Below are 72,089 nucleotides of genomic sequence, written 5' to 3'. Positions count from 1 at the left end.
AACTGATAGAAGGTAAACCAATAAAACATCAGATCAATGTTTTCTATTTTACAATGTAATCCAGTGACAGTGAAGGCTCCACAGTGAAGCAGAGAAGGAGATGTGAAGGAGTCAGCATCAAACACAGTTCAGTAGCCAGACCTCTGAAGCAGCATCAGACAAACACGAAATGGAATATATATATATATATCTAACAGTGATAACCAATAAATACATTGGCCTCCTGGTTAAATTGAACCATGTTATTAGGAAGCGAGGATATTGTGCTGGTCCCTTTCAACACTAATACTATGAGATGTCTCATTATCAATCACCGAGAAAACATCCATAACAAAATATTCCAGGACAGGTTAGTTGCACATCATGAAACTTTTAAAAGCTCCTGATGGTCTGATTATTGATCCTAACTGAGACATCACATTTAAATAAATTCAATACAGAGAATAATCCAGTAACAATGCCAGTGTTATTTAAAAAAAAAAACATTCAAGACATAATGCAGTTCCTACAAGACTGAAAGACTAGACAATGAAGAAATTCCATTTGTAAATTGCTGGAAAAGAAAATCCAGCTATGTAAAACACACAGTGAGAAGTAATACTGAGTGCAGCAGCACAGCTAACATCGATTTACACCATTAACAGCTGAGACACAGGCTTACCAGCTACTCCAATTGCTGCAAGTACAGGATAATAAATGTGTAGTAGCTGATACATTAATGGATATCCCATTTCTGCGAGAAACAGAGTTCTGTTGTCCGAGAACCCACAGCTCCAGCAGGCATTCTGAGCTGATCCATTCCAATGCGTCCTGATTTATACAGGGGTTAAGTTTCCCCTAACACAATTATACCCTAATCATTGCTATTATATACACTCATTTAAACAAACACATTACATTAGCAGCTTTTACTTTGATGTAAATAATATGACAGATGAAACACAATCAATGTCTCTGACATTTTCTCAGAAAGACCTCTCTAGGGAATAATCCTGAAATCTCTACTCATACTGGACGGATGCTACAAGTATAATTGGCATCATTTACATTTCCCATGTAATTGTATAGATCTTGTTCACTCCTGGCGCTTATATTGTAAATGTAACTGATCTGTCTGCAGTTTACATTGAATCCAGGGACAAAAGCAATGCCGGTTCACTCTGTTCCTGCCTTTTCCAAGTTAAAATGTCAACTTTGAGTCTCTGATTCGGGACCACATCCAGGGTTACAGCCTGGAATTAGTGTTGGTGGCATTAGGGTACAGAGACGGTACAGGTCATTGATGAGTCAGTAGAGTAATATCACTGGGCTAAGAATCCAGACACCCAACCCAATGGCCTTGTAACGGGAGTTCAAATCCATCTATGGCAACTGCTAGAATTTAAATACAATCAATTTACAAAAGTCTGCAATTGAAAGCTAGTCTCTGCAATGGTTCCATGAAACTACTATTAATTGCTGTATGCATCCATTTGGTTCGCTAATTCATTTTCAGGGAAGGAAATATGCCGTTCTTTCCTGATCTGGCCTGCATGTAGCAACAGATCCAGAGCAATGTGGCTGACTCTTACCTGCCCTCTGAAACGGCCCAGAAAGCTGTCAGGGGCAACAAGTATTGCCCCTGCCAGCGGAGCTCAGATCATATGAAAGTGTAAAAGAAAATCTTCTCTCTGCGGTTTCACTGTAGTTATTTACCTGTTTATTCGACAGTGGTTTATGGCTACCATAAAGTTAGAACTGTGTCTTTTCCTGACTCCTTTCCTCCTGTTCACTGCTGACCAGTCACCCAAATTCCACCTTCACTCACTATTAACTGCTTCAAATCCTTGCTTCTATGCCCAACCCTCACCAAACCACGGCACAGTGGCGCAGTGGTTAGCACCGCAGCCTCACAGCTCCAGGGACCCGGGTTCGATTCTGGGTACTGCCTGTGCGGAGTTTGCAAGTTCTCCCTGTGTCTGCGTGGGTTTCCTCCGGGTGCTCCGGTTTCCTCCCACATGCCAAAGACTTGCAGGTTGATAGGTTAATTGGCCATTATAAATTGCCCCTAGTATAGGTAGGTGGTAGGGAAATATATAGGGACAGGTGGGGATGTGGTAGGAATATGGGCTTAGTGTAGGATTAGTATAAATGGGTGGTTGATGGTCGGCACAGACTCGGTGGGCTGAAGGGCCTGTTTCAGTGCTGTATCTCTAAAAAAAAAAAAAAAAAGTCCACCTCGTCCAACCCATTTAGCCTAACTGACCTGCTTTGACTCCCAGTCCGCTAAGTAATTACATTTATAATTCTTATCGTTGAGTTAAAATTCTTCCATGTCCTCACCGCTACACATCCCCAGCCACTCCTCCAAACCTGCTGCAAACTCAGCTGTGATCTCCCCAGATCTCTGACATTGGTATCATTGAGCGGGGCTGCCCACGCCTGGTTCCAATATTACTGATCTGGTTGTAACCAGAGCATTGCCAGCAAAGGCCTCTGTTCCCAAACCAACAATATTACCTCTGGAGTCCCAGAATTTTCCATTGTTCTTTCCTCCTCTTCGTCATCTATATACTGCCAGCTGGCGACACCATATACTATATGGGGTTCGCTGCCACATGTGTGCTGACAATACCCAGCTCCAGATCTCCATCATCTCTCTCGATCCTCCACTTCCTCTGTGCTATTGGACTCGAACCGTCTGTTTACCAACACCTGCGATTTCTTCCAAATAAACAGGGGCAGAGAGAAGCCTCCACCTTTGGTTCCACCACAAACTCCACACTCCTGTCATTGATTCCATCACCATTCCTAGTTGTTCTATCAGGCTGATGTTGTGTGAAATGCGATCCCTCTCATCTCTGACCTGAGCTTCTGACCTGATGTTGCCTCCATCAGAAATGACGCCTCCTTCCACCTCCATAATAACTCCTGCCTCTGTCTCTATCTCAGCCCATCAGAGACTGAAAACGCTCATTCACTCATCAGTGTAAGATTATTAGCTTAATAAAAGCTACAAACCCGGGTACTGATTGTTAAAATCTCGTTATTATGAACTAACATTTGATTTATTATTATTATAAACTAACATTTTGTTTCATTAGAAATCTACGTTGCAGTGTGGTAAAGTGAGAAAATGTAGGAAATATGGCACAGTATCGACAAATGTCGAGGTAGAGGGATTCTGGGACATTATGTCAAGTTTTGTAATGTTTACTTGCAGCAAAAGGGTGAGGCCTTGCGAGCAGACAGTGAAAACAGCTTCTGTGTACATTTGTCTGGTACTGAGATAAGGGACCACGAAATGTAAACGCATTGAGATAAAGTGGTCGGCACAAAGGGATACAACTCTTGCAAGTTCTAACGGTTAGCGACCATCCTAAAATTATCCTTGGTTGGTTAAGAAAGGCATTCTTTAATACAAAACGAACCACTGATTGGGAGAGAGGAGGATTAACAGGAATGCTGCCAGGATAAAAGAAGTCCTGACTTTGATACTATATGGCAGAGAATATTCGAAAAACAACCAGAGAGAGAGAGATCGACCAAAAGCTAGACGACCAAAAGCTGCAAGAGAAAGAGTTGAGCACTTTGCCATCCAGTCTCTAATATGGATGATATCTGCTTTAGGCTGTTGATTACTGCCATGGGTTTTGCCTGTAGTTTATCTGAAAAAAAATGACAAACTTGCCTTTCCGCGAAGGCCTGCAAATCTTTTCCTTTCAGGTTCTTATCCAATTTCCTCTTGAAAGCCATGATTGAATCTACTTCCACCACTCTCTCTGGCAGTGCATTCCAGATCCGAACCACTCCATGTAAAAACAAACTTTACCTCACATTGCCTTTTGTTCATTCACCAATCACCTGAAATCGGTGCCCTGTGGTTCTCGACCCCTCTGCCAATGGCTGCAGTTTCTCTACTGATTTACTATGTCTGGACCCTAATGATTTTGAACTCCTCTATTAAACCTTCTCTCAAGTTTCTCTTATCGATGGTAAACAGCCCCAGTTTCTCCAATCTATCCACGTAATGGAAGTCCCTCATCCCTGGAATATTTCTCGTGAATCTTTTCTGCACCCTCTCTAATGCCTCTACATCCTTTCTAAAGTGTGATGTCCAGAATTGGGAACAATGCTCCAAGTTGAGGTGAAACCAAAGTTCTACAAATGTGCGTCATGTTTTCCTTGCTTTTGTACTCGATGTCTCTTTTTATAAACACCCGGAACCCTTATATCTTTTAACCGCTATCTCAACCTGCCCAGCCACCTTCAGTGATTGGTCCACATATGCACCCCCAGATCTTTCTGTTTCTGCACCCCCTGTTACAAATGTATCCTTTAGTTTAGGTTGCCTCTCCTCCTTCTTGTTGCCTGTGGAGGTGGAAGATATGGGCGTGGTTCATAATGAATACATTGTATCCGTCTTCACAAAAGAGGGGACGACACAGACATTGCAGTCAAGGAGGAGGAATTTGAATGCTGGATGCGATAAATATATTGAGAGGCAATATTAAGGGGTTTAGCATCTTTTAAAGCTCAGATTGCACAGAGGAGCAAGGGAAGAAATAGCAGAGGCTCTGACCATCATTTTCCAATCCTCTCTGGTTACAGGATTGGTGCCAAAGGACTGGAGGACTGCTAAAGTTTTACCATTGATTGAAAAGGGAGAAAGTGATACACTGAGTAATTACAGAACAGTCAGCCTAACCTTAGTTGAAGGCAAATTATTGGGGAACATACTGATAAACAGCAGAATGCGCCACTTAGAAAGGTGCAGATTAATCAATCACAGTCAGCATGGATCTGTTAAGTGAAGATCGTGTCAGACTAGCTTGACTGATTTTTTGTGGGAGTAACTAACGGGGTCCATGAGGGGAGCAGCTCATCACCACCTTCTAAGGAAAATCAGGCAACACATTCTGGACTTGTCAACGCTGCCCATATCCCGGGAATGAACTTAATACAGTGTCAGCTCCTGTACATATAGAGTACACAGCGGGGACAAGGGAATGATTCACTCCTGTCTGGTATTGTGTGTCTCAGTGTCTTCATGCCTATGTCTCTGTCACGTTTAAAGCAAAAACAGTACACTAGTCAGTCTCTGGAATACATGTCCCAGTGCTGTTGTAACATAAAATAGCCACCGAGAACAAATCTAAAAGTGGCTGACTGATGTTCATGGATATCCAGAGATGTTCTGAGAGAAGAAGGAGAGAGACAGACAGTCAGAAAGAGATACAAAAAGGAGACACGGACCGAAAAGGTGACCCAGACACAGAGAGTGATAGCAGGATATTTGTTGTCGGACAGAGAAAGAGGAGGCTATTTTGACCCTCAATCCTGTTCCATCATTCAGTGAAATCATGGCTGATCTGTGATCTAAATCCATATACCCGTCTTTGCCCCATACCACTTAATAACTTTTGATATCAAAATCTATCAAACGCAGATTTAAACATTAACAAGTGGCACAGCATCAATTGCTGTTTGTGGAAGTGAGTACCAAACTGACACCACACCTGGTGTATCGAGCTGCTTCATCGTTTCACTCCTGAATGGTTTTAGACTACATTTAGATTTTTAGACTCTGCCCACAATGTCTAGAATCGGCAGCCAAGTGGGAATAGTATCTCTCTTTCTACCCTATCAGTTTCCCTTAAAATTCTGAAAACTTTGATCAAATCTCCGCTTAATCTTCTAAATTCCAGGGGTACAGAGTGAAGCTCCATCTGCACACTGTCTCCTTAAACACTCCCAAGCAAAGCACAGTGTTGGGTTAGACACAGAGTAAATTTCCCTTTGCACTGTCCCATAAAACATTTGCAGGACAGGGGCAGCATGGGGTTAGATACAGAATAAAGACAGGGCCTATTGTATTATAAACAGCGAAATGGTCGTGTGCAGGACAAACAGCGAAATGGTCGTGTGCAGGACAAACTGAGGCCGGGTGAAAAGCAGCAGAAGCAGAGTGAATCTCGCACTGCTCTGTTCGAAATCAATCACAGATTTAATAATTAGCAATTAAGCCATCATAACTTTCCGTTTTAAGAAGAGAGTTCCAAAATTGCAAAGAGATCCAAATGAATGATTGGACAGGCTGCTATTGTTTTCTCTGGAACAAAGAATCCTGAGGGGAGATTGAGTTGAGGTGTGTAACATTATGAGCGGCCCAGATAGAATGGTTGGGAGGAACCGGTTTCCCTTAGCACAGAGGTCCAAAAGCGGGAACATAGATTTCAAAATGTCCAAAACCAATATCATGAGGGTGTAATGGCTGTCACAGTGGAATAGCTTGCTGGATGTTTAAATTGGAGGATATTCCTTCTGGATCATAAAAAGTGGCCGCTTGAGCCTTAACTTCATCTACATATCTCCCTCTCTCCTGATGTTTCTCTTTCCATACCTATCTCTTATATGTTTGTGCACACAGCAGTGAAGGATTACATCGAAATAATATATCTTGCATTATCATTTTCAATCCACCCCAACAATCACTCTCTCTCCAACCTTGTCCCTCTCTACAGCCCCCTTTACACCTGCATATATAACCCTCTCTCCATCTGCCTCTCTCTCTCCTCGTGTCAGAGATAGCAGGAGGGAGAAACAGAGAGAGGAGGACAGAGAGAGAATGTTGAAGGAACTGTACTCTGATCTTAAGCTGTGCTGAACCTGCTGTCGGAGTGTTTGATGGGCTACATTAATCGGCTGTGTACAGTTCTGTATCAGGCTGTGCAGAAGCAGAGCATGTTCAGAACACAACGAGTCAAAGGGAACGAGTCACTTGTATCTGCTACTGGGAAGCTATACTGACCTTTACATCAAGGTAGCGTTTGACTGAGTGCAGCATCGAGGAGCCCAGGTAAAATTGAAGTCTGAGGGAATCAGGGGGCACCTCTCCGCTGGTTGGCGTCCTACCCAGCACAAAGGAAGACGTTTATGATTGCTGGAGTTCAGTCATCTCAGCAGCAGGACATCACTGGAGGATTTCCCCTGGGTAGAGTCCTCGGCCCAACCATCTTCAGCTGCTTCCTCAATGGCCTGCCCTACATCGTAATTTCAGAAGTGGGAATGTTTACTGTTGATTACACAGTGTTCAGGGCCATTCGCACCTCCTCAGATAATGAAATCCCAGCAGAACCTGGTGAAAATTCTGAGCAGGTCAGGCTGCATTTATGGAGACAGAATTTTGGAAACAAATTATTGGGAAAATGCTGATAAACAGTCGTAATTGTCATTTATAATGGTGCAGATTAATCAAGAACAGTCAGTATGGATTTGTTAAGTGAAGATCATATCAGACTAGCTTGATTAATGTTTTGTGGGGGTAACTAGGTGGGTCGATGAGATAACGATTCATCACCACCTTCTCAAGGGAAATCAGTGATGGACAATAAATGCTGGTCTTGTCAACAATGTCCAGTTCCTGTGAATGAATTTAATAGTGTCAACTCCAGTGCATGTACAGTACACAATGGTAACAAGGGAATTATTCACTCCTGTCTAGTACTCGGTATCTCAGTGCCTTCCGGTCGGTGTCTCTGTCACTTTTAAAGCACTAAACATAAATTAGTGAGGAGTCGTCAGTCTCTGAAATAAATGTCACCCCCCCCCCCCCCCGCCCCCCCCCAGTGCTGTGGTAACATAAAATGACCACCGTGAACAAACCTAAAATGGGTGACTGTTGTTTGTAAACTCATGTAACGTGACTGACTGGCTAATGTTATGCCTGTGTTTTGTTACTGAGGTTCACAGCGAGGATTGAGACAGAAGTTCAGAGAGAGAGAAATGGACGGAGAGAGTGACAAATAGTGGCAGACGGACCAAGCGAAGCAGTGACAGTTAGTGATGATTCAGAACAAATATGTTCAGAATAAAACAGCTGAAGCCCCAGCACTCATCCTTGTGGCACTCCATTAGTCGCAGTCTGCCAAATTGAAAATGCCCTGTTTATCCATACATTTTGCTTCATGTCCATTACCCAATCCTCAACTCTATGACTCCTATTCTTTCATTTTAATCTTATGTGTGGCAGCTTTTCGAAATCCAAGTGTAAATTATCTACTGGTTCATCTTTAGCTACCCGAATAGTTGCATCCTCAAGAAACATTTGTCTTTCGTGAAATCGTGCTGGCTTTGTTTGATTTACAATGGCACATTTGTCATGAGTGTGCAGGTACAGAGGAAACTGAAGGTTCAAGAGCAGTGATCTTTGAAGTCGGCAGGACAGATTGAGAGAATGATTATCAAAACATCTGGGATTTTGGGCTACAGCAGAGAGAGAGGGAGATAGAGGGATGGAGAAACGAGCAAGCAGAGGGAGAAGGAGACGGGAGCAGGAGGGAGGGAGAGACGAACAGAAAGAGGGAGGGATCGGCGGACAGAACGAGGGAGGGAGAGACAGTGAGAAAAAAGGAGGGAGAGAAGGGGAGAAAGAGGGAGGGAGAGACGGGGGGAAAGAGGGAGAGAGAGACGGGGAGAGACAGGAAGATTTTCGGAGAAATTTTGCATCGGAACACTTGAAAAGATCAGAATTGAAATTGTAACCGGACTGTGCATAGAAAAATCTGGCCGTGCGTCACAGCTCAAATCACACTCCATCCTGACTTGGAACTATATCGCCGTTCCTTCATTATCACTGGGTCAAGGTCCTGGAACTCGCTTTAGAGCAGCACTGTGGGCGTATCTACACCACATGGATTGCAGTGGTCCAAGAAATTCTCGTCTTGTCAATGACACACAGGTCCATAAATGAATAAAAAGCAATAACAATTTGGCACCGAGTTACATAAGGAGATATTAAGACGATACGACCAAAAACTTGGTCAAAGAGTTTGGATTTAGGGACTGTCTTCAAAGAGGAAGGAGTGTGATTGAGAAGGAGAGGTTTAGGAAAGTAATTTGAGAGTTAGCGCCATTCAGCTTGATGGCACGGCAACCAATGATGGAATGATTCAAATTGAGGATACCCAAGAGGCCAGAATTAGAGAATTACAGATATTGTATGAATCTGGGGCTGCAGGAGATTGCAGAGATAGGGAGGGGTCATTTGTGGAAGACAATTGCAGAATTCAACCACTCTTTGTGTGCAGAAGTGTGAATACATTTCAACCTTGAAAGGGTTTTTGACCAAAATTCGATTTTTAGACTGCACCCCTCTTTCGAGATTCCCCCAACCAGCGAGAAGTGTTTTTCTCTACCTACCCCATCAGTTTCCAGGATTATTTTATAATCTTTGATCAAATCACCCATTTCCCTTCGAAATTCCAGGAAACAGCATAAAGCTCCGGCTAAACTTTCCCATAAAATGCCTACAAGCCAAGTTAGCGACAGAGCAGGTCGATCAAAGACTCCCAGGGCAGGTATAGTTTGGGGTTGGATACAGAGTATAACTACCTCTATATATGCCTCTATTTCTCCTTCTTTGAATTTTGGAACATCATGCACAGAGAAGCTAATGCAATGTTTAGGATTAAAAATAATTTCCCATAAGAAAATAATAATGCTGCTGTTGTAAAATATATTTCATGTTGCATTATATTCCACGTGCCTGAAATGAAACAATGAGAAAAACAACCAATGCTGTAACTCAGATTTATATGTCCTTAATACAAGAACAATGCATTGTGCTTATCGCTAAGCAACGCACTTTAGAAGGGCTACCAAAGCCTTCGAGAGGGTGCAAAGGCGATTTACTGGAATGGACTTGGAATGACGGAACGCAGTTGTGTGTAGAAAGCAGAATATTTGGGCTTGCTTTTCCTAAAGCTGGGAAGGTTTAGAAGAGAGTTGATCGAAGTATCTAAAGTCATGAATTGTATTGGCAAGCTGGATTTTGTGGTCAGCGGCAAGGTGGTGGTGGTGGCTGCTAAAAAAGTGTAGTGCCATACCTGAAACGAGATATCTAACTTCTTCCTGCAGCATGGCCTCCTGATAGGAGGAGCAGTGAGGCACTTCTTTGAAGAGAAACATTCTGTGTCTGCCATGCCCCCTGGAAACCTCCTGAGTTGAAAGCACACCCATTCAGATTAGTATTCAGCTCAGAGGCAGGTAGGTGTTTTATAATAATTTATAAACCTTTTAAATACGCTTCAACTATTGTGAAAAGGTTTACAATTGTTTTCTGATCTTGGCATTTTTTAATGTACTGAAAAGAAATTTAACACTTCTAGAAAACTTACAATAAATGATAAAGTGCACTGGACAGTATATATACAAGTTGAACTGAGTAACATGAACTATTATTTGAAAAGGCAGATAGAAAATAAAGGTGCCATAAGTTTAGTGATGAAGATTATGCGCAGACTCATCAATGAGGTTTATTGGCATCAGTAAGTGTATGGCACCCAACAATGTTCACAGAGCTTGTAGCTGCATTCAGAACAATTCCACAGACCACAGATTTTTGGGGGTGCGGGGAGGGGGTGGGGAAATGACTGATTTAATGCAATCTGCAAAGGCTTGTGGTGGTCTTGCATTTTTTTGATTTCAATTGAGATTTAAAATATAAAATGTTATGTAATGAAGGTCTTGTTTGTGGGTAATGTTACGACCGAGGCAGGAGTAGTGCACTGCTCTAGTCCCCCTTCTTCACAGGTCAGAACATATTATTTTAAATTTTTCCTCATCATACAGCGGACTTCACAGAGTCTTTTTTGGAATTGCTGGAAAGCGAGCTGGGTTGTGTCTTTAGTCCTTACTTGACACCTCAGCAGCTGACATGACTATCCCATTCCACCACACTGACACACAGCCAGAAAGTTAGTGGGTTTTGTGCCCATTGCAGCTGCTGGAATTGTCCAATCACTCCGCCCCTGTACCCAGGGTTCCATTTCTGTCTTCAACTTGAGTCATGTGACAACCAGTAACATTATTGCCAATCCGGTTCCCTCAATGCCTCAATGTCAATGTCCCTGATGACTCACTTTAAAAAAAAAAATCTGGCCTAATATTAATTCAGTTTAACTTTAAATTCGCTTAAAATATTTTGACAAAAAAAGAGTCACTTTCATAAAAACAGGTTGATGTGAAGTCAAACGGTCGGAGCAGAAAGGGCTGTTTTATGTGGTTGTAATGATCTCTTACCTGCACGCCATAGAGTGGAGGTGTGAAATTGTTTTCAGTGAATGGAAACTGTCTCCAAATGTATCATGCAGGCTAATAAGGAATGACAAACTAATATTTATTTGACACGTATTTTTATAGTAATTTGGCTCATAATGCCTTGGAACATTTATTGACCAGCGGTGTTGCAGCCTTTCTGAAGGATATTAACGAGTATGAAGAGAGGGCAATGCAGCGGGTGGGAATCAGCAATATTGTCATTGGGTTGTCACCTGGTGGAGAGAGCGATGTTTTCCGAGTGAATAAATTGCATCAACACTGGAGCGAAATAATTCTACAGGGCTATGAGATTAGAGCAGGACGATGTTACCGACTAGATTGTTCAATAGAGAGCCAGCATGGATTCGATGAGTTGAATGCTTTCCTTTTGTGCTCTGATGACACAAAAGGAACAGCTGCATTGCAGGGTTCCCCGTTAATTCCAATGGATGTGAAGGACTGATACCCGTAGAGAGAGTAAAATTGATATTCTCTGGGTAGCAGTAGGTAGCGGGAGAAGGCGCTGGTACCTGGCTGGAAGAGGGGCCAATTCTAGCGGGTAGGGATTGGTGACTTCCTGTGCAGGAAGATGTTGATCCATGCAGATTAATGGATCAATTTCTAAGAGGGTGAAGTGCTGATAGCTTCCAGGCAAAGAGAGACTTCCTGGGGAGAGAACGGTGAATTTCCCCGAGGCGCTGGAGGGGTGGAACTAATACGTAAATGGGTTGCAGCTCATATCCACGGTGAGTAAAGGACACGTTTTGGGTGCGACCAATACCCCACGGAGAAGCGCAGTGGCCAATTTCCATCTGGAAAGGGGCGAATTTATGCAGAGGGGAAAAATTTATTGTGGCAGGGACCGTGGATTATTCCGTATGGGGAGGGGTGGTGGGCGTGCTCGTGGAAGCAGAAAGTCTGCTGTGAACCCAGGTTGGACGGTGTTGTCGGAGCTTGAAGGGTTCAAGGAATGATACCTTAGCGAGGGGGGACAGCCATTCGCTACCCACGGGGCTGGGAGCTGTCAGCTACATAGAAATGCTGCTAACCAAATAAGGATATGCTAACACCAGCAGGGTGGAGGTAAGATTCTGAGTCCCGAGGTTGGGACTGGAGTTAACATGTACTTTGTAGGAAGAGTTGCTACGCTAATGAGGGCCTGATACCAGCGGGATGATAGGAGCTAATTCCCACAAGGGCCACAGGCTAATTGGCGTGGAGGAGGAGCTAATACATACGGGGAGAAGGGCTCACAAACGCAGTGATAAAGATGAGCAGATGCCCGTGGTTAATACAGACTAAATACACGTGCTATCGGCGTTGATACACGGGAGGGGTGGGGACGTGTTCAGGTCGGGGGAGGAACTGATAGGCAAGTGGTGCTGGGGGAGTGCTGTGCTGGGGTGATAAGTGATGATACCTCTGGATTGGGAGAGGAGTTGAAACAAGCGTGTGGAGCGTTGCAGATAGACAAGTCGATCTGATATCCTCGTTTGGTGTGTGCAACTCGAGGGTGTGGAGATTAGCTGGTTGGGACCTGCAGATCTAAACATGTAGCCACAATCCACGCATGGGGAGAGGCACTGATACACGCGGTGCTGGGGGGAGAAAAATAAATCTGTGGGTTATGGAAGAGGATTTGATGCCCACGAGTGGGGAGAGGATTTTATGCCCATGGAGGGAAGAAGAAGTGATGCCGTTGGGTGGGGCAAGTGCTGATACATGAGAGGGGCTGATGCCAACGTGGAATGAAACGTGATGATACCGAGGTTTTGTTTCATTATCGGCGGGACAAGAGGTTATTTGGTGAAAACCTGGTGGACATTACTAACACAAGGATATATTGGCTTTGGAAGAACAGCGACATCTTTCTATAGATCGATTCCTCAGATAAAAATGTTTTTTGTTATATAAAATTAAGTAGTATGGGCCTGTACTCTCTGGAGCAGGGTTGTCGAACATTTTTTGTATAGGAAGCCACCTTACAATTTATGTCTTACATAGTGGGCAATAATACAATTTCGGAAAGGTAAAAGCATAAAAATGCACCTGACTGTTAATCAAAACAAAGGCAAATGTGCTTTTTTGCGAAGAAGATTTAAATCATAGATTAACTTATTCACTTACTTTTCCTTCACGCTGTTGGCCACTGATTTAGTGCGATACCTGTTTTTTTTCCTTTTCCTTGCACAACTAGCCAATGTCTGTATGCACATTTGTTGTAGCAATTTGGACTATTCTGGAGAGATGCCCATCTGTTACGAGTGGTCTTGATCACTCTCTCTCCATCTCTTTCTCTTTCTCTCTCCGTGTCCCTGTGTCTCCCCTTCCAGTGTCCCTCCTCTCCGTGCCCCCCCCTCTGTGTTCACCCCTCTCCGTGTTGTTGCCTGTCGTGTAGTCCTTGCTCTCTGTGACCCTCCTCTCTCTCTCTCATTCTCTTTCTCTGCATCCCTTCTCTGTCTCTGTCTGTCGCCTCTCCATCCTTCTATGTCCGCCTTTCACTCCCTCTCTCTTACCCCACTCTCTCTCTGTCCTTCCTTCTGTCCCTCTTTCCCTCTCTCTGCCCCCGTTCTCTCTCTCTACCCTCTCTCTGCCCCTGTCTCCTTGCCTCCCTCTCTCCCATCCCCGTTCCCATCCCCTCTCTCTACCCCCTCTCTCTTTCTCTCTCTCTCGCATTCCCCTCTCTCTCTGCCCCCTCTATCTGTGTCCTCCCCTATTCTCCTTCCCTCTCTCTCTGTCCCGCTGGTTCTCGCTCTGACAGATAGAGAGAGCAAGAACGCTCAGCAGATGGTTGGTCAGTTTTTAAATTAACTCGCACTGCCAGTTTTCACGGCTGCCAGGTTTGAGAGCGGGAAAAGCCGTTTCTGAAGTTTGGACAATTTCGCGTATTCTCGCGGGCTTTTAAAAAATACCAACCCCGCTGGAATACCCCGAATCTGAAAAATGTTAGGGAAGTGTTGTTCCTGATCGAAACATCTGTCATCTATGAAAATGACTTGCAACCTTTTTATTAAAGCCAGTTTTCAAGAAGAAGCCATTGGGAATTGTTTTTATCCCTGAACTTACCAGTCACGGCGCCCTGGCGAGGATGAGGATTGGCCTTGTGCATTCTACATCTGCGGGCTTCATTCTGGATCACAGGCCTGCGCTAGAGTTTGGAAGAATGAGGGGTGATCACATTGAAAGGTGCAATATTGTTCAATGGCTTGACTCTTTAGATGCTGTAAGTGTGCTTCCACTGGCGAGAGATTCTAAGGCTCGGTGTCATTGTCTCACAATAAAGGATTTAAGCCAAAGGTGAGCAGAACGCTTTTCAGTCAGAGAATTGTGCATCTTTCGAATTTTCTGCCCCAGAAGTTTATGCATGTTCAATTGCTGTGTAAATTTAATACTGAGATTTTCATTATGAAGACTATCAAGAGACATGGCGGTGAAGCGGGAAAGTGGTTTTGATGTTGAAGCTCAGCCATGATCTTATTAAATGGTGGAGAAAGTTGGAGGGTCTGTATGCCCTACTGTTATTTCTTGCTGTTTTATAAGAAGAGACAGCAAAAACTCAACAATATGAATGGTGTGCCTGAACAGTGAGACGTGGCATACCAGGACAAGTAGAGGACGCTGTTAAAGCACATAGGCTATTGTTCTTTGTGCTTTTTGTTTAAGAGAGGCATGGAACACAAAAGTAAGGACATTATGAAAGCCTTTAGAATGCATTGCATAGGTCTCAGCTGGAGTACTGGGACCAATATTGGACAGAATAATTTACACACAGTGAAGGGAATACACATCGTCCAAACAATCAACAGAGCCGAGATCAATTTCCTTCTGGAATGACTGTCAGTGCTGTTAGGGAGGGTTTAATCCAACTTGGAACGTGGTGGGCCAATTGAATGCAATAGAAAGAAGAAACAAAAGCAAAGTTCACCAAAGGATTAAGAGAGACAGGTACCTTTGGAATAAGAAATAGTAATGTATCAGATTGGTTCAGAATAAGGTCTGAAATCAATTTACTGTGCATGCATGTTAACACACAGAAGGTGCTGAATAATGCTGGTGAACCTCAGGCGCAGGTAACGAAATAGAAGTGTGATGTCATGAAAATGGAAACCTAACTCGCAAATGGACAGGACTGGTTAGTAAATATTCTTGGACACAAGGTGTTCGTGAAAGATGGGAATGAAAGAGATGAGGAGTGGTGGCAATATAGATTAAGGAGAATACTACAGAGCTGGAGAGAAAGGATGTTTCGGAGGGGTCAAGAACAAAATCCATTGGGTTAGAGGAAATAATAGAGGTACAGTATGGCTAGTATTCCACAGGCCATCAAGTTATGGGAAAAATATCGGGCTCCAAATTGTCAAGGCAGTTACAGAGAGGTGTAAAACAATGTGGTAGTGAAGTTTGATCATTTTAATATGAACGTGGAAATAAATACAGTAAATATGGACAGAGAGGGGAATAGTTTTTGATGTGTGTTCAGCAACATTTTATTGATCAGCACATTCCTGGTCCAACAGGAAGGAGGCATTGCTGTCATTGCAATCTTTATTAACCTTACTCCCAACACTCCATATATGAGATATCCAGAGACAAGATTTGTGTGGACACCTTATCCAGTCTCCCTCTCTCCTTATATATCAAGCATTTGGAGCCCAGAGCTGTGCACACACTCATCGGGCCTGAATCCCTCCATCCCTCCCTCTACATATCTAGTCGATGGAGACCCCGTGATCTGTGCATGCCTTATCTAGCCTTCAACCCTCTACATGTCTATTATATTCAGCTTAGCGTTTGCACACTATACATCCAGCCTCCTTGCTTCTCTATGGCCTGTACCTGAAGCTCAGAGCTGTACACGTTCCTTATTTACCCTCCCTCCATCTCTATGTTTATCTAGCATCCTGAGCCAGGAGCTTTCCCACTCCATTTCCAGCCTCCCTCCTCTATTTATCTGGTATCTGGAACATGGAGCTGTGCGGACCCCTTACCCATTCTCCATTCCTCTCTCCAGCGAGATATCTATTATTTGTTGTCCTGAGCTTTGCTGACTCCTTATCTAGCTTTCTTCCACCTGCATGACTAGCATCTGGAGGCCAGTGCTCTGCACATTCCTCTTCCAGCCACCCTCACACTCTCTATATAACTGGTATATATGCAGACTCCTTATCCATCTTTTCCCCATCATCGAAATATCTCGCATCTGGAGAATAGATTATTGCACGCTGCAAATCCAGCCTAGCACACTCACCTATGTATATAGTATCTGGAGACCAGAGCTGTGCACGTTCCTTATCCTGTCGCCCGCATTCTCTCCCTCAATATATCGTGTATCTGGAGCCCACAGCTGCGGACACACATGTCAAGCCTCCCCTCTCACTCAGTCTATATAACTGGTCCCTGGAGCCGACAGCTGAGCACATTCCTAATCCAGACTCACTCTCTACCCTATGTATCTTGGAACTCAGCCCAGAGCTATACACACTTCTTATCCAGACTCTCTCACCCGCTCCATCCCTCAACCGCTTTATATATTTCGAATCTGGAGCCCAGAGCTGTGCACATTCTAATCAAGCCTCCAACCTTCCAGAACTGTACAATCTCCTTATCATGCCCCCCGCTCTCCCTCTATGCATATAGTATAGGGAGCATGGAGCGGAGCACACACCTTGTGCCGTTTCCCTCCACACATCCCTTTATCTATTGCCTAGAGTCCAGGGCTCTGTACGTTCGTTCCCAACCTGCCTCAATGCCTCACTCTATATATCGAGTAAGTGGAGTCCAAATCCCGTCCCGCTCGCTGCAAGCCTACCTCACGCTTTATATTTAGTCTTGCCAACCCAAAGCTTTGCATACTGATTATTCAGTATTCCTCCCTCTCCATATAATTCACATCTGTAACGCAGAAATGTGCAGAGTCCATATCTAGCATCCCTCCCGTCTGTACTGTGTATATCTAGTATTTGGATACCAGTGCTATGCGCATTCCTTGTTAAGCTTCACTCCCTCTGTCACTTTCGGTAGTTAGTGTCTGGATCCAAGAACTGTGCACAGTCCTCAGCCTGCCTCCCTCCCCTAATTTCTCTGTATAGCTAGTACCTGGAATCCAGGGCTGTGCACACTTTTTACCAGCCTCCCTACTTGTGTTCTTCTCTCTATCTAGTATCTGTAGCCCAAAACTGTACACACACATCCAGTTCCCTCTTTCCCTCTATAGTTCTAGCATCTGTAGATCAGAACTGTGCAAGGACCTTATACAGACTCCTTATGTCCATATATATAACTAATATCTGTGGACATCACTTCTCCAGCCTCCATTCCCTCCCTCCTTTTCATTAACTGGTATATGCTCACTCGTTATTCAGCCTACCTTTCTACCTCTCTCTATGTGTTCTAGTATCTGCAGCCCAGACCTGTGTACACGCCTTAACCAGCTTCCATCCCTTCCTCTATATATCTAGTATCTGGAGCCCAAAGCTGTGCACACTCCTTATTCAGCCACCCTCCCCGAGTCCATCCATGTATCTAGTACTTGCAATCCAGGGTTCTGCATTAAGCTGCCAGCCTGCTGACGTGTCATCCCATCTATATCTAGTGTCTGGAAGCCACAACAGTGCACACTCATTAAAATAAAAGCAAAATATCGCAGATGCTGAAAATCTGAAATAAAAACAGTAAGTGGATGGTCACAGACCTGAAACTTTAACTCTGCTTCTCTCTCCACAGATGCTGCCTGACCTGCTGAGTATTCCAAGTACTTTCTGTTTTTATGTGCACACTCATTATCCAGTCCGTTCCATTCTCTGGCCATCTAGTATTTGTGTCTCAGAGCTGTGTCCGGACCTTATGCAGCCTCCATCCCTACCTTTATACTTCTAATATCTGGCTTTTAGAGCTGTGGACATTACTTACCCAGACTCCATTCCTTCTATCCTTTTATTTTACTGATACATGCGGCCCAGAGCTATGCACACTCCTTATTCAGTCTACCTCCCTCTATGTATCTGTCGACCCACTTGTGAACCTTAACCATCCTCCCTCACCTCATCTATATATATTGTACCTGGAGCCGAGAGCTGTGCACGCATATTATGCAGACTTCCTCCATTCCTCGCGATCTAGTGCTCGGAGCCCAGAGCTGTACATACTACTGATTCAACCTCCCTCCCTCCTTCCCTCTATCTGCATATCTAATCAAAACATTTACAGCACAGAAGGAGGGCAATCAGCCCATTATATTCATGCCACCAGACATGGAGCCATCCGGCCTTATCTCACTTTCCACCTTTTGGTCCATAGCGTTGTAGGTTACTGCACCTCAAGTGCAAATCCGAGTAACTTTTAAATATTGTGAAAGTTGCTGCCTCTGTATGCCAGATCCCCACCACTATCCGTGTGAGAAAACTTCTCCTGCAATCCCCTCTCAACCTCATACCACTTACCCTTCATCTAAGCCCCTCGTTATGGACCCCTCAGCAACGGGGAAGAAAGCCTTCCTATCCACTCTATCTGGACCCTTTATGATTTTATACCCTTCAATTTGGTCTCCTCTGTTCCGAGGAAAAGAACTCTATCTAGCCTCATCACAATAATTCTGCAGTCCAGGGAACATTCTCGGGAACCTCCTCTGTACCCTCTCTAGTGAAATCACATCTTTTCGATAATGTAGTGAGCAGACCTGCATGGAAAATCCTAGCTATGGCCCAAGTAGTGCTTTGAACTACCCCCTTTTAAATCACTTTATATTTCAGCGTTCCTTGCCCAGTACGGGGTATATTTCTCTCTATGGATGAAATCAAATATAAATATTTTACTCAACAGGAAAAGTTCGTAATGACAATTTAGTAAAGAATATCTCTTTGACTTTAGACACACACCGACAGTGAAGCTCATTGATACACAGGTCTGCGTTTGGAATCTATTCAGCCAAGGTCATATGTGTATTTCCAATCAAAAATATTAATCTCAAGACATGTTTCTTTCTATTGACATCAGTGGATAAACTATATTTTATAGAGATGTGAACCACGTGCTTTATAGATAACTGATCATCAGTTTGTTGCTTTCAGTGATAAATAACTTTTGTCGCTGTAAAATCTTTTTTTGTCTTTTGTAAAATGTTGTATAATCCAGTGATATATTCAAAAAGCGCTGCCAAGCAAGAAAAATAAAGAAGACATACTGAGATAGCGAGAGCCTTGGTACTCAATCTATTATAAAGCGGTTGAGTGTCATTTCCTTGCCTTTTTATTTTAAGTTGGCTGAAGCACAGTTACAAATGTTACATTTCGTTTTCGTGCCACTGCTCCTAGAAGGCAAAGTACCTCAGATTTAATTTTTGCTCTGCTTGATTATACATTCACAAGCTGTTTAATCTCTTTAAGAAAAATATTGAGATGTAGAATTGGCTAGAAAAACGGGAGGTAATTTCAAAGCAGTAAAATCTTTTCAGAAAGTTTTGTTTTCTGAAGATCCGCTAAAGTGTTTGTCTGAAATTTGATCAGGGATATCTTCATTTTCTTGCCTTGAAGTCGGTTGCCACACGACCCAGATGTGGCTAGTGTCCTTTTGTGGCCTGTGAAAATTCATGGTAGATGTAGTACCAGTGGTTGCCTATTTTTAGTTTCATTTCAGTGTGAAGACAGATTTTCATTTTATTTTCCTGTTCTACTTGCCAAAAGCATTTAAACTCCAGGCAACATGTTTTCACTATCCTCAAAATGGCTGGAGTGAGGAACATAGAAACATAGGAGCAGGACGAGTAGGAGGAGCAGGAGGGAAGCAGAATATCAGGAGTGAAGCGTTGTGTGCGATCCTTATCCAGCCTTTGTCCCTCCCACCCTCTGCATATCTGGAGCCCTGACCAGTGCAATGCCTTGATTCAACCTCCCTACCTTCCTCTCTCAAAATATCTCGTATACCTGTTCTTTCAACTCTCCCTCCTTCCCACTACATATCTAGTACCTGGAGTCCAGAGATGTGCTTATTCCATACACAGCCTCCCTATCTACCTCCCTCAAAATATCTAGCATCGGGAGCTCAGAACTGTACACTTTCCGTACAGGAACGTAGGAACAAAGGAGCAGGAGGAGGCAATTCAGCCCATCGAGCCAGCTCCTCCATTCAATACGATCATGTATGATCATCCACTACAATGCTTTTTCCCCAGAATATCCTCAAATCCCCTAATGTCACCTGGATTTAGAAATCTGCCGATGTCTGCTTTTAACATATTCAATGACTGAGCTTCCACAGCCCTCTTGGGTAGAGACTTCCAAAAGTTCACAGCCCTCTGAGTGACGAACGTTCACCTCAACTCTCTCCTAAGTTGTTGCTTCCTTATTTTGAAATTGTGCCTCCTGGTTCTCGACTTCCCAAGCAGGAGAAGCATCTTACCTGTATCTACCCTGTCTACCTGTTTCTGTATTTTGTAGGTATCTATGAGATCTTCGAAACTCCAGAGAATATGGACCCATTTCCCCGTCCCCCTTCATAGGATAGTCCCGCCATCCCCGGAAGAAGTCTGGTGAACATTCGTTGCACTCCCTCTATGGCAATAACATCCTTGCTAAGGTAAGAGGAACAAAACTATACACAGTATTCCAGGTGCGGTGTAACCAATGTTCTGCACAATTGAAGCAAGTCTTCACGACTCCTGCACTCAGTTCCTCTTGCAATAAAGGCTAACATACCATAGCCTTCTTAATTGCTTGCTGCACCTGCATGTTAGCTTTCGGTGACTTGTTGACAAGGACACCCAGATCCCTTTGTACATCTACACTTTCTAATCTCTTATCATTTAAGGAATACTCTGCACATTTGATCCCCCTACCAAAGTGGGTAACCTCACATCTTTCCACATTATCTTCCATCGGCCATCTTCTTGCCCCCTCAATAAGTCTTTCCACATCACCTTGAAAGTCCTTTGCATCTTCCTCACAACACATATTCCCACCGAGTTTTCTGTCATCCGCGAACTTGGAAATAATACATTTGGCCCCCACATCCAAATCATTGATACATATTGTGAACAACTGGGACCCACGCACTGATCCCTAGTCACAGCCTGACAATGCAAGAATGACCCGTTTGTTCCTTCTATCCGTTTTCTGCCTGTTACCCAATCCTTAATCCATACCAGTATATTTCCTCCTATCCTATATGCTTTAATTGTGGTAACCAACCTCCGATGGGCGACTTCACCAAAGGCCTTCTGAAAATCTAAGTATACTACTTCCACCAACTCCCTTTTTTCAATTCTATAGTGACAACCTCAGAAAACTCCAACAGGCTCGTCCAACATGATTTACTGTTCATAAATCCATATTGACTATGCCTAATCAGATGGTTATTATCCAGGTGTCCATTTATAACATCCTTTAGAATAGATTCTAGCATTTTCCCAACGACTGATGTAAGGCTAACAGGTCCGTAATTCCCTGTATTCCCTCTCCCTTCCTTCGTAAACAGTGGGGTGACATTTGCGACCGTTAACTCTGCAGGAACCGCTCCAGAACGTATAGAATTTTAGAAGTTGATCAGCAATGCATCCACTATCTCCATAGCTACCTCTTACATCGCTGTAGTATGTAGACGATCAGGTCCTGGGGACTTATTAACCTTCAGCCCTATTAATTTCTCCAATACAACCTTCATACCAATAGTAATTTCCTTCAATTTCTAATTCTGGGAGATTTCTTGTATCTTCCTCAGTGAAGACAAAGACAAACTAAGCATTTAGCTCTCTGCCATTTCTCTATTCCAAATTATAAATTCTCTCGACTCTGCCTGTAATGGACCCACATTTCTCTTAGCCAAACGTTTCCTTTTCCATACCTGAGGACACTTTTAACGCCCGTTTTTATGTTTTTATATTTGTTCGCTCACATACATATTCTATTCTCCTGTCTTTATCAGTTTCTTAGTCCTCCTTTTCTGTATTCTAAAATCCTCCCAATCCTCAGGTTTGTTGCTGTTTCTGGCAATTTTAAAGGCAGTTTTAAAAATCCTATACAATTCTTAACCTCCTTTGCTATCCACGGTTCACTGCCTTTATTTTTGGGGTTCTTGTGCTTTGAAGGAATGCATAGTTGCTGTAAACTATGTAACATTGATTTAAAGACTGCATATGTACTGCCATACCTTTTAATACATTTTCCCAATCCAGTTCAGCCAATTCGCCCCTCATACCTTTATAATTTACTTTGTTTAAACTGAACACCTTGGCTTCAGATTGAACTATCCCACTTTGAAACATAATGTGAAATTCTATTGTATTATGGTCACTCATCCCTAAAACTTATTTTACAACATGATTATTAATTAGCCCATTCTCATTGCATAATATTAGATCTAAAATAGCATGTTCTCTCGTCAGCACCTCAACATAATGCTCTAGAAATCCATCCTGAACACACGCCAGAAACGCGTCCTCCAGCCTCTCTCCCTTCCTCTTTCTATATAGTTTAGATTGAGGCTGAAGCTTCTCACCATTTTCTTTCCTTCTATTATCTGCTGTTCTTGTTGTTTTCTTTTGTTTATCCTTGTTGTTGATGGGGCTGCCTGTGTTACTTTTCCCTCCTGCACTCTCTCAGCTCTCCGTGAGTTGAGAGTGGTGAGGAGCTTGCTGCCGATATGCCCCGCCTCCTGTCTATTGTGTCATCACCATGGCGTCCATGCTGTGCCCTCATCAAATCATGGTGTCGTTAATGAGAGTAGGCCCCATCCAATTAATCTCTTCCTGCCATCACCATGGAGATCTGTGAGCGGCTCCAAAAATGTATCAAAATTGTGTGAAGCCCTGTTCCCTCAGCTCGCCCACAAACGTGCGTTGTTAGCTACTTGGCCGGGCTTGCATTCCACTTTGTCAACTACAAGACAGGCCCCAATATCACTGTGTTGCCATAGTGGCAGACCCTACTGCTCTGCATGGCAGAGATCTAGATTACAGAAGCAAAATACTGGGATGCTGCAAATCTGAAATTACATCAGTAAATACTGGTTATATTACACAGGGACAGTTATTATGAAGTTTGACTCGACACCAGGAAGTATCTATATGATTGACACCTTCGGGGAGAGTTGGTTGAAATGAGGCTGGTTTCAGTTCTGATGCAGGTTAGTCTACAATTTTTCTGATCATTTAATTAATTTAACAATTCGAGTAAAGGGATATTTCACAACATTCTTGAACTGCTTTCGGAACTTCGCCTGTGTCACGGCATAAATACAAGTGTTTGTGCAACAACTCAGAAGCTGCAGCATGAAACCCATTTCTTCCACAAAATCAGGTAACCATACCGACTGATACCCCAAACCCCACATTCTGGCCCATATATAATAGAGCATTAACATTGCCCATAATAGTATGAAATTCCCCGAGATAACTACGAGTAGAATAATGGATTTCCTTCGGCTCTGCATCTCTGGGTCTCTGGGACTCTCCTCTCTGCTGTGACCTCGGAGTCTCCTGCGTACTTTGTTGCTCACTAAAATGTGGCTAACGGTGAATGCGTTGAACAGCAGAATCAGAAAAAATGGGACACAAGGGTTTAGAATGTGATGAAGGAACTCAATCGATGTCCAGGCTGGAGAGAACCAAACATCAACTGTTACAAAACAAAACCAGGGCGTGTTCGCTAACCGATAGTGATCTGTTAACATGAAATACCAGAAAATGTTCTTTAAACAACTCAGCACAGTCACTATTCCCAGGACCACAATCGCCGTTTTCTCGGTGCAATATTCACTTCTCAGCTTCTGGCGACAAATGGCCACAAATCGATCAAAGGTGAAAGTGACGGTGAACCAGACAGAACAATCTGTGGTTGCAAAGAGCAGGACAGCGTGGATATTACACCCACGGATGGACTCCAAGAAAATAAATTGTTCGTTATAGACAATTGGAATGTGCCTCAATATCAGGTCGAATATAATGACCAGTAGATCTGCCGCTGCCATGGCCATCAGGTAGTGAGTGACACATTTGGAGAGACCACACTTTCCCCGAGACAGGATCACAATCGTTACTAAGTTAACTGTAAGGAAGGGTAATACACAAGGAAAATATATATCAACCTGGGAAGACAGTTATCAGTTTCACTTTTTACGTATTGAAATTTCCAAACGTGCTACAGTCTCCAGTAATGTATTGAAATGATTGTACCTGAAAGAAGAAACGGAAGTTCTCTGATATGGTAGAAGGCAGAAGAGACAAATTGATGAAAGAATGAAAGAGAAATTATTGAACTCAATTTTGATCATATTCCCATCCTCCCTTCTTTCCCTGACTGGCTTATAAAACTGTTATCTATTTAAATACTCCCAAATCTCATAAATATTACCATCTTGAAACATTAATTCTGTTTTTTCATCCACAGATGCTGCCAGAATCACAGAGTTTTTGCAGAGCTGAAGGAGGCCATTTGCCCCATCGTTTCTGCACTGGTTCTCTGAAAGAGAAATTCCCTCAGTCCCATTCCCCTGCCTTCTCCCCATAACCATGCACATTCTTATTTTTTTTAATTAACTGTCTTATTCCCTTTTGAATGCTTCAAGTGAACCTGCCTTCACCACGTTCTCAGACAGCACATTCCAGACCTTAACCACTCACTGCATGAAAAAGATTTTCCTCATGTCACTTTTGCTTCTCTTTCCAAATAATTTAAATCTGTGCCCTCGTTCTAGATCCTTTCATGAGTGGGAACAGTATCTCTCTATATACCTTGTCCAGAACCATCATGATTTTGAATACCTCCATCAAATCACCTCTCAGACTTCTCTTCTCCAAGGAGCATAGTACTAACTTCTCCAATCTATTTTCAGAACTGAAATTCCTCATTCCTGAAACCATTCTCGTGAATCTTTCCAACGTCCTCACGCCTTTCCTCAAGTGTGCCGACCAATGTTTGACACAATACTCCAGCTGAGGCTGAACTAGTGCCTTATACAAGTTTCATATACTGTATGCTTTATTAGCTGCTTTCTCAACCACTTCTGGCACCTTCAATGAATTATGGACATATACACCAAGGTCCTTCTGCTCCTGCACCCTCTCTAGAATTGTGCCCTTTATTGTATATTGTCTCTCCATGTTCTTCATGACCAAACAAATCACCTCAGATTTCTCTGCATTCAAGTCCATATGCCACCTAAGTGCCCATTCCACCAATTTGTCTATGTCCTATTGAAGCTCTACAATATACTCCTCACAGTTCACAATGCTTCCATGTTTCGTATCATCAGCAAAATTTGAAATTGTGCCCTGTTCACCAAGATCTACGTCATTAATAGATATCAAGAAAATCAAGCGTCCCAACACTGATCCCTGGGGTACTGGACTACAAACCTTCCTCCAGCCTGTAAAATATCCATTAACCACTATTCTTTGTTTCCTGTTACGAAGCCAATTTCGTATCCAGGTTGATACCGTCCCTTTTATTCGACGAGCTACAACTTTGCTCACAAGTTTGTTGTGTGGCACTGTATCAAACGCCTTTTGAAATTCCATGTACACCACCTCAACAGCATTGCCCTCAACAACCCTCTCTGCTACCCCCTCAAAAACTCCAGCAAGTTAGCTAAGCCTGATTTTCCCTTAGGAAATCCATGCAGGCTTCCTTAACTAAGTCGCATTTGTCCACGTGAGTATTGATTTTGTCCCGAATTATTTTTTCTATAGGTTTTCCCACCACCCAAGTTAAACTGTCTGACCTGTAATTGACATGCTTATCTTTACATCCTTCTTTGTACAAGGGTGCAACTTTTTCAATTTTTCAGTCCTTTGGCACAACCCCTGAGTCTAAGGAAGACTGAAACATTATGGCCTGTGCCTCTGCGATTTCTACTCTCACTTCCCTCAGTATCCTTGGATGCATCTCATCCGGCCCTGATTCTTTATCCACAATTAGTTCATGCAGCCTAACTAATAAATCCTCTAATCAAATTTAAATCCCTCTAGTGTCTGACTTACCTCCTCTTTCAACATTGCTGCATTTTCTTCCTTGGTAAAGACAGGTGCAAAGTATTAATTTAATATCTCAGCCCTCTTCATCCATGTGTAAATCCCCTCTCTGGTCTGCAATCGGCCCAGTCCTCTTTTTAGCACCCCTTTACTATTTGTATTCTGTAAAAAGGTATAGAATTTCTCTTTATGCTAGCTGCCAGTCTCTTTTCATGCTCTCTCTTTGCTTATTTTATTTGCTTTTTGACTTCCCCTCTGGAACTTTTATATTCAGCCTAGTTTTCAATATTATTTTCTCCATGGCATCTGTCATAAGCACACTTTTTCTTCTTTATCTTAATCTCTACCTCTTTGGTCTTCCAGGGAGCTCTGGATTTGTTTGCTATACTTTTTCCCATTCAAGGGAATATACTTTGACCGTGCCCGAACTAAGTCTTCTTTGAAGGTAGCCCATTATACATCTACCAATTTTCCTGCCAGCTTTCGACTCCAATTTTTTCGCCCAGCTACATTCGTACCCCATTAAAGTTGGCCTTCACCCAGTTAATTATTCCTACCCTGGATCGTTCTTTCTCCATTTCCATAGTTACCCGAAAGCTTCTGATGCAATGATCACTATCCCCTACATGCTCCCCTACTGATCATTGATGCACTTGGCCCACCTCATTCCCAAGAACCAGAACTAGCAGTCCCTCCTTTCTTGTTGGACTAGCAACACACTGGTGCAGAAAACTTTCCCAAACACACTCTAGGAATTCTTGACCTTGACTTCCATTTACAGTACTATTATCCCAGTCTATGTTTGGATATTTAAATACCCCCATTAAAGCTACACTATAATTCATGCCGTCTCTGTAATTTCCTTGAACATGTCTTCCTCCAAGTCCTTTCCACTAGCTGGTGGCCTAAAGACAACACCGAGAAATATAACCGCACCTTTTTTGTTCCTTAGCTCCAGCCAAATGGATTCTGTCCTCGGCCCCTCTGGGACGTCCTTTTTCTCCAGCTCCATAATGCTTCCCTTAATCAATACTGCCACCCTATCCCCTTTTTCCTTTTCTATCTTTACTGAACATCTTGTACCCAGGAATATTTAAACATAAGGAAGAATTCCAAGGGTGGGACCCACCATCCGTCACTAACTTAAACAGTTAATGGTGGTATTAACCTTAAAGAAAACGCCTACAATTGCATAAAGAAGGAGGTTGGTCAGAAGATTGGACGGAATATAAAAAAAGCAAAGAATGACTTGAAAGATTGATAAGGAAGGTAAAATTAGAGTACGAGGGAAAGCTAGCTAGAAATACAAAGACGGAGAGTAAGAGTTTCTATAAATACTTAAAAAAAGAAGAGTGAATAAAGTTGGTTCTATAGAAAGTGAGTCTGAGGAATTAATAATGGATAATAAGGAGATGGCAAATGAATTGAACAGATATTTTACAACAGCCTGCACTATTGAGGATACAAGTAACATCACAAGTAACTGTCAGTCAGGAAATGGAAGGGAGGGAGGAACTCAAGAAAATTATAATCACCAAGGAAGTGGAACTGAACAAATTGTTGGAGCTGCGGGCTGACAAGAACCGGGTCCTGATGGATTTCATCCTAGGATGTTAAAAGAAGTGGCTACTAAGATAGTTGATGCGTTAGTTTCAATTTTCCAACATGCCCTAGATTCGGGAAGGCACCATTAGATTGGAAAATAGCGAATGCAACTCTTTTATTCAAAAAGGGAGAGAAACAGAAAGGAGGAAATTGCAGGCCAGTTAGCTTGACATCTGTCTTAGCACAAATGTTGGAAGTTATTATTAAAGACGTAATAGCAGGGAATTTAGAAACAATCAAAGTAATAAGGCAGTGTCAACATGGTTTTATGAAAGTAAATCACGTTTAACCAATTTATTGGTGTTCTTTGAGGGAGGCATTGGTGATACCACATCTTTAGTACACTTCTGGTTTTCTTATTTAAGGAAGGATGTAAATGCGTTGGAGGCAGTATGGAAAAGGTTCACTAGACTAATACCTGGAATGAATTGGCTGCCTCAGAAGGAAAGATTGGACAGGCGAGGCATGTATCATTTTGCAATTTAGAATAGTAAAAGGCAACTTGATTAACACATATAGGATCCTGAGGGGTCTTGACAGTGTGGATGTGTAAAGGATGTTTCCCCTTGTGGGAGAATCTCGAACTAGGGGTCACTGTCGCAAATACAAGACAGAGTTTAGTTTTAGTTTAGAGATACAGCACTGAAACAGGCCCTTTGGCCCACCGAGTCTGTGCTGACCATCAACCACCTATTTATACTAATCCTACACTAATCCCATATTCCTACCACATCCCCACCTGTCCCTATATATTTCCCTACCACCTACCTATAACTAGGGGCAATTTGCAATGGCCAATTAACCTATCAACCTGCAAGTCTTTGGCGTGTGTGAGGAAAGTGGAGCACCCGGAGGAAATTCACGCAGACACAGGGAGAACTTGCAAACTCCGCACAGGCAGTACCCAGAATCGAACCCGGGTCCCTGGAGCTGTGACGCTGCGGTGCTAACCACTGCGCCACTGTGCCGCCCCACAGTGATGAGGAGAATCTTTTTCTCTGAGAGAGTCGTGAGTCTTTGGAATTATTTTCCTCAAAAGGCGGTGGAAGCAGAGTCTTTAAATATTTTAAGGCAGAGGTAGTTGGATTCTTGATAAATAAGGGGGTGGGGGGTTATTGGGGGTAGTTGGGAATGTGGAGTAATCAGTTTAGCCATGAACTTATTGAATGTCGGAGCAGACTCGAGGGGTCGATTCGCCTATCCCTGCTCCTAAATCGAATGTTCGTCTGAGTTACCTGTGTGGTTGGTGAAGGGGAACTGGTGGATGTATTGTACTTTGTTTTCCAGATGTCATTTGATAAGGTGCCGCAACAGAGGTTATTGCAGAAAGTAAAACTCATGGAGTAGGGAATAACGTTTTGGTATGGAGAGAAGATTGGCTAGCTAACAAGAAACAGAGATTAGGCACAAATGGGAATTTTTTGGGTTGGCAAAGGATAACGAGTGGTGTGCCACAGGGATCTATGCTGGGGTCTCAACTTTTACAATGTATATAAATGATGTAGATGAAGGGACAAAAGGTATGGTTGCTAAATTTGCTGATGACACAAATATAGGTTAGAAAGTAACTTGTGAGCGGATAAAAGGGAGTTACACAGAGATATAGATAGGGTACGTGAGTGGGCAAAGACATGGAAAATGGAGCATAATGTGGGAATGTGGGAAATAACCCACTTTGGCAGGAAGAATATAAAAAGCATATTATCTAAATGGTGAGAGATTGCAGAGCTCTGAGCTGCAAAGGGATCTGTGCTCCTGGTGGATGAATCACAAAAAAGTTAGTGTGTAGGTATAGCAGTAATTAGGAAAGCTGTCCTTTACAAAGTAATTCCTGACAACGCAGCGGCTCGCTGACGTCATAAGAGCGCGCCAAGTTTCGCACATGCGCATAGCATCTTGGCAGGACTAAGTGGGCGTGGAAGACTTAACCGCGCAGCGCAAATGTCATCGCTAATCCGCACCTGGCCCATCTTCCTACCTGCACGATGCGGCATCATCGGGCATCCAGCCCCCGACTGGGCTGGAACGAGCGGCACAATGGGAGACTTTGAGGCTGGACCTTTTCCCCCGAGCTCCACGCCTCGATGCTTCGTCACCTCAGCTGCTCGCTCCATACTTCGCTGCTCCCCTGCCCGATTGTTCTCTCCTCAGCACCCGGTCTCCAGCCACTCGCACCCAGCTGCCCCCCAAGCCCCCCGTCCAGGCCTCACCGCTTCCCTCTTCTGAGCCACTCGCTGCTACGTGCCACGTCACCTCTCGTTTCTTCGAGCGGCACGCGGAGACAATCAAACGTGGGAACGACTGGCCAACAGGAGGGAACCGGTGGGGCCTGGAGTGAGCGGCTGAGGGGGGAAGCGGCTGTGGGGGCAGAAAGCGATTTGCCGAGTGGTAAGAGCGGCCAGTGGGGCGGGAGCTAGTAGCTGCGTTCGGGTGAAGTCAGTCATTCACACGCATATAATCGAATCATTATAACGAATTGGCAGCACATTTCATACTCTGCCCGATTTCCTTTTCCAACTATTGAGGTGCCAATTCATTGTCTTCCAAGAGAAATGCAGTCATAAAATTACTTTTGTATTTCATAGAATTGCTGGAATATTAAATGGATCTGAAGATTACCGTTTGTATCATATAAATACGTAGTAACATGTTACTGGGCGTCCATGCAACTTAATGTAAGGTTAGTTTGCTGGAACGATCTCGCAATAAGAATTTCCTGTGACAAATTGAACAGCGCCATCTTCAATAAAAACAAGATACTGCAGATGCTGGAAACCTAAAATAAAAACAAAAAATGTTGGAAATCCTCCGTAGCTCTGGCAGCATCTGTGGAGAGAGAAGGAGGGGGAGCGTTTCAGGTCAGTGACCCGTCATCAGAACTGACAAATATTAGAAATGTAAAAGATTTTAGGCAAGTAAAGCGGGGAGAGGGGCAAGAGATAAAAAAATAAAAGGTGTTGATAGGACAAGGTCACAGAATAACTGACCAGAAGCTCATGGGGCAAAGGCAAACAATATGTCAATGGTGGGCTGAAAGGCAAAGAATTAGTACACATAGTTTGAGAATAGACTATAAAGCACAAAGCACCCCAAGCACAATCATTAACAGAAAACATAAACGGTGGGTAGGCACAATAGAAACAAACTAAACACCCTAAAAAAATCTGAAATAAAATCACTAAATAAAAAAAGAAAAAAGGAAAAAAAATAACTCAACTGTAAAAGGCTCATGCTCTGAAATTATTGAACTCAATGTTCAGTCCGGCAGACTGTGGCAGGCCTAATTGGTAAATGAGAAGCTGTTCCCCGAGCTGGCATTGATGTTCGCTGGAACACTGCAGCAATCCCAGGACAGAGATGTGAGCATGAGAGTGGGGGGTGGGTAGTGGGGGTGGGGGGGGGGGGGGGGTGGGTGGGGCATCGGAGATTGTGTTGAAATGGCCAGCAACTGGAAGCTTGGGGTCGTGCTTACGGACTGAGCAGAAGTGTTCTGCAAAGCGGTCACCCAATCACCGTTTGGTCTCCTCAATCTACTGGAGACCACATTGTGAGCAGCGAATACAGTATACTAAATTTAAAGAAGTACCTGTAATTTGCTGCTTCACCTGAAAGGAGCGCCATCTTTAACCCTGGCAGCTGCCTGAACGTCGCAGACACTGATGTTGCAGTTGAGGAGCCTGCATTTGCGCAAGTGCAAGTATTGTGCCACCTGGTGACTGCGTTGTCAGCAAACACAGCCTACCGTTTATTCCGAGGTGAATTGAATACACAAGTCGGGTGTTTTTTCTTCAGCTACAAAGGGCATTGGTGAGACCACATCTGGAGTACTGTGTACAGTGCTGGTCTCCTTATTTAAGGAAGGATGTAAATGCGTTCGAGGCAGTACAGATAAGATTTACGAGACTAATTCCTGGAATCGGTGGGCTGTCATGCGAGGAAGGACTTGCCAGGCCAGGTTTGTATCTCTTGGAATTTAGAAGAGTAAGACGCGACTTGATTGAAACACATAAGAATCTGAGGGGTCTTAACAGGGTGGATGTGGAAAGGATGATTTCCACGCGGAGAATCTAGAACTAGGGTTCACTCTTTATAAATAAGTTGTTGTCCATTTCAGACAGAGATGAGGACAAATTGTTTCTCTCAGAGGGTCGTGGGTCTTTGGACTTCTCTTCCTCAAAAGGTGGTGGAAGAAGAGTCATTGAATATTTTTAAGTGAGAGGTAGATAGATTCTTGATAAGCAAAGGGGTGGAAGGTTATCAGTGGGAGGTGGACATGTGGAGTAATCAGTTCAGCCATGAACTTATTGAATGGAGGAGTAGGCACAATGGGCCGAATGGCCTACACCGACTCCTCATTTGTATGCTCGTATATTTAACACTCAGTCATGCACTTCTTTGAGCCAGGTCTCGGTTTTAGCCACACCATCATATTTGCACAAGGATATCTGCACCGATACCTCACCAGTCTTATTAACCACACTCCATGCATTCACAAAAATGCACATTAGCCTGATTCAGACTTTATTACATTTACCCCTTACTCTGACCGCACTTACTAACGTACTATTCCTATCTGTCTCCCCAAGTATGCTGTTCCCCTTTTGTATTCCTCTCTAGCACTTGTTCCTTTTTCCCATACCCCTGGCAAGTTATCAGCTTTGCTGCCTTCCAATCTGAGTTCCCTCTCATGATCCTATCACCTAGCAATTAAGTTTTAACCCTACCCAACAGCACTCGCAAAGCTCCCTGTCAGGATATTTGTCCCAGTCTTGCTAAGATGCAACCCGCCCATCTTGTACAAGTCCCACCTGCCCCAGAACTGGTCACAATGTCTTACAAATCTGATGCCCTCTCTCCTACACCATTGCTCCAGCCGCGTGTTCAATCACTCAATTCTTTTATTCCTATGCTCACTCACACGTGGAACTGGGAGTAATCCTCAGATTACTGATTTTGAAGATCTGCTTTCTACTCTCCTTCCTCACTCCCTAAAAGCTGCGTTCAGGACCTCATCCCCATTCTTACCTATGTCATTGGTACCAATGTAGACCACGACCTCTGACTGTTACCCTCCCCCAGAAGAATGTCCTGCAGCCTCTCAGTGACATCCTTGACCCTGGCACCAGGGAGGCAACACACCCTCCGAGAGTCACGTTTAATGTCGCAGAAACGCCTGTCTATTCCTCTAACTAATGCATCCCCTATCATTACGGCTCTTCATCTACTTTTCCTCCCCTGCTATGCAGCTGAGGCACCTGTAGCGCCACAAACCTAGCTTTGACTGCACTTCTCCGAGGAACCTTCACCCTCACCAGTATCCAAAATGGAAAACAGATTAGCGAGTGAGATCTTATCAGGGGGCTCCTGCACTACCTACCTGGTTCTCTTAGACTGTCTGGTGGTAATCGATTCCCAATCTGCCTGCATTCTCCTAATCTGTGGTATGCCCATCTCCCTAAACGTGCAATCCACCTAATCCTCCACCATGCAGATGCACAGCAGTGACTCCAGTCACTGCTCGAGTTCCAAAACCCAGAGCTCAATCTTCTGCAGCTGGTGACCGCTTCCTGCATATGAGTTTGTCTGGGACACGTGGTGCGTCCATGATTTCCCACATGCCACAGGCTGTACATTCCACTCGGCAGAGCAGATCTGCCATACCTTAACTTTATTATAAGTAGAATAGCTTGCCGGGTACTCACAAAACAGCTCCATCCACTGCACTGAAGTAAGAAACAAATACTGAAGGGTTAAAAGTAGAAACAAAGTAAAATGGAGCACCTGCGCCCACTTCACGGAATGCACCACTCACCAAACTCGCATCTTAACACTCAGTTTGCAATCTGCACACTGTGAGTCTAATAAACCTAAAATGATAATAAAGCTTTGCTAATATTAACAAACCTTACTATCAGTAAACCTTATAAATTCTGATAAACCCTAATCATGCTAAATGCAGCTTATGCATTAAGTTGTCCTAATTTGAACTAATGCACTCTCTCACTGCGTATTGTAAATGATAAAATTCGCTTTAGTTTTTAGTTTATATCCTAATATATCGATCAGGTCTTACAATATATTTGATCTTAATTATATTAAAATTAAAAGCTTACCTGTGCACTCAACATGTGACTATTCAATACTCTGTGTCCCTGCTCGCTCTGTTGATTGTGACCTCAGTCTGATGTCACTTTTCAATTTTACCCCGACTCTTGTTTTAGTCTCTCTGTCTCCGGCCTCGGATTCTTTCCATTTTGGTGTGCTTTTTTAAGCTCCGCTCCTGCCGTGCTCACTCTCTTTCTCTCTCTCTCGGTCTGTCTCCAGCTTCCGACTCTATCCCTTTAGCTGCCCTTTTTAAATCTCCGCTCCTATTGTGCTCTCTCTCTCGGTCTGTCTCCAGCCTCCGACTCTGTCCCTTTTGGAGTACGTTTTAATCCTCCGCTCCCGCCGTGCTTTTTTCTCTCTCTTGGCCTGTCTGAATATTTTCAGCATTTTCATATTTGAAGCTCCCACAGTACTTGGGTCTTGTACAGGAATTTAATGCTTGATGGACTACAAGATTTTCTCACCTGTGACAGGTAGCATGGCATTAAATTATGTTCAAACAATGATTGGAAATGATGACATTAAAAAGTCTGTGGAACAAATAATCACGGCCGTCACTAAGTTACCTGTAAACAAGGGGGATTATCAGGGAAAATATACATCCCATTGGGAGAACAGAACAGCAGTTGAAAGGAGTTCAGGTGGCAGTTGTACATTTGTAACCACATTCAGTGAAAGATCTAATGATTATAACTGTGACAAGGCTTCCAGATGGAGACAGGGCTTTAATTAAATAATTATGATTGGACATGGAAATAGAGGAAAAATAAAACAAAAAACGGAGATGTCAGCTACATTCCGATGCTGATTGAGAAGTAAATAAAATAAAATAATTAAATTAAACTTGTGTAATAGCAGATTTGTAATAAACCAGAAGCCCTGTATATATTGATGGGGCTGGTAACAGACGTAAGGGTGCCTTTAATCGCCATTGTGGTGATTTTGTTTCGGATTGCAGGGATGTCCTTAGTGTTCTCCAAGATTCCGTACTAGGCTTGCAGCTGTTTCTGACATACATTAATGAATTAGGCGTCGGGGTAAAGGGCATAATGTGGAACTGTGAGTAAGACAAGCAGATTGTAAATATAGTGAAGAGTGAGGAAGATAGTAATGACCTTCAAGAGGACAAATGCAGGTTGTTGGAATCGGTGGGAAAACAACAACAACCACAACTTGTAGTTGTACAGCGGCTTTAAGGTCAAAAAAAGTCCCAAGGCGCCCCATGAAAGCTTTATAAAACAAAATATGACAGCAATCCACAGAAGGAGAGATCGGATCAGATGGATAAAAGCTAGGTCAAAGAGTTGTTTTAAGGAGGAAAGCTAGGTATAAAGATGGAGGGGTGGAGGGAGGGAAATCCTGAATTTAGGGCTTCGGCAACCGAAGGCACGGTCACTAATGGTGGAGCAATTGAAATCAGTGATGTTAAAGAGTGCAATTATCTCACAGAGTTGCAAAATGGAGGATATTACAGCGATAGGGATGGGCAAGGCCATGGAGGGATTTGAAATCAAGGATGTGAATTTTAGTATCAAGAAGCCGCTTGAATGGGAACCAATGTAGACCAATGAGCATAGCGGTGATGGGGAACAGAACTTGAAGGAGTTAGGACACGAGCAGCAGAGATCTTAATCATCTCAATTGTATAGAGTGCAGAATGTTCGACTCCAGCCAGGAGTGTGTGGGATTAGTTAAGTTTGCAAGGAACAAAGACACGAATGATGCTTTTGGGAGCAGGTGGGCTTTGACAGGGAGGACGTCAGGTGACATTATGGAAGGTTAAATAGGCGCTCTTCGTGCTGGCGTGATTATGTGATCAGAAGCTCATCTCGAGGTCACAATAGCACCGGGGTTGTGATAAGTATGTATAATATCAGACTGTGTCAGGCAGAGGGATGAAATATGTCGCCAGGGAAGGGATTTTGAATTGAAAACCGAAAACAATGGCTTCAGTCTTCCCAATGTTTAATTGGTATGACTGATGTGGGAGGAAGTACATTTTGGTAGGGGTGAAAGAGGAGAGACAAAACAAACTAAATTATTCAACTTTAAAGAACGTTGACGAGCAGAGAGCCCTTAGGGTGTTTGTACGCAACTCATTGAAGGTGACAGGACTTGATAAGAAAGCAGTTAATAAAGCAGAAAGTAACATCGATTTTATAGATAGAAGCATCGAGTACATAAGCCAGGATGTTATGCCAAACCTAAATACAAGTATACATACTTTCGCCCCTGGCTGCCTGAAGTATTGCGTCCAATGCTGCGGACCAAGAGTTTGACCAGCACAGTTCTTGGGATCATGGTTACAGTTATGTGATTAGACTGGAGAAGTTGAGATTGTTCTCCTTTGAGTCGAGACGTTTAAGAGCAGATTTGGTAGAGGTGTTTCACATTATGAAGGGGTTAGATTGATTAGAGTAAGAGGAATGGCTTACAATGTCTGAAGAGTCGATCACCAGAAGACATAGATGTAAGGTGAATGGAAAACGAAAAATAAGGACAAAGGAGCAGGAACAGGCCATTCCACTCATCGTGCCTGCTCTACCATTCAATATTATCATGGCGGATCATCCACTTCAATACCTTTTGCGCACACTATCATCATATTCCTTTATGTCAATGCTTTCGATGGCTATGAATCTCTGCTTTGAAGATACTCAATGACTGAGCTTCCACAGCCCTCTGGCGTAGAGAATTCCAAAGATTCACAACCCTCTCAGTGAAGATATTTCTCCTCATCTCTGTCCTAAGTAGCCCCTTATTTTGAAATTCTTCCCCCTCGTTCGACAATCCCCAACCAGGGGAAACATCATAGCTGCATCTACCTGTCTATCCCTTCAAGTAGTTCGTAAGTTTCAATGAGATCACCTCCCATTCTTCGAAACTCTCGGTAATACAGGCCCAGTTTCTCCAAACTCTCTTCACTGGACAGTCCCGCCATCCCCGGAACAAGTCTGGTGAACTTTCGTTGCGCTCTGTCTGTGGCAATAATACCTTTCCTAAGGTAAGGAGACCAAAACTGCACAAAGTACTCCAGGTGCGGGCAAACAAAGGTTCTATGCAACTGAAGCAAGACTTCGATATTCCTGTACTGAACTCCTCTTGTGATAAAGGCTAAAATACCATCAGACTTCCTAATTTCTTGCTGCACCTGCATCTTAGCTTTAAGTGATGTAAAGATGAGGACACCCAGGTCATTTTGTACATCTGCACTTTCTAATCTCAGATGGGACATGAGAAAAATCTATTTATGCAACGAGTTGTTAGGATTTAGAAAGCGCTGCCTGATGTTAATATAGAAACATAGAAAAATAGGAGCAGGAATAGGTCATTCGGCCCTTCGAGCCTGCACCGCCATTCAATACGATCATGGCTGTTCATCCAAACTCAGGACCCTGTTCCCGCTTTCTTCCCATATCCCTTGATCCATTTAGCCATAATAACTAGAACTAACACTTTCTTGAATATATTTAATGATTTGCCTTCAAGTGTTTTCTGTGGTTGAGAATTACACAGGTTCACCACTCTCTGGGCGAAGAAATCCCTCCTCAGCTCAGTCCTAAATGGCTTACCTCTTATCCTTCGACTGTGAACCCTGGTCTCGCACTCACCTACAATTGAGAACATCCTTCCTGCATCTAGTCTATCCACTCCTGTCTGAATTCTTAGTGTTTCTATGACATCCCTTCTCATTCTTCAAAACTCTAACGAATACAAGCATAATTGACCCAATCTCTCTTCATATGTCAGTCCTGCCATCCCAGGAATCATTCTGGTGAACCTTCGCTGCATTCCCTCCATAGCACGAACATCCTTCCTCGAAAAGGAAACAATACTCCAGATGTTGTCTCAGCAAGACTTGTATAATTGCAGCAAAACACCCTTGTTTCTGTACTGGAATTCTCTCGCTATGAAGGCCAACATAGCATTTGCCTTCTCAACTGCCTGTTGCACCTGCATACTTACATACAGAGACTGGTGCATAAGGACACTCATGTCGCGCTATACCTCCTCCTTTCCCAATCTGTTACAGTTCTGCCTCTGTTTTCGTCACCAAAGTAGATAACCTCACATTTCTCCACATGATACTGCATCTGCCATGTATTTGCCCACTCACTCAACCTGTCCAAATCACACTTGCACTTCTCTGCATCCTCCTCACAGCTTACACTCCCACCCAGCTTTGTGTCGTCAGCAAACTTGGATATATTACATTCCGAGGAAGGGTCACTGACCCGAAACGTTTACTCTCCTTCTCTTTCCACAGATGCTGCCAGACCTGCTGAGTGATTCCAGCATTTCTTGTTTTTGTTTCAGATTTCCAGCATCCGCAGTATTTTGCTTTTATATTACATTTAATTCCCTCATCTATATCATTAATATATATTGTGAATAACTGGGGTCTTCGCACTGATCCTTACGGTACCCTAGTAGTCACTGCCTGCCACTCGGAAAAAGACTCATTTATTCCTACTCTTTGTTTTCTGAATGCCAACCAGTTCTCTATCCATGTCAGTACGTTACCCCCAATCCCATGTGCTTTAGGTTTCCACATTGTAATGTGGGAACTTTTCGAAAGCCTTGTGAAAGTCCAAATACACCACATCCACTGGTGCTCCCTTATCAATTCTAACACGGTGGTGGATACAGATTAACCAGTAGCTTCCAAAGGGGATTTGGATAAATATTTTCAGGAGGCAAATAATCACGGATAGTGGGAGAGAGCCGGACAGTGGGATGCACTGGAATTAATCGTCGTTTGATGAAGTAGCAGACAATAGTCTTGTTACCAAAATTGAAACATATCGGATTAAAGGGCCAATGGTAGTATGGCTCGGAAATTCGATGAGCGACAGATAGCATGAATGAACTGTTGCTTCTCAGATCGGCGGGGACTATTGGCCAGGGATAGTATTGCATCAACTGCTCTTTTAATGCATGTTAATGCCACGGACTTGCACACACAGTGGATAATTCTTAAGTTTTCAGCTGGCATGATATTTGGAACTGTTAATAAACTGTGAGGGGATACCAACCGACTTCAGGAGGATCGCGAGCGACTGGTGATATGGGCAGGCACCTGGCACAAGCAACTGAACGCAGACATATTTTGGTAGGAAATATGAGGGAAGGCAATGTAAAATAAAAGGTACCATTTCAAAGCGGGTACAGGAACAGAGAGACCTGGGTTGTACGCACATGCATCTTTGAAGGTGGCCACACAAGTTGAGAAGTCTGCTAGAAATGCACATAGTTTCCTAGCTGTACAAAACGAGACATAGAGCAATGGAAGTCAGGAAGAAATGTTTATCTTTTATACATCATTGGTCAGACCAAAACTGGAGAATTGTGTCCAATTCTGAATACTAACATTTTGAAAGGATGTCGAGGATAAAAGCACAATAGTGTGGATGCTGGAAATCAGAAACAGAAACAGAAAATGTTAGAAATACACAGCAGGTCTGGCAGCATTTGTAGAGGGAGAAACAAAGATAACGTTTGAGGTCGATGCCTTTTCATCAGAAATTGCTAGAACTTCGTGAAGATGCAGACTGGTTTACCAGAATGATTCCAGCGATCTGGAACTTCAGTTAGTTGGAGAGATTAGAGAAGCTGTGGTTGTTCTCTTTCGAGCAGGGAAAGGTAAGGGAAGATTTCATACACACAGAAGTTCAAAGTCATGAAGGGTATTGACAAAGAAGTTAATGCGAAACTGTTTCCATTGCCAGACTGTTTGGTATTAAGAAGGCAAAGATTGAAAGTAAATGGCAGAGGACCAGAGGTGAAAGGAGGAGATTTCTCTTCCAGAGCGAGTTGCTGGGATCTGGAATTCACTGCCCTAAAATATAGAGTCATAAAGACATAGCAATAAGCCATTCGGCCATCAATCCATTCAGGCTCTCTGCAGAGAAATCTGGTCAGTCCCATTTCTTTGCTTTATTCCCGTTGTTATGTAAGTATATTTCCATCAGGCATCCATTAAAATTCCTTTTGAAATCATGTATTGTCCCCACTTCCAGCACCCTCAAAAACAGCAAGTTCCAGTTTACAACCACTCGCTGCATTAAAAAAGACATCCTTGCAACTTCTGCTGAAACCTTAAATCGGTCTCCCCTGGCCCTGGTACCATCAGGTAATGGGAACAGCTTTGCCGTGTCTGACTGACCATAATATTGTGCGCCTCGATCGAATCACCCCTCAATCTCCTTTGTTTCAAGGAGAACAACACGAGCTTTTACACCCAAGCCTTGTAAGTAAAATCACTGATCCTTGGAACCATTCTGGTAAATCTTCTTTGCACACACACAAAGACCCGCACATCCTGTTCAATGTGTGGCGAACACAACTGGACACAATACTTTAGTGGGGACCTAACCAGTGTTTTATGCAGGGTCAGCATAATTTATCTCATTTTGTACTCAATGCCACATTTTGATGAAGCCCAAGGTCACATACCCTTTACTAACTATTGTCACAATATGCACCGTCCTCTTCAAATATAGATGCACAGGAATACCTCCAGTTGCCTCTATCCCTGTACACTGCTGAGAACTGTGCAATGTAGTCTATATTGCCTATTGTTAACGCTTCTGCCAAAATACATCACCTCACTCCTCTGTCTATTAAATTGCATATTTCACTTGCCTGCCTGTTTTTCTAGGTTATCCACGTAATGTTATCGTCTATTGGCACCATCTTCACTTTCTTCCACACTCCAAGTTTCTTTCTTTCTTGCTTGCTTTCTTTCTTCCTTTCTTGCTTCCTTTCATCATTTCTTCCTATCTATCTATTATTCATCTATCCATATCTGTCTATCTATCGACCTATCTATCTATCTATCTATCTATCTATCTATCTATCTATCTATCTATCTATTTATCTATATATCTATCAATCCATCTGTACATTGTTACGGTCAGGTAAGGAGGCTCGAAGGGCTTCCCTTTTTTCCATCTCCCTGTTTGAACACAACAGGTCTATTTCTTTTTATTAAAGTAGATGTACTGGCCAATTCAGTAGTTATTTGATTGCTTGCATGCAATCATCATAACATGAACAAATCGGGAAGGTTTTCTTGAGTTTAACAAAGAAAGAGGTTAACTTTGTTGTACTAAACAGAACTAATGAAAATAATAGATAACGCACCAACTTTCACTCGCTCACACACAGACAGACAGACACGCGCACACACACACACACACACACACACACAAACACACACACGACAGACAGACATTTAGCACACAGACTGGCGAAAGGTAGATTGGTTGAGTTAGAGTCCTTAGAAAATAGTTCTGTGGGGTTTGGTGATTTGGTTGTCTTCCAGCTGACTTTGGTGTTCTGATGCTTTTAGTTTTGAGAGGTAGATGATTGGTTTGGTTGGTCTCCTGGAGACACCGATGCGGGAGATTTCCTCCAACAGGGTTTCTGACTGCAGCTGGAGGATGCAAAGGTCAACAGGCAGAGTTCGATGCTTGTAAACCAAAATGAAGAGAGAGAGAGAAAGGCCTTTCAGAGTCTAGAAGCTACTCATTGCTGCTATAGACATGGTAGTATTGTTTCCAGTCTGGCAAAAAACGACAGATAGTTCTCTTAAACATCCTGTGTCTTGGTTCTTGATCGGATGAGCAGGCATTTCATCTCGACATCACAGGCCTTGCAATGTAGTATACTATAGGATAGAGTGTTGCAAGTTAGGTGGCCATCTTTAGCTGCCAGCAAAATCATCCTTCACCTGTTCTCTTTCAAAATTCTTCAAAAAATAAAAATTCTAATCTCCAGTCAGAGGATTAAAGAAATTGAGCAAAGCAAGTTGGTGTGACTATCTCTCTCTCTGTCTCTCCTTGAGCTTCAATTCTGTCAACCATCTTTTTTAAGTGACACTTCGTCAAACTCGTTCTTAAAATCCATATGGTCAGCACCATCGCCTTCTCTTCATCAACGTTCACTGTTACACAGACAAAAAAAAATCCATGATATTTGTCAAGCACGCTCTGCCTTTTACAAATCCGTGCTGACTATCTTCAATAAGCTGTGCCTGCTAATTTTATCCTTGGTTATTCTTCGGAACACCTTACCCAACACTGATGTTAAAATGACTGGGTGCTAGATATGTCCTTGCACCCTCTCTCAAGTGTTACGTTGTCCCATCCCCAGTCCTCTAGCCTCTTTACCCGTATCTAGAGAAGATTGGAAGATTATGGAAAGCCCTTCCACTATCTCCACCCCGACTTCTTTGGCAACCTGTGGTGAAAGCTACCCAAACCAGTTATCATATCCACTTTAATCGTTGTCAGCCTTTCCATTACAACGAACCTATCAATTTTCACTCCATCCATTACCTCTCCCATCTCTGCTTCGACCTATTTTCTGTCCGCAGCATCTTCTTTCGAAATCCCCGATGTATAAGTACTCATTTAGTGATCTCGCCTTGCTCTGTTCTCTAAGCCTAAAATCACCCTATTTTTCCCTAGTAAGCTACACAGCGCCCCCTGCTACCCAATGACTATGCATATGCAAAATAAGATTTTTGGCTTCCCTTCCATGTTGACTACCATTTTATCCTCATTTTCTCTCTTTGTGAGTCTGATTTTCCTCTCTCAACTTGTTCTATTTGACCTGGTTCTGAATTGAAGACTTCACCTGATATGCATCACGCACCCTTTTTTGTTTCATCGTATTCTCCATCTCCCCTGTCAGCCAAGAAGCCCTGGCTTTGATTTCACTGCAGTTCGCCCTTTTTGGAATGTACCTCGCCTTTACCTGCAGCATCTGCTCCGTGAAGTTCACTCATTGTTCCATTATATTTTGTTCCTGTCAGTCTCTGGTCACATTTTATAATTTAAAGATAGATCCTTTCACATCCCAATGAATTAGTCCTCTTCCAGCCTGGAATTGCCTGAGATTGTCCCTTGCTCTTCCCTATTACGAGTCTAAAACTCATAATGAATTAACCACTCTTGGACAAGTGTTCCACATGGAGACTAGCTTCACATAGCCCACATCATTCCCCCGCTCCAGATCCTAGTTGGGCCGAGAGCATACAGGTCAAGGACGTTTTCCTGAACACATTTCAAATAATCATCCCCTTTCTTTCCATTTACTCTTAACACGATCCCAAACGATATTTGGGTACTTTAAACCCCAATTTTACTCCATATTCCAATTGCACCTCTGTGACTTCCCTAAAGATTTGCTCCTCACTATTTGAATGCCTATAAAATAGCCCCAGGATTGTGATCAAATGCGTTTTCCTTCTGAACGCTAACCAAGTGAATTCTGTCCTTGCTCCCTCAAGGGCATCCTGTTTTTTCCAACAATAAGATGTCTTCTATAGTCAGTGCTGCCACCACACCTCCATTTTTTCCTTTCCTATCGTTTCTGAACACTTTGCATCCTTAAATAATAAGCACCATGACCTCATCATTTTATGCCACGTTTCTTTTAGTGCTGCTACACCACATTCCATATGGTCATTTGTGCTTTTAGCTCACTAATCTTATCCGCCACACTTAGACTTTTACATACATTCATTGTGAACTTCTCTTTTCATTCCTCAGAGTCCATCTCAGTCCATTCCTATATAACAGACTACTACTCTCTTCTCGACTACTATGCAACACGTTCACTTTATGCCTTTCATTCACATACTGCTATACACACTCTGATTGAAGCTTTAAATTTCCCACCTGCTGGTTTATGATAATGTACCAGTTTCGGAGAAATACTCACCAAGCAATCACTAAGCTGCTTTCCTGTCACGTCACACTGTGTTTATTTTTTTGTCAACACAGTCAGCTTGCTCTGAACCAGCACCCAGACCTTTCATCTTCCCACCGTTCTCTCTGTGTTCTCATTCTCAATGCAGCTCTGTCACCAGTATTTTTCCTCCCCACCAGGCTCGCTATGATATTGCTCTCGGTGCTGCACTGCCACCATTCTTTTAACCACTCTGCCGGTCTCACAATGTGTTATGCGGCATGAGAGGATGTCGTTTTGTTTAAAGGAAATGCCAATGAGTTGATGAATTCGCTATTATTGACACCCACATGAGCCCATTACTCCTCTTCTGGCATTGCCGGCAGGTGTTCGGCGCTGGAACTCTTGCATTGACCTCCCTGGACACCTTCTCCCATTGGCATTGGCAGCAGTTCCTTGAGGGTCTCCAACCCCTACACCCCCAAGAAATCATTGCCTCTCACCTCCTTTCAACCTCCATGACTTCGCTCCCCAGTACTAAATCAGTGAACCGCGAACCTCTACCGTATTCCATTTACCTTGTCCCCATTGCATTGTTCATAGTCAGCAGCAGCAGCCTGCTGTGATTCAGAGGATGTAGAGATTTAATGAGGGGAAACATCAGCAGCAAGGATGAAAAAAGTAAATTGCAAGAACAGTAATACAGTTAAACATGGTTTCTAGAATTAATAACTGGATAGAAAGACTTACCAGGAACGCTAACAATTGCAAGGAATGGATAGTAAATGTAGCAAATAATTTCAAGTGCGTATTTAATCCGATATTCTAATGGTAGCAAATCGTAATACGTGGAAAGATAGTGAAGATCCGAGGATAAACTCCTGTCCATTCTTGTAATATTCCAATCCATTGTTCTCAGTGTCTGATCTATCCACTTCCTGTTTCTGAAGCCGCTGATCACTGTTCGTGCTGAAGCTGCTGGTCCTACTAATATTATGGGATAACACATTGAAAGGAGTCCCTTATTAATAGAAGAGGGAAACTCTCCAGTGACACAATTAGGATCCATGGAGACTGATGTTAATCACACTCACTGAACAAATAGGTTCAGTTAACCCATTCCAATGTAATACCATTTGTGAAACAACAAAATTGAACGTTTACAAGTTCTGGATGGGATGTTGGAGGGTTGTTGTAAGAACAAATGTTGGAAATAACAGAGACACTGGCCTCTTTCAATCCTCCTTGGACCTATCAGTGGTACCAGATCATTGGAGAGTTACAAATGTTCGAGCTTGTTCAGAAAATATGCGAGAGATGAACCCCATAACCACCGACCAGTCAGCTTAACGTCGATGAAACACAGGGAAAAGTTTTAGAGTTTATAATCTGGGACAAAATAATTTGTGGTTTGGAAAAGAAAAAAATGAGTTTACAAATGTCAAGCAGCACAGAAATGGTAATACAAAATCGCGTATGGCAAATATGATCGAGTCATTTAATAATGTAATGGAGAAGTTTGATGAGGGTAGCATGGTTGATGTAATATACATTGGCTTTCTAAATGCGTTTGATCAAGTGCCATTTAATAGACCACTTAGAAAAACTGAAACCCAGAATTAAAGGGGCACTCTGGGTATGACACTGACTAAGGGGATAAAGAAGGTGTGAGTGGTTGTTGTCCAGACAGAAGGGGAGTATTTTATTTATTTTATTTCGAGATACAGCACTGAAACAGGACCTTGGGCCCACCGAGTCTGTGCCGACCATCAACCACCCATTTATACTAATCCTACACTTATCCCATAATCCTTCCACATCCCCATCTGTTCTTATATTCCCCGACCACTTACCGATACTAGGGGCAATTTATAATGGCCAATTTACTTATCAAGCTGCATGTCTTTGGTGGTGGGAGGAAACTGGAGTACCCGGCGAAAACTCACGTAAACACAGGGAGAACTTGCAAACTCCACACAGGCAGTACCCAGAATTGAACCCGGGTCACTGGAGCTGTGTGAATGTTAGCGGGAATGAATCTAGAAGAATCACTCGACACTCAGGTCTTCTACAATGTCAGACAGTTTATTGAGTTACGCCAGCGGGGAGCAGGTCACTGGGCTGTCCAGATGCCTCTCCATTGAACAAAGGAAAATCATCCATACTTAGACATTATTCAAACAGTTACTCAGCCCATCCTGGCTGGACGTGATGCAATCATAACCGTTATTGATTACATACATTACACATATTACCAATTAGATTATTCATTAGGCATCATGTGGCTACGTGATCAGCTCATAGCAAGCCCCCGATCATCTTGTGATGTTTCCCAAACCCCCTTATCAACTATCCTTGAGTCTTCACAATGAATCATTCTACCTTTATCAAGCTTGCATTCCTGATTGCTTCGTGCAGTCTGCAGTTACACAAAGCAGCTGTCTTATACACTGATATGAGGGGGCCTCCTTGGTCAGGCTAATTGCCTGTGCTAAGCAGTACCACGCTCGAGGCTACAAGCTAACTAACTTGTCCCACAATGCCTTGGGTAAATACTCCATTTTGTAACAATATGTGGCTATACTTTCAACTTGTATATGAGTATATATATATATATTATTTTGGGCCTCCTTATCTCGAGAAACAATGGATACTCGCATGGAGGAGGTCAGTGGTTTGTGAAGCAGCGCCTGGAGTGGCTATAAAGGCCAATTCCAGAGTGACAGGCTCTTCCACAGGTGCTGCAGAGAAATTTGTTTGTCGGGGCTGTTGCACAGTTGGCTCTCCCCTTGCGCCTCTGTCTTTTTTCCTGCCAACTGCTAAGTCACTTCGACTCGCCACATTTTAGCCCTGTCCTTATGGCTGCCCGCCAGCTCTGGCGAACGCTGGTAACTGACTCCCACGACTGGTGACCAATGTCACAGGATTTCATGCCGCGTTTGCAGACGTCTTTAAAGCGGAGACATGGACGGCCGGTGGGTCTGATACCAGTGGCGAACTCGCTGTACAATGTGTCTTTGGGGATCCTGCCATCTTCCATGCAGCTCACATGGCCAAGCCATCTCAAGCGCCGCTGACTCAGTAGTGTGTACAAGCTGGGGATGTTGGCTACCTCAAGGACTTCTGTGTTGGAGATACTGTCCTGCCACCTGATGCCAAGTATTCTCTGGAGGCAGCGAAGATGGAATGAATTGAGACGTCGCTCTTGGCTGACATATGTTGTTCAGGCCTTGCTGCCATAGAGCAAGGTACTGAGGCCACAGGCCTGATACACTCGGAATTTTGTGTTCCGTGTCAGTGCCCCATTTTCCCACAGTCTCCTGACCAGTCTGGACATCGCAGTGGAAGCCTTACCCATGCGCTTGTTGATTTATGCATCTGCAGACAGGTTACTGGTGATAGTTGAGCCTAGGTAGGTGAACTCTTGAACCAGTTCCAGAGCGTGGTCGCCAATATTGATGGATGGAGCATTTCTGATGTCCTGTCCCATGATGTTCGTTTTCTTGAGGCTGATGGTTAGGCCAAATTCATTGCAGGCAGCCGAAAACCTGTCGATGAGACTCTGCAGGCACTCTTCAGTGTGAGATGTTAAAGCAGCATCGTCAGCAACGAGGTGTTCCCTGATGAGGACTTTCCGTACTTTGGACTTCGCTCTTAGACGGGCAAGGTTGAACAACCTGCCCCCTGATCTTATGTGGTGGAAAATTCCTTCTTCAGAGGACTTGAACGCATGTGAAAGCAGCAGGGAGAAGAAAATCCCCAAAAGTGTGGGTGCAAGAACACAGCCCTGTTTCACACCACTCAGGATAGGAAAGGGCTCTGATGAGGAGCCACCATGTTGAATTGTGCCTTTCATATTGTCATGGAATGAGGTGATGCTACTTAGTAGCTTTGGTGGGCATCCAATCTTTTCGAGTAGTCTGAAGAGACCATGTCTGCTGACGAGGTCAAAGGCTTTCGTGAGATCAATGAAATCAATGTAGAGGGGCATCTGTTGTTCACGGCATTTCTCCTGCATCTGATGAAGGGAGAACAGCATGTCAACGGTCGATCTCTCTGCACGAAAGCCACACTGTGCCCCAGGGTCGACGTGTTCGGCAAGCTTCTGGAGCCTGTTCAGAGCGGCTCGAGCAAAGACTTTCCCCACTATGTTGAGCAGGGAGATTCCAAGGTAGTTGTTGCAGTCACCGCGGTCACCTTTCTTTTTATAGAGGGTGATGACATTGGCATCGCGCATGTCCTGGGGTACTGCTCCCTCGTCCCAGCACAGACATAGCAGATATAGATATTCACGAGGATTATATGAATCTACTTACTCAAATAACATTTAAACATTATAATGTTTGCTGCAGATGCCTCTGCGCTTTGGAGTGTCCTTCAATCGGCTGTTCGGTGCGAACCACTGCGCACTGTGCCGAGTATTTCCTGGTGTTCCCCAGGCATCTGTAGTGGGGCTACTGTTCGTTTTGACACATATGAATGACATAGACATATATGTGTATATATACATACATACATACTTATAGAAAACGCTTAATTTCAACGTTTGCAGATGTCAGGAACTCGGAAGTGTAAACCATTAAGAGGATAGTAGCAGGTTTGACGAGGCCATAGACATATTAGTAAAAGAGGAAGTCGCACGCAAATGAAATATTATGCAGAAGAGTGTCAAGGACATAATCTGGAGTGCGTATGAGAAGAGGCAATATAAACTACATGGTACTATTTTGAAAGGGGTCCCCTTGCTGAGTGGATGCACACACGCACTTCGTTCTCACTGGAAGGAAGTATTGATAGTATTGTAAAAAGTACATCCAGGATGTTAGGCCTTGTAAGTAAAGACATGGGGGAAATGTCTTGGGGCTTTCAAGGCTGGATTCATGCCGAGCAGGTTGTCGTAATTTGGTGGGAGGTGACATTTCGATCTGCGATGAGGGCTTCAATTGTGGAGATGAAGTCAGTGGCTTGTTTGTGGCGGGTCGTGCCTCACACCATCCAATGGCGTGTTTCAATATTTAATATATTTACATGTCAGGAACACCTTACAATTAACTGAAGTTGGTTGCTACCTGCCGGATTCAGTCAGTGCCGCATAGGAATCTCATGGCACTCGGTTCACGTTCATTTAAAGTTGTATTTTGTTCTGTGGTCGCTAGTTTTCTTTCTTGAACTCTTTGACACAATGAAAGGTAGCATTAAGGTGAATTGTTGTTGGGGAGGGGCGTGGCGGTGTTGAGAAGTTGGAGTTTGGGTCCCTGGAGGTGCAGAGCAGGTAAGGGCCTAGTATTCTGAGTGTAGTTTTGGTGTTGTTTGGAGTGTGGGGTTACAACAGTTAATGCAGATGAGCTGCATGATGGCCCATGAAGGGAGGGGTCAACATTTTCAAAGTTGGGCTGCTGTGTGGAGAACACAGGGTGCTGGCCGGTGGAGGGAGCGGTCACAGTCATCGGGGGTCGTATGATTAGATAGGGGCAGATCCATGTCATAGTCAGGCTGGTGCCTCAAAAATATCTGGGAGCTGTGAGTCTCGTGAAATATATTCATCACAGTTCCCTGGAAAACGAGCAGCGACATGCATGCTTTTTCACCGGTGGTATTTTTTTTCCGAAGGTAAGCAGGCAGGTGAAACATGTGATAAAAAAGGCAAATGGTAGGTCGGCCTTCTTCGCGAGAGGATTCGAGTACATGAGCAGAGATGTGTTGCTGCAATTATATCGGGCATTGGCGAGGCCATACCTGGAATATTGTGTGCACTTTTAGTCTCCTTATCTGAGGAAGGAAGATCTTGCAACAGAGCGAATGCAGCGAAGGTTTACCAGACTGATTCCTGAGATGGCGGTACTGACGTAGGAGGAGAGATTGAGTCCGTTAGAATTATATTTACCGGAGTTCGGTAGAGTGAGGGGAGATCTCATAGAAACCTACAAAATTGTAACAGGAGTTGATAGGGTAGATGCAGGAAGGATGTTCCCGATGGTGGGGGAGTCCAGAACATAGTCTAAGAATACGGGGTAAACCTGTTAGGACTGAGATGAGGAGAAATTACTTCAATCAGAGAGTGGTGAGCCTGTAGAAATTTCTTCACCCAGTGAGCGGTGAGCCTGTGGAATTCGTTACCACAGAAAGCAGTTGAGGCCAAAACATTGTATGTCAAGAAAGAGTTAGATACAGCTCTTGGGGCGAAAGGGATCAAGGGAAATGGGGGAATGCAGGAACAGGTTACTGAATTGGATGATTAGCCATGATCATAATGAATGGCGGAGCAGGCTCGACGGGCCGAATGGCCTACTCCTGCTTCTATTTTCTATGTTTCCATGGTCACAAACCAGTTGAACGTTCAAAGAGTAATAGCGTTTGAGATTCACAAAGGCAGCAAGCTTGTCCCAGGCAGCTCCAATGGCCACATGAGTGCAGTCAATGATCACCGCCCCTCCCCACCCCCCAGTACTCTATGGAAACGAGCAAAACGAGCAATGACGCCGAAGGCTACTACAGCTGGCTGATGGGTGACAAGTTATACCCCCTGGGATCATGGTTGATGACGCCAATGAGGCAACCCAAAGCATAGTTAAAGGGTGGTATAATGAAGTCCACGCCTCAACTAGATCCATCATTGAACGCTTCCACAGCCTTGACCTGTCTGCAGGGATTCTGCATTACGCATCAGCAAGGGCCTCAGGAATAGTCATATTCTTCTATGCATTGCAGAATCTGCTAATGCAACACGGACATCTTTTGCAACAGGACGAGCAGGAGAAGACCAATTTGCTCAGATGAGGATGAGCATGAGGTGGAAGCCATGAATGTGAATAACGCTTTAATGGATGCTAGGGCCAAGCAAAGACGTTTTTCTTATTCATTCATGGGCTGTGGGCTTCGTGGGCCACGCCATCATTTATTGCCCATCCACCATTTCCCCTTGAGAAGTGGTGGTGAGCTGCCTTCTTGAACCGCTGCAGTCCATTTGGAGTAGGTATACCCACAGTGCTGTTATGAAGAGAGTTCCAAGATTTTGACCCAGCGACAGTGAAAGAACGGCGATAAAGTTCCAAATCAGGATGGTGTGTGACTTGGAGGGGAACTTGCAGGTGGTGGTGTTCCCATGTATTTTCTGCCTTGCCCTTATGGTTGGTATAGGTCGCAGGTTTGGAAGGTGTGTCTAAGGAGCCTTGGTGCATTGCTGCAGTCCATCTTGTAGATGGTACACACTGCTGCCACTGTGCAGCGGTGGTGGAGGGAGTGAATGTTTGTAGATGGGATGCCAATCAAGCGGTCTGCTTTGTCCTTGATGGTGTCGAGCTTCTTGAGTGTTGTTGGAGCTGCACCCATCCAAGCAAGTGGAGCATATTCCATCACACTTCTGACTTGTGCCTTGTAGATTGTGGACAGGCTTTGGGGAGTTAGGAGGTGTGTTACTCGCCTCAGGATTCCTAGCCTCTGACCTGCTGTTGCAGCCACGGTATTTATATGGCTACTCCAGTTCAGTTTCTGGTCAATGGTAGCCCTCAGGATATTGATAGTGGGGGATTCAGCGATGGTAATGCAGTTGAATGTCAAGGGGAGATGGTTACATTCTCTCTTGTTGGAGATGGTCATTGCCTGGCACTGGAGTGCCACGAATGTTACTTGCCACTTCTTAGCCCAAGCCTGGATATTGTCCAGGTCGTGCTGCATTTCTGCACTTCAGTAACCTGAGGAGTCACGAATGGTGCTGAACATTGTGCAATCATCAGCGAACATCCCCACTTCTGACCTTATGGTTGAAGGAAGGTCATTGATGAAGCAGCTGAAGATGATTGGGCCTAGGATAATACCCTGAGGAACTCCTGCAGTGATGTCCTCGAGCTCAGATGATTGACCTTCAAAACCACAACCATCATCCTTTGCACTAGGTTTGACTCCAGCCGGCGGAGTGTTTTCCCCATGATTCCCATTGACCTCAGTGCTGCTAAGGCGCCTTGATGCCATACTCGGTCAAATGCTGCCTTGATGTCAAGGGCAGTCACTCTCACATCACCTCTTGAGTTCAGCTCTTTTGTCCGTGTTTGAACCAAGGCTGTAATGAATTCAGGAGCTGAGTGGTCCTGGCGGAACCCAAACTGAGCATCACTGCGCAGGCTATTGCGAAGCAAGTGCTGCTTGATGGCACTGTCAATGACACCTTCCTTCACTTTACTGATGATTGAGAGTAGGCTGATGGGGCGGTCATTGGTCGTGTTGGACTAGTCCTGGTTTTTGTGTACAGGACATACCTGGGCAATTTTCAGCATTGCAGGGTAGATGCTAGAGTGGTAGCTGTACTGGAACAGCTTGGCTAGGGACACGGCAAGTTCTGGAGCACAGGTCTTCAGTACTATTGCCAGAATATTGTTAGGACCCATAGCCTTTGCAGTATCCAGTGCCTTCAGTCGTTTCTTGATATCACGAGGAGTGAATCGAATGGGCTGAAGTCTGGCATCTGTGATGCCGGGGACTTTAGGAGGAGGCCGAGATGGATGATCAACTCGGCACTTCTGGCTTAAGATTATTGCAAATGCTTCAGTCTTATCTTTCGCACTGATGTGCTGGGCTCCCCCATCATTGAGGATGGGGATATTTGTGGAGCCACCTCCTCCAGTTAGTTGTTCAATTGTCCAACACCATTCACGGCTGGATGTGGCAGGACTGCAGAGCTTAGATCTGATCCGTTGGTTATGGGATCGCTTATCTCTGTCTATCGCACGCTGCTTATGCAGTTTGGCACGCAGATAGTCCTGTGTTGTAGCTTCACCAGGTTGACACCTCATTTTGAGGTATGCCTGGTCCTGCTCCTGGTATGCCCTCCTGCACTCTTCATTGAACCACGGTTGGTCTCCTGCCTTGACGGTAATGTTAGAGTGGGGGATATGCCGGGCCATGAGGTTACAGATTGTGGTTGAGTACAATTGTGTTGCTGCTGTTGGGCAACAGCGCCTCATGGATGCCCAGTTTTGCTAGATCTGTTCAAATTCTATCCCATTTATCACGTTGATAGTGCCACACAACACGATGGAAGGTATCCTCAATGTGAAGGCGGAACATCGTCTCCACCAGGACTATGCGGTGGTCAGTCCTACCAATACAGTCATGGACAGAAGCATCTGCAGCAGGCAGACTGGTGAGGACAAGGTCAAGTATGTTTTTCCTTCGTGGTGGTTCCCCTGCCACCTGCCGCAGACCCAGTCTCGCAGCAATTTCCTTTAGTACTTGGCCAGCTCGGTCAGTAGTGGTGCGACCAAGCCACTCTTGGTGATGGACATTGAAGTCCCCACCCAGATTACATTTTGTGCCCTTCCCACCCTCTGTGTTTCCTCCAAGTGGTGTTCAACATGGAGGAGCACTGAATCTTCAGCTGAGGGAGGGCGGTAGGTGGTAATCAGTAGGAGGTTACCTTGCCCATGTTTGACCTGATGCCATGAGACTTTTTGGGGTTCCTGAGTCGATGTTGAGGACTCCCAGGGCAACTCCCTCCCTACTGTATAACACTGTGCCACCACCTCTGCTGGGTCTGTCCTGCCGGTGGGACAAGACATGCCTGGGGACGGTGATGGCAGCGTCTGGGGCATTGTCTGTAAGGTATGATTCCGTGAGTATGACCCTGTCAGGCTGTTGCTTGAGTAGTCTGTGGGACAGATCTGCCAACTTTGGCACAAACCCCCAGATGATAGTAAGGAAATCTTTGCAGGGTCGACAGGGCTGGGTTTGCCGTTGTCATTTCAGGTGCCCAGATCGATGCTGGGTGGTCCGTCCAGTTTCATTCCTTTTTATTGACTTCGTATCGGTTAGGTACAACTCAGTGGCTTGCTAGGCATTTCAGAGGGCATGTAAGAATTAACCACATTCCTGTTGGTCAAGAGTCACATGTAGGCCAGACCAGGTAAGGACAGCAGAATTCCTTCCCTGAAGGACATTCGTGAACCAGATGGGTTTTTATAACAATCGACAATGGTTCCATGGATCACATTAGACTAGTTTCTTAATTCCAGATTTATTAATTAAATTCAAATTCCACCTTCTGCTGTGGTGAGATTCGAACCCATGTCCCCAGAGAAATACCCTGGGTCGCTGGGTTACTAGTCCAGTGATAATACCACTACACCACCGCTTACCCAATGGGATTGCAGGGACAACCTTATATTCGCACGTTTTGGCCAGGATTGGGTAATTTTTATGATTAGTTTTCAATTGCCGGATCTCCATTGCCTTCCTTGGATGTTGCCCTACCCCTAACAACCACCTTCGCCGTCCAAACTCAAAATGGACTCCCTGTGCCAATTTCAAATTGCACGGGAAGTGAAGCTTTGATAAGCACATTCGCTGGAGATTACTGAATCTGAGAAAATCTGTGCCGCACTTGCACATATGTCTATCATCCAACGATGAAAACTCAATGAAAGCCAGAACCTTACTAACAGTACTTTCTGGACACCTGTTTCATCTAACGTAGAAGCTCTGGACAGCTGAAACTGCATATAGAAACATAGAAAAAATAGGGGCAGAAGTAGGCCATTCTGCCTTCGAGCCTGCACCGCCATTCAGTACGATCATGACTGATCATACAAACTCAGTACCCTGTTCCCGCTTTCTCACCGTATTCCTTGGTCCCTTTAGCCCGAAGAACTATATATAACTCTTTCTTGAATATATTTTGTGACTTAGCCTCAACTGCTTTCTGTAGTTGAGAAGTCCACAGGTTAACCACTCTCTTGCTGAAGAAACCCCTCCTCGTCTCAGTCCTAAACGGCTTACCCCTTATCCATAGACTGTGACCCCTGGTCCTGGACTGCGCCGCTATCAAGAACACTCTTCCTGCATCTCGGCTGCCCAATCCTATTAGAATTTTGTGGGTTTCTATGAGATCCCCTCTCATTCTTCTAAATTCTAACGAATACAAGCCTAATCCATCCAATCTCTCTTCATACGTCGGTCCTGCCACCCCAGCAATCAGTCTGGTAAACCTTCGCTGCACTCCCTCAATAGCAAGAACATCCTTCCTCAGGTAAGGATACCAAAATTGCACACAGCACTCCAGATGAGGTCTCACCAAGGCCTTGTAAAATTTCATCAAGACATCCTTGCTCCTGTACTTTAATCCTCTCGCTGTGAAAGCCAACATACTATTTGCCTTCTTAACTGCCTGCTGCACCTTCATGCTTACTTTCAGCGAATTGTGCACAAGGGCACCCAGGTCTCGCTGCACCTCCCCCTTTTCCAATCTATTGCCGTTCAGATAATAATCCACCTTTCTGTTTTTGTCACCAAAGTGGAGAACCTCACATATTTATCCACATTATACTGCATGTGCCATGCATTTGCCCACTCACTCAACTTGTACAAACCACACTGGAGCTTCTCTGCATCCTCCTCACCGCGTGCATTCCTACCCAGCTTTATGTCGTCTGCAAACTTGGATATATTACATTTAATTCCCTCATCTATATCATTGATATATATTGTGAATAGATGGAGTCCTAGCACTGATCCCTGCGGTACCCAACTAGTCACTTCCTGTCACTCGGAAAAAAAGACCCATTTATTCCTAAACTTAGTTTCCTGTCTACCAACCAGTTCTTTATCCACGTCAGTACCTTGCCCCCAATCCCATGTGCATTAATTTTGTCTGCTAATCTCTTATATGGGACCTTATCCAAAGCCTTCTGAAAGTCCAAATATACCACATCCATTGGTTCTCCCTTATCTATTCTACCAGTTACATCCTCAAAAAAGTCCAGTAGATTTGTCAAGCATGATTTCCTTTCTATAAATCCATGTTTACTTTGTCTGATCCTGTCATTGTTTTCCAAGTGCTCTGCTATTACATCTTTTCTAATGGACCCTAGCATTTCCCCACTACTGATGTCAAACTAACAAGTCTACAATTCCCCTTTTTCTGTCTACCTAATTTTTAAATAACGGGGTTAGATTAGCTACCCTCCAATCCGTTGGAACTGTTCCAGAGTCTATAGAATATTTTTAAATGACCAGAAATGCATCTACTATTTCTAGGGCCACTAATAAGCCATGTCCCACAGACTGTCGAGTACTAAACTGGACACACTTTAAAAATCCTTGAAGAATGAAGGAAAAACAAAACATCTTCCACAATATAGGCCATGCCCGTTACTCCTCTCTGTACATGAAAGCGTGCCTGCCATCAGGCATGTCACTACATTTAGCTGTTAACTCGGTAAGTCTCGAGAAATGGAACATGTGTACAAATTAATAAAGCAGAAGAAATAAACTGTGCAGTATTTACATGTGTGAGCTTGAAAACCCGTGCCATCATCGTGCTCAGAATTATTTAAGTTTATGCTTCTTCACTCTACGTCTTGGTGCGACTCCAACGTCAGCAGCTGAGGTAGAGGCAGTCTGCTCATTGTGTTGCCATGTTGTTGTGGATGGCCGTTTTGGCCTTCTTCCCGAGCTTTGGGGCCTTGGGTGTTCCATCCTACAGCTGGTCTGCTGTACTGGTGCAGGTGAATCCCCTTGGCTTCACTGGCAGGAGGTAAGGCGGTCAACGTCAGGAGGGATCAGAAGATGCGACTGACATTAGGGGTGTCCTGAGAGGAAGCCCCTGGACAAGCTAACACGCATCCTTCCTCCATCTGGGGGCTGTCTCCCTGGAGGAAATGTGCACCCAAAGGGAGCTCCAGGCGCCTCGTCTTAGCTGCTGCACTGAGCTCATAGCTACAGTGATGCAATACAAGCCAGAGTACATATAGATCGAGAGCTAGACCTGGCCATCCATAACAGTCGCCATGGCCTCCACGGAGGAAGCCATGCATTCACATGCCTGGGACATAGCAGACGTCATGGCTTGCGAGGACTGCTCCATCACCCGCACAAAGCTACACCTGACCCCTGGCATTTCCGACAAATATTCCCCAATTGTTTACTGCATTTGCAGAACGTTCCTTGTGCCCCCGACTCAGCATTGGACTCAGCTGGGGCCTAGTCCCCAGAAGATCTCTGAATATCAAGGGACTTGTCTGAAATATTCTCCCTCGGCGGCGAGGTCATAACTGTGCCATGCTCGCCAGGTTTTGACCCTAATTCTACATGCAACCGCACCTGCCCCCGGATCCTGTGTGTGTGACTACACTGGCGGAGGATGGTGTAGAGGCAGGTGACACTGTAATCTCTGGGGCATTGGTATCATATTCCCCAGTAATGGAGTGCACGGAAGTCGGGTTTCTCATCGTTCTTGTAGTGCAATTGTGGGCACCTGCTGTGGAGAACAAACAGAGCAACGTTCAAAATGATCACAGCATGATCACATCACCTTTATAGTGTAGTCCCCTTGTGTGACCGTATGCCAGTGACAGTAAGTTTGGCTCTTCATCCTGACCCCTAGATGATCTTTACTCCCCATCTCCAGTGGCATGTCCTCCCACCTCTCCTGCTGTCCCGACAGCCTGCTCCTCTGCAAACGTCAGGAGACTTCCACCTGGCACTTCTCCTGCGTCTTGGTGCACAGCCGATGACTGTGGTTCTGCTTGTCCTGCACGAAAATGTGCTGAGTTAATTCCATGTCAAGTGACACCTAACATCCCCATCTCTGCATGCATCCCCATCACACGTACTAGCCTGTTTGTCGCACGTTACATCCCGTGTAAACTTATGCCAGCCTTCCATATACTCTGGCCAAAATGTCCATGTGGCGCCAAGGTTGAAGACACATGCAAAGACCTGGCATTGATGGCCACTGACAAATACGTTTTGATGAAGTCCATTTGTTACGATTCTGCCGCATCATTTGCCCATGCCGATCTGAGCAGGATATTAACCCATTTCCTAGACTGCACCCAGGTTATAGGTTGAACCTCGTGGTTCCACACCTCTCCTGCCACCTCTGTCAAGGCGGCCTTGGTCAGGTGTCATCGGTCTTCTGATGCCATCTGCAGAAAGGGGGCCACTCGCCTTTCTCTAATGTTCCGGAGGAGCACCTGCAGGGAAGAATCATTGAACCATGGGACATGGCTCTGCTTGCTAGCAGACTTGTTGGTGTTGGTGATGAACTGAACCACATAACTACAGAGCGGGGTGGTGATGTTTTTGAGAGGTGTGAAGACGGGTGTGGGTGGGTCAAAGATTATATTAAGTTAAGGGAAATAAACTTAGAATATTCGCCTTAAAGCCAAACGGTCGCCTGATTAACTTCCCTAATTATCCTGAAGGACTATTTATAGCCACGTAGTAAATGATGTTTCACTGACTGAGGGCAGGTTACAACAACGGAAAGTGGTCCACGACGCATGATCACGTGGCCACTGGCAACCCACTGATTTTCAATTTTAAATCACGTGGGAGCCGGCAAAAAGGGAGGGAGCATAAGCGCCGCCCACTTCCAGTTCCGTCGCCTGAAAGGGCACAACATGGATACATTCTCGACAGCAGAGCCAAACAGTGACAGGGACAGGAACTGAGGCTGAAACAACTGGCACTCACACGCATCACAGTGTCCCACAGAGGCAGGGACAGTACATGACACAGAATAAATGCCATACTCAAACATTGCACATCGTGAGACAGTGAAAGGGACAGTAAGTAAAACTGAAGAAATCCCACTTTCACACATTTCACAGTCTCAGTGTTAGGGTCTGTAACGTAACTTGGAGCCATATTGACTCAACGAATACCGAATAAATTACGCACATGTATACAGTACAGTGCCAAATAGTGAAAGTTACAGTGACTGACATTGAATACATCCCACACTCGAACACTGTATAGAGTCATACGGTGCCATATGCAATAACGGAGGCATTGCGAATGACACATTCGCCCTCAGTACAGTGTCAGACAGTGAAAGAGATAGTAAATAGCATTGAATAAACTCCACACACTGTACAGAGACAGACACTGTGTAAGTCTCACACTCACGTCGAGTACAGTGTCAGACAATGAGCCTGGCAGTAGTCCTGTTTCCTCGGGTAGCTCCCTAGGCCCAACCATCTTCATCTATTCATCAATAACCTTCCCTTCATCATAAGATCAGCAGTGGGGATGTTCAGTGATGATTGCACGTTGTTTGGTACCATTCCCAACTCCTCAGATACTGAAGCAGTCCGTGTCCATACGCAGCAATACTAGGGCAACATTCAGGCTTGAGCTGATAAGCAGCAAGTACCATTCATGCGATACAAGTGCAACGCATTACGATTTCCAATAATAAAAAATCTAACCATCTACCCTTGACATTATATGGTATTAACATCGTTGAATGTCACAGCATAAACAACCTGGGGGTTGCCATTGACCAGACATACTGTGGCTCCAAGTGCATGTCAGAAACAGGAACTTCTGCGGCGACTAGCTCACCTCCTGGCTCCCCAAAGTCTTTCCACCATCTGCAAGGCATAAGTCAGGAGTGTGACGGATAACTGCCGTTCCAACAGCACGCAACAAGCTCAATATCATCCAGGGAAAAGCAGCCCGCTTGATCAGCACCCCATCGCCACGTTAAAAGTTCATTACCTCCGCCCCTGACACACAGCGGCAGTGGTGTGCATCATGTACAAGAAGCACTGCAGCAATTCACCACACCTACTTAGACAGCAGTTTCCAAACCAGCGATCTCATGAACCTGGAAAGACAAGGACAGCAGACTCATGGAACAACTATCACCTGCAAGTTCCTCTCCAAGTTACACACGGTCCTAACTTGTAAATACATCGTCGTTCCTTCACTGTGACTGGATCAGAATTCTGGAACTACCTCCTTAACAGTACTGTGGGTGCATCCGTACGAGAAGGGTAGCACGGTTTTAAAAATGCAGCTCACCACCACCTTGTCGAGGGCAATTATGGATGTGCACGAAATGCTGGACAAGCCAGCGAAGCCCACATCCTCTCCAATGAAATAATAAAAAGACAAACCACCCACGACAACTAGTTATTAAATAAATCCCACTATCACAAAACTTAGATAGATCAATCATTAAACGTTGCACTGTCAGGTTAGCAAGGCCATTAAGAAAAGCAAGAACAAAGTTTTATTTTCCAGAGGTATAGAATTGAATAAAAGGAAGTTATAAAAAGTTGCATCATACCGCAATTGGACCACAATTTCAGTATTCTCCAGCGATTGCAGGGGAAGGTGCTGTAGGAAGGGGATCGTGGTGGTGGGGGCAATGGCGGCGTTGACCAGGGTGTCACGGAGGGAACGATCCCTTTGGAATGCTGACAGAGGAAGGGAGGGGAAGATGCATTTGGTAGTGGCATCACGCTGCAGGTGGCAGAAATGTTGGAGGATGATCCTTTGGACATGCAGGCTTAAGGGGCAGAAAGTGAGGACAAGGGGAACCCTGTCGCGGTTCTGGGAGGGAGGAGAAGAGGTGATGGTAGAGGTGTGGGAAATGGGCCGGGCACAGTTGAGGACCCTGTAAACCACAGTGTGGGGGAGGGGGGAATTCTTCGGTTGAGGAAAAAGGAAGACATATCAGAAGCGCTATCATGGCAGGTAGCATCATCAGAGCAGATGCCTCGGAGAAGGAGAAACTGAGAGAATGAAATGGAGTCCTTACAGGAGGCAGGGTGTGAAGAAATGTCGTCGTGGAAACTGTGGGAGTCGGTGGGCTTGTAATGGCTATTAGTAGTCAGACTATTCCCGGAGAATCAGATACAGAATTCGAGGAAAGGAAGGGAAGTGTCAGAGATGGACCATGTAAAGGTGCGCGAGAGCTGGAAATTGGAAGCAAAGTTGATAAAGTATTCCAGTTCAGGGCCGGAGTCGGAAACAGCACCTGTGCAGTCATCAATGTACCGGAAAAAGAGTTGGGGGAAGGGGCCTGAGTCGGACTGGAACAAGGAATGTTCAACATACCCCACAAATATAAAGGCATAACTCGCAACCATGTGGGTACCCATTGCAACACCTTTTACTTGAAGGAAGCGAGTGGAGTTGAAGGAGAAGTTGTTCAATGTGAGAACAAATTCAGCCACGCGGAGGAGGGTGGTGGTGGATGGGTGCTGGGCCTCTGTTCGCACAGCCCCCAAACAATCCACCTACTTCCATGACTCTTCTGATGGCCTAGTCATTTTGACATTTTCCAGTTTCCTGGCCCCTATCGCCTCCTCTTCACTATGGATGTCAAATCTCTCTACACCTCCATTCCCCACCAGGAGGGCTCATTATTGATTAAGATTTCGGTTTTTTTTGAATAAATAGTGGCTTTTTGTTGATTAACAAACCTGGCCGGTGTGCTTTATTCTGGGGGACAAGGTGAGGAGGAAATTGGCTGTTGTTGTGAGGTTGGGAAGATTTATTGATATGCTGTGACCGCTGGAGATGTGGGACTGAAGTTACAGTCCGCTCCTCCTGCCATGGTCATAACAAGGTTCAGCAACTTTGCCAGGTGGAAGACCCATCCATAAAGGGCCTGGCATCAGAGCACCAGGTAGTTTATTGCCTGAGCACCACTGAATTGCGCTGGGTTGGGGCTCCGAATTGTGTGTGCTTCTCCTCAACTTTTCAGCCCACCATCAGGAATTCCGCTGGCTCCATTAAATTCAGCTCCCTGCCTCCAGCAGAAATCCCTGTCACTGGTACAATAATTAGATCCATCACTAAATGCATGAAAAATTGTACAAATGTCACCCTATATTCTTTCAATCCGTTGTTTTTATTCGCAGACTGATGTATCAATGCTTTAGTAATTTCCAATGGTGCTGTTAACATAGTGGCGATTGGTATTATTTGTTTCACTGATTTTTCAGTGGACTAATTTCCAAATGTTGCTTTGAAACAATTGAATTCTGTACAGCCTGTAACAGGTAAGGGAAACTCTCAGTCAGTCCAACATTTAACTTTCCATACAAGAGGAACAGGGAGCAGATGCTGCACATCTGACATAAAAACAGGAAATGCTGGAAATATTCTGCAGGTCTGGCAGCATCTGTGGAGAAAGAGACGGAGTTAATGTTTCAGGTCGGTAATCCTTCATCAGAACTGGGAGTGATTAGAGATGGAACAGTTTATAAACTAGGCAAAGTAAGGGGGGGGGGTTTCTGGTCAACGTTGATTTTAACAATTTCAACATCATATTTTTGTCATTTCATCTCTCCTACCTTTCACTGTATCGCAGACATCCCCATTTGTTCTTTCAGGTCCAATCATTTCAATGCATCACTGGATACAGGTACACATTTATATTTCTCAATAGGTCCTCAATCAAATTGGCAACTTTGCTCCCAGCCTGATGCATAATTTCCCTCTTTATTTTCCTTCCTCACAGTTATCGGGGAAAGTGTGGTCTCTCCAAATGTATTACTTGCTACCTGGTGGCCATGTCAACGGCGGATCCTCGACCTGATATTGAGGCACATTCCCATTGTTTATCGGGAAAAGGTTCAATTCCTGTACTCCGTTCCCTTGTGTAACATCCACGCCATCCTACTTTACGCAGCCACAGATTCTTCTGTCTGGTTCACCGTCACTTTTACTTTGATCGATTTGTGGCCATTTGTTACCAGAGGCTGAAAAGTAAATACTGCAGCGAGAAAACGGCGGCTGTGGTTATGGGAACAGCTACTGTGTTGAGCTGTTTAAAGAACATCATCTTTTTTTTTATGCTAACAGGTCGGTATTGGCTGAAAAACGTCCCCGGGTTTTGTGATGTATCAGCAGGTATTCTGCTCTCTCCGGTCTGGGCAGCAATCGAGTTCCTTCATTACATTGTAGCCCCATTTGTCCCACTTGTGCTGATTTTATTGTTCAATGCCCTCACTGTCCGATACATTATAGTGTGCAGCACAGGACGCAGGAGGCTCCGAGCTCACAGCCGTGGGGAGAGTCACAGAGACCCAGGGATGGAGAGCCGAAGGAAATCCATATTTTACTGTTAGCTATCTCGACGAATTCTATCCTGTTAACGGCAGTGTTAATCGTATATGCAACATGGCGGCGGGTGTGGAATTTGGGGTATGAGCATGAGTTTGGGTCTGTTTCTGTACCTGATTATCTGGTAGAATTGGGCTTCATGCTGCAGCTCCTGAGTTTCTGCACAAACACTGTGATTTATGCTGTGACCCAGACTCAGTTCAGAGAGCAGTTCAAGAATTTGATGAAATATCCCTTTACTGCAATTGTTAAATTTGTTCAATGTTGTGAGCAGATGAATCACTGACTATTTCCAACAGCCTGGGACAGAGCCTGCCACTCTGCCGACAAATCAGGTGCGGGACCTGTCGCTCTAGTGACAGAGCAGGGCGGGTCGTTTCGCTGTGTTGACAGAGTGGTGACGGGTCTGTAGCTCCAGCCACATAGCGATGGCAGGCCTGTCGCTGTTGTGACTGAGCAAGGGCAGAGCGAGGGCCTGTCGCCGTGTTATCAGAGCAGAGACAGAAACGGCAGGTGTAGTGATAAAGGACGGCAGGTCGTTTCACCGTGGTGACAGAGTGGAGGCTGGGCCTGTCGCTACAGTGAGAGTGCGTGCTAGTCATGTCACCATAATGAGAGACCAGGTATATTGCCTGTCGCTTTAACGCTTTATAGTGATTAATGAATGTGTTTCTGGCTGGAGGAAGGTTTGTTGTGGAGTTTCCCAGGGATTGGTGTTGGAACCCTTGCTTTTCCGAATATATATCAATAACCTAGACCTTGGTGTGCAGGGCACAATGTCAAAGCTTTCAGATGATATGAACGTTGGAAGCATTGTAAAGTGTGAGGTGGATACCTCAGAACTTTACAAGGACATAGACAAGTTGTTGGGATGGGCAGACAGGTGGCAGCTGAAGTTCAATGCAGTCAAATGTGAAGTGATGCATTTTGGTAGGAAGAACATTGAGAATGAATATAAAATAAAGGGTACAATTCTAAAGTGGGTACAGGACCAGGCGGACCTGAGTGTATACGTGCATAAGTCATTGCCGGTGGCAGGACAGGTTGAGAGAGCGGTTAATAAAGCATACAGTATTGTTGGCTTTATTGAAAGCGGCAAAGAGTACAAGAGCAAGGAAGTTATGTTGAACCTGTTCAGCCTCAGCTGGAGTATTGCTGTGCGCCACACTTGAGAAAAGACGTGTGGGAATTGGAGAGAGTACAGGAAAACAGCTGGAGAATGGTTCCAGGGATGAGAAATTTCAGTCATGTAGATAGATTGGAGATTTAGGACTGTTTGCCTTCGCAAACAGAAGGCTGAGTGGTAATTTGATAGAGGTATTCAAAATCATGAGGGGCGTGGTCAGAGTAGATAGATAGAAACTGTTCCCACTCCTGAATGGATTGAGAACGAGAGAGCACAGACGTAACGTATTTAGTAAGAGAAGTAAAAGAGATCTGAGGAAAAACTTCTTTTCACGCAGTGAGCAGTTATGGTCTGGAATGTGTTACCTGCAAACGTGGTGCAGGCGGGTTCAATTGAAGCATTCAAAAGGGAATTACCCAGTTATATAAAAAGGAAGAATGTACAGGGTTATGGAGAGAAGGTGGAGGAATGGAACTGCGTGAATTGCTGTTTCAGAGATCCAATGCAGAGACGACGGGCCGAATGGCCTCGTTCTGCGCTACACCATTACTGTGACTCCATGATCTTTTAAGATTAATTCTGATACTTAATAAAACTTTGTAATCCTGTATAATCCTTTATTACCGTTTATATTCCTACATCATGCTTTATATGCCTTTAGAACCCTTTTATAATCATGTTATAACCCTTGATAATAAAGGCCTCCTCGGGTCTGCAAAGGAAAACCCGACCTGAGCCCGACGGAACCACGTCCGTCCATCAGTTAAATTACCTTCCTTTTTCACTTTGTTGTTAATCTGCACAAGGGTAAAATAATTGTCACAAAACCACCTTTATGGTCCAAAAAATAAATTAACAGTGGAGCCACTTACCAGTTATAGAGTGTGTCCGATCCGGCCTGACCCGAGTCCGCATGCCAGATCCGGAAGTGGACCCCGACCCGAAACCGACGCATGCTGTCAGTCCCGTCAGGTTCGGGTTTGGTAGCAGGCCTTTACTGTATTATGTTTAATAGGCCTGTACATGGCTTTATAATCCTATATAACCCTTGATAATCATTTATAACACTGCATGACCCATTATAATCCTTTAGACTCTTTTATGATCCTTTATAACTCTTTATGATACGTTTGAATTCTTTTTAACCCTTTGTAACCCTTTACACCACTGTATAACGTTATAGTACTTGACAATCCTGAAATGCTTTATAATAATTTATAACCGTTTATAATCATTTATGACTCGTTATAACCTTTTATAATATGTTATACCTTTATAATACTTTATCACACTTTAAAATATGTTACAGTACTTAATGATATTTTATAATAATGTATTATCTTTTATAAACCTTTATAATCACCTTAAAACCCTTCAGAAGATATTATACCTGTTTATAAAACTTCAGAATCCTACACAAATATTTTATTCCTTTATACTTCATAATTCTTCATAATTTTTCACAGTTTATAATACTCTGTAAGCCATTATAACGCTTTTGACCATTCTTTAGAACACTTTTATATTTCTTTATAATACTTTATAATCCTCTTTAATATAAGTTATTTAAAATACAATAAGGATGACATTGGAACAATAGAGAGAGATGGGGATCACGATTTAGAATCAGTTTGGTTAGAGATGAGACATAGTAAAGGTAAGCAGTTACTTTCTGGAGTGATTTTTCGGCCTGCTAACAGTAACCAAGCTGCAGGACAGTGGGAAATGCTGCGGGCTTGTAGGAAAGTTATGAAAATGGGTGATTTTAATCTACTTATAGATTGGCCGAATCAGATTAGCAAAGGTAGCATGGGTAATGCATTTGTAGTATTTTTTTCGGTATTGTTTCTTCCAGCAGCACGTTCTGCAGCCAAACACAGAACAAGCGTTACTTGATCTGCTAATAATAATTAATAATAATTAATAAGCTCATAGTCAAGGCACCCTGAGATAGCACTGATCATAAGATGATCAAATATCACATTCAGTTTGAGGGAGAGACGAGCGAATCTGAGACCAGTGTTTGTAAACTTAAATAAAGGCAATTATGAAGGCAGAGCTGGCTGAAGTATACAGGCTAATTGGGTTAAGAGATGCAACAGAGATGCAGATGCAGACATTTAAGGATTGATTTCAAAGTACTCGGGATAAAGATAAATTCCAGTGAAAAGGAAAGATTCTAATGGAAGGATGTTCCATCCGTGACTAACAAATGAAGTTAAAGATAGTATAAAATTGAAAGAAGCATCATACATATCCATGTAGATGAGTGGCAGGTCAGAATATAAATAACAGAAAATAATGACTAAAAGGTTAATAACAAGGAAGAAATTAGAGTCCAAAGAATTCCAGCTCGGAACATAAGAGCAGTACAAGTTTCTGCAGGTATTTAAAATGGAAAAGAAAATATCAGGAACGTTTGTCCTCTCGAGAGTGAGTCTGGTGAATTAATAATGGAAAATAAGGAAATGGTGGATGAAAGTAACAGATCTTTTTTATCTGTCTTCACTATAGAGGATACAAGTAACATCCCAGACATAATTGTTAATCAGAAGGTGAAAGGAAGGGAGGAACTTAAAACAATTGCAATCACCAGGAAAAAGGTACTGAAAAAAATAGGAGAAGGTAAAACTGATAAGTGCCCAGGTCCTGGTGGACTTAGTCATAGGATCTTAAAAGAAGTGGCCGCTGAGAAAGTAGATGCATTGGTTTTAATTTTGCAAAAGTCACTGGATGCTGAAAAGGTCCATCAGAATGAAAAATAGCAAATGTGAGTCCTCTATGCAAGCAAGGAGGGAGACAGAAATCTGGAAACTACGGGCGAGTTAGCGTAGCATTGGTCCTGAGGAAATACCGGAATATATTATTAAGGAGGTGATAGCGGGACACTTAGAAAATGTTAATTTAATCAAGCAGGTTCAACATGGTTTTATGAACAGGAAATCATGCTTGACTAATTTATTGGGGTTATTTGACGAAGGAACAAATAATGTGTGGGTAAAGGGGAACCTGTGCATGCAGGGTACTTGGATTTCTGGACGGCATTTCACAAGGTGTCACAAAAAAGTTTACTAAGCAAAATAAGAGCTCGTGGTGTGGGAGATGACATATTAGCATGGACAAAGGACAGGTTGGCTAACAGGAAGCAGAAAGTAGGCATAAATTATTTTTTTTTCAGGTTGGCAAGCTGTAATTAGTGGCGTGCCACAGGGAGCAGTGGTAAGGCCACAACTATTTACAATTTATATTAATGACTTGGATGAAAGGACCTAATGGACGGTTGCTAAATTTGCTGATGATGCAACGATAAGTAGGAAGGTAAATTGTGCAGAGGACATACACAGTATAGGGGTATAGATAGATTACGTGAGTGGGCAGAAATTTGTCAAAAGTAGTATCATGTGAGAAAATGTGAACTTATCCACTTTGGCAGGAAGAATAGTGAAGCAGCATATGATTTAAATGGAGAGAGATTTCTGAACTCTGAGGTTCAGAGACATCTGTGTGTCCTGGTACCTAAATCAAAAAAGGTTGGCCTGCAGATGCAACAAGTAATTAGGAAAACACAGAGAATGTTGTCGCTTATTGCAAGGGGAATAGAATATAAAAGTAGGGATGTTTTGCAACAGTTGTACAGGATATTGTTGAGATCACATCCGGAGAACTTTATACACAGTTTTGGACTTCTTTCAGGAAGGATATAAATGCATTAGAGACAGAGTAGAGAAGGTTCACTCGACTGATACCTGGGATGTGGGGGCGTCGGGTTATTTGAAAAGGAAAGTTTGGACAGATTGTGTCTGTATATATTAGAGTTTAGAACAGTGAGACGTGAACTTATTGAAACATATAAGATCCTGGGGGGACTTTACAGTGTAGATGCTGAAAAGATGTTTCATCTGGTGGGAGAGACCTGAACTCGTTTAAAAATAAGGGGTCACCCATTTCAGATGGAGATGAGGAGATTATTTTTTTCCTCTTAGAGGATTGTGAGTGTTCAGAACTCTCTTCATCAGAGAGTAGCGGAGGCAGGTTCATTGAATATTTTTAAGCCATAGGTAGATACATTCTGAACGAAGAAGGGAGGCAAAAGGTATCAGGGATAGGCGGAAAAGTGTGTTGAAGCCACAGTCAGATCAGCCACGATCTTAGTAAATGGTGGCGCAGGCATGAAGGAGCCGAATGGTTTACACTTGCTCCCAATTCGTCTGTTCACATAATACTTTATAACATTTTATCATACTTTATAATCCGTTAGAACTCTTTATATTCGTTGACAATCCTTTATATTCCTTTAAATCCCTTTATAATCCTTTATAATATTTTATATTCCAACCCGTTATAACACGTAATAATCCTTCATACGTCTTTATAATCCCTTATAAACCTTAATAATAGTTTATAACCCTTTATATTCTTAAAACCCATCACAACAGATTATAACCGTTTAAAACTCTTCAAAATCCTACATAAATATTTATATCCTTCACAATCCTTTATAATGGATTATAATACTTAAGAATCCTTTGCAATACTTTATATTCCTATTTAATACTTTATAAAATAACAAAGAAAAAAGCACAAAGCACAGTACAGCACGGGCACAGGCCATTCGGCCCTCCAAGTCTGCACCAATCTTGATGCCTGCTTAAACTAAAACCTTTTGCACTTCCAGGGACCGTATTCCTCTATTCCCTTCCTATTCATGCATTTGTCAAGACGTCTCTTAAACATCGCTATCGTACCTGCTTTCACCACCTCCCCGGAAGCAAGTTCCAGACACTCACCACCCTCTGTGTAAAGAACTTGCCTCGCACATCCCCTCTAAACTTTTCCCCTCTCACCATAAACCTATGTCGCCTAGTAACTGACTATCCACTCTGTCCATGCCGCTCATAACTTTGTAAACCTCCATCATATAGCCCTTTTTAACCCCGTACAGCCATTTGTAACACTTTATGAACTTGGCTAATCCTTCATAACCCTTGAGATCCTTTATAATAATTCATAATTCTTTATAATACTTTACAATCCTTATATTACATTGTTGCATATTATAATACATTATAGTCCTTTCACACCCTTTATAATCGTTTAAATCCTTATATTCTTTATGATCAGTCGATAATACTTTATAACCAGTTTACAATTATTTATTATCCTATATAACATTTTACAATACTTTAAAGCTCTTAAAATGCCTTTATAACACATTATTCTCGTTTATAACACTTCAAAATCCTACATAAACGTTTTATATCCCTTTATAACCATTTCTAATCCTTCATAATCCATTTCTCACACTTTCAGCTTTATAATCCTTTTATTCCTTTACAATCCGTTATAACTCTTTATCAGAGAATCATAGAAATTTTACAGTGCAGAAGAAGGCCATTGGGCCCATCCTGTCTCCACCCAGTTCAATTCCACAGCCTTCTCCTTGTAACCCGGTGCATTCTGCCATTTCATACAACAGTTGAATTCTTTTTTAAATGCTTCAACTGAACTTGCCTCCACTGCACTCTCAGGCAATGCATTCCAAATCTCGCTGTATGGAAAGGTTGTTCCGCATATCACTTTTGCTTCTCTTACCAAATACTTTAACTCAGTGCCTTCTCGTTCTCGATCCTTTCACGAATGGGAGCAGGATCTCCCTACGGTATCTGCACACACCCCACATGAATGTGAATGCCTCTACCAAATCATCTATAAGTGTTCTCTTCTCCAAGGAAAACAATCCTAACTTCTCCAATCTATCTTAATAAATTGAAGTTCCTCCTTCCTGGAAACATTCGTGTGAATCGGTTCAGTACTCTCTCCGATGTCCTCTGAAAGTGTGGTGTTTAGAACTTGACGTAATACTCCAGCTGAGACCGAAATAGTGTCGTATACAAGTTAACGTGATTTTCTTGCTCTTGTACTTGAGGCCCCGGTTAATAAAGCCCACGATACTGTATGCTGTATTAACTGTTCTCCAAATCTATCTTGCCACCTTCAATGACGGACGCACACAGACACACAAGTCCCTGTGCTCCTACTCCCCTTTCGAATTCTCAGAGTCATAGTCATAGTGTTACATAGCACAGAAAAAGGCCCTTCGGCCCATCGTCAACGTGCCGGCCATGAAGCACCAAACTATTCTTATACCATTTTCCAGCACTTGGCCCGTAGCCTTGTTTGCTATGGCGTTTCAAGTGTTCATCTAAATACTTCTTAAACGTTGTGAGGGTTTCTGCCTCTACCACCCCTTCAGGCAGGGCGTTTCACATTCCAACCTCCCTTTGGGTGAAAAAAACCTCCTCAAAGCATCTCTAAACCTCCTGCCACTTATCTTAAATAAATGCGGTTACATACCCTCGGCTAAGGGAAACAAGTTTCCTCCTATCTACCCTTTCAATGCCCCTCTTAAAATTGTATATCTCAGTCAGGTGCCCTCTCAGCCTTCTCTGCTCTCAGGAAAACAACCCTAGCCTATCCAATCTCTCTTCATAGCTGAAGTCCACTAGAACTCTGTGAGGATGTAACGAGTAGAGTTGATCAGGGGAAGCCTGAAGATGTGGTTTATTTGGACTTTCAGAAGACTTTCGACAAAGTCCCACATCAGAGATTAGCGTGTAAAATTAAAGCACATGGGACTGCGGGTAGTGTATTAAGTTGGATAGAAAATTGGTTGGCAGACAGGAAACAAAGATTAGGAATAAATGGATCTTTTTCTGAATGGCAGGCAGTGACCAGTGGGGTACTACAAGGATCGGTGCTGGAACCCCAGCTATTCACAATATGTATTAATGATTTAGATGAGGGAACGAAATGTAATATCTCCAAATTTGCAGATGACACAAAACTGGGTGGGAGGGTGAGTGGCGAGGAGAATGCAGAGAGGCTTCAGGGTGATTTGGATACGTTGAGTGAGTGGGTAAATGCATGGTGGATGGAGTATAATGTGGAAAAATGTGAGGTTATCCACTTTGGATGCAAAAACAGGAAGGCAGATTATTAACGGAATGACTATAAACGGAGAGAGGGGAATATCCAACGTGACCTGGGTGTTTTCGTACACTATTCATTGAAGGTAAGCATGCAGGTGCAACAGGCGGTAAAAAAGGCAAATGGTATGTTGACCTTCATAGCAAAAGGATTCGAGTACATGAGCAGGGATGTCTTGCTGCAATTATACAGGGCTTTAGAGAGGCTATACCTGGAATATTGTGTGCAGTTTTGCTCTGTTTATCTGAGGAAGGATGTTCTTGCTATAGAGGGATGCAGGATGTCCTCGATAGTGGGGGAGTCTAGAATCAGGGGTCATAATCTCAGGATACGGGGTAAACCTTTCAGGACTGAGATGAGGAGAAATTTCTTCACCCACAGAGTGGTGAGCCTGTGGAATTCTCTACAACAGAAGGCAGTTGAGGCCAAAGCATGGTACGTTTTCAAGAATGAGTTAGGTATAGGTCTTGGGGCGAAAGAGTTCAAAGGATATGTGGGGAAAGCAGAACAGATTATTGAATTGGATGATCATAATGATCATCCAGCCATGATCATAATGAATGGTGGAGCAGCTGCAGAGGGCCGATTGGCCCACTCCTACCCCTATTTTCTATTTTTCTTTGTTTCTATGCTTCAAAGTCGTTTCTGACCTCGCCCTCCCGTGCGCTGACCATTGAACTATCCCCTGGTCTGGCTGCAGCTCACTCGTGCTCAGTGACTCAAACTGTGTACATTCCAGCTCTATACCAGCCTCTATGGTACACGCAGTCCTAGAATTTGATCTGGTGACTGTGAATATCAGAACAAGTGATGGGGCTTAACCATCAGTGCTGTCTGCTGCTTTCTCTTTATGTCTCCTTGAGCTGCTGTGAGTGGGAAGCTGGCAGTATTGGGTTATCGTTAGAAAGTATAAAATCGGAAGGGGAGGGTTGGGGTGAGGGTTTAGGGTTGGGATGGAAAGCAGGAGGTGAATGGCCCCATCATCTGCAGCTTGCACATCATCCCAGACAGCAGGATGAGGGGGAGGTGGGAGTTAAGAAGGGACATAAGGCAAGAACAGAGCATCACCCTGAATGCTCTCAATTTTTCCGGATGCTACGGGCTCTTTCACATCCGGTCCCATCATGAGGAGAATCATCTCCTTGCTCAGGCTCAGTGGATAAAGGTATGCCTGGCCCCGCCGGTTCACTGTTGCGCCCCGTGATTATGTGCCACCTTGTCCTGTAGGAGAGAGGGCATAATGTCAGTAATTGTGTTGCACTGTGCTTCGGGGAAGTGTCTGCCATAGCTGAATGGTTGGAGGTATGTGGAGGCATTGAGAGGTGGGTGTGAGACTGGTATCAGTAGACGGCGGGTGAGTTGGAGTATGTGAATATTAGGTGCGAGTCCTGAGTGTTAGGGACTGCTGATGGGTGTGTGATGCGGGTGTGGTACATTGAGCAGTGTGAGACATTGGTGGTTTTGGGGGTAGGAGATGCCATGTGGAGATGAATTCACTGACATCCACCACCCGTGCGTGCTCATTAAACTTCTTCTGGCACTGCTGCCTCTTCCTTGGGTCCAGACTTCTTGCATTGACCTGCCTGGCCACCTTCTCCCATTCCCTTGGAAGGGTGTTCCTTGAGGGTCTCAGCCCCACCACACGGAGAGATTGGCTTTCTCCTCCAGTCA

General features: G+C 43.9%; 1 protein-coding gene across 1 annotated transcript; it reads right to left on the bottom strand.

Moving 5' to 3' along the window:
* Window positions 1-23,214: 23,214 nt before the first annotated feature.
* LOC137381158 (probable G-protein coupled receptor 139) lies at window positions 23,215-45,690 on the bottom strand. The gene is made up of 3 exons (XM_068053542.1): window positions 45,636-45,690; window positions 44,198-44,431; window positions 23,215-24,113 (listed from the first exon to the last, which is right to left on the bottom strand). The coding sequence occupies exons 1-3, from the start codon at window positions 45,688-45,690 to the stop codon at window positions 23,215-23,217; spliced, it is 1,188 nt and encodes a 395-aa protein (XP_067909643.1).
* Between the last annotated feature and the right edge of the window lie 26,399 nt (window positions 45,691-72,089).

Source organism: Heterodontus francisci, chromosome 21 (genome assembly GCF_036365525.1).
Source record: "Heterodontus francisci isolate sHetFra1 chromosome 21, sHetFra1.hap1, whole genome shotgun sequence".
Lineage (NCBI taxonomy): Eukaryota > Metazoa > Chordata > Chondrichthyes > Heterodontiformes > Heterodontidae > Heterodontus > Heterodontus francisci.
This window is presented reverse-complemented; position numbering and strand designations above follow the sequence as displayed.

Bases quoted from the DNA above. Each gene is read 5' to 3' on its own strand.
- LOC137381158 (XM_068053542.1), bottom strand. From the start codon at position 45,690: ATGTATGTAATCAATAACGGTTATGATTGCATCACGTCCAGCCAGGAT. The intron at 44,432-45,635 runs GTAACTGTTTGA...TAATATTAGTAG, and splicing joins GTCCAGCCAGGATGGGCTGA to GACCAGCAGCTTCAGCACGA. The intron at 24,114-44,197 runs GTAAGTCTTTCT...CCTTCCTTACAG, and splicing joins TGCAATTGTTAGCGTTCCTG to TTAACTTAGTAACGATTGTG.